The sequence below is a fragment of the Pinus tabuliformis genome, chromosome 2_2 (genome assembly GCF_031772625.1).
Source record: "Pinus tabuliformis cultivar Carrire ecotype Pingquan chromosome 2_2, CPIR1, whole genome shotgun sequence".
Taxonomy (NCBI): domain Eukaryota; kingdom Viridiplantae; phylum Streptophyta; class Pinopsida; order Pinales; family Pinaceae; genus Pinus; species Pinus tabuliformis.
The window spans coordinates 79,670,767-79,742,855 of record NC_142300.1 but is presented as its reverse complement, the minus strand read 5'-3'; positions in this window follow the sequence as shown (position 1 = coordinate 79,742,855).

Here is a 72,089-nt window from a genome sequence, read left to right as displayed (position 1 = left end):
CAAGTTTTCCAAATTATACGCGCTTTTCTGTGCATGAAAGTGCATGTATACGCATACACACCTTTTGGTCTATGAATCCGTGTGTATACGCTTCTTTATCAACGGGAACATGCATATACCTCATTTTCCCTTGTTCTGAGAGCCTATGAGCTTGAACTGTCATCTGAGTGTTTTTCTAAGAGTGTTGTCATCAAGGAAAATACCTGTACCATAGTGCCAAACTTGTGTCATAATGCCAACAGTTTACATGTAGAATGAAAATAAAATAGCTTGGGCAATGTATCTTATCTCTGAGAAAAGATGTGATGGCTACATGCCTTTTGAACTGTGTTACGATTAGGTTTGGAGGCTTTTTTATTATTGAGAAACAATGGGAAACCCTAGGAGATAAAGTGCCCAAAGTTTGTAGGCCTTGTTGGGATTATTTGGAATACCAACTTCTTGGGGTCATAATTTGACCATATGATCTTTGTTTAGTGTGCACGATACCTTGTTAGAAATATCTATAAAAGGAAAAAAGTTTTCTAGGAAATCCCTTTCCCATGGCTTGTAAGATTGGTGCATTTAAAAAATAATGTTGTTTAGGGTGTCAAAATGGCTCCAAAAGTTTAGGACCTGAAAAAATTCCAAAAATACTAAATTGTGCTACAATTAAGGAAATTGAAAGAAACAATGTTGGGGGTTCAGGTGGAATAGGTGGGTGGACACCAATATCCACCCGGATCATATAGAGTGTTACATTTGCTTGATTCTTCTTCATATCATCAACAATGTTGTACTTCATTACTCCACCTTCATTCTTGTCCTTAGTTGTGTGGGTTGAAGGTGTAGCTTTAGAAGACTTTTTAGAAGCTTTATGAGCTTTTGTATTTTCTCTGGTATTTATTGAGGCATCTTTGGTTGGTTGAATACTTTTGGGTCAAGAAGTTGAATTACGATTGTTGTTCCTTGGAGGAAGTAATTTTTGTAACAAAAATATACCCTTTTACTGAGGATTATATTTAGCTACCATCTCTTTACTTTGTAAGTTTTAAGATTAATGGCCTTAGCCAATTGTATTTCTTTGATTGAAACTTCTTTGATTGTTTGTGTCTCTCTTTCAACCACCACATCCCACAATAATATAGTTGACCTTGCATTAATGTTATCATCTACTGGGGTGGATTCTTCATCCACCAGTTTTTCAGATTGATCTTCTACAAAATAATCATCCAATGGTTTATTTATTACCAAAGTCATAGAATTAATCCATTGTGGGTTGACTTGCTTGATGATACATGCAAAAATTATCCAATCCAAGCTCTTTGAAATTTAAGTTTACATTAAAGCTCTGGGAAGATTTAGTTGGGGGATTTTTATTGTGTTTAAAAAATGGTTTGAAATATCTACTACTTGAAGAACTTTCCCCAACACTCTTCTTCAAATCTATAACTTCATTGGCTAGCTTCTTCATCATTTTAGCGACACTCTCCAGGTCACTAGCCTCTTTCTCAACAAGTTTATTCACGATTGTCCAAGGCTTATTTCCATTTCCCTTCGAATATTCTTGGGTGTGGTGTACCCCAATATAGAGAATGTCCTTTTTGGCTATCAATGCTTCAACAAAATTGTCTACTAATGTTGCCTTATTAACCCTTTTCAAAATAATTTCTATGTTAGATTGTAGGAATGATGTATAATAATAAATACTTATTGAATCATGCATAGGTACATTTGCATAGAATTTATTCAAGATCTTAGAGAAGCATTAGAGATCGTAGAGAAGCATTAGTTGAGATATTTAACTTTCTCTTTTTTATCCATTTTCAAAACACTTAGCTCTCTTAATAGTGTAGCTGGCATTTTCTCTTCTCTAAATTTATCCATAAACACCTTTTCGTATTGCTCCCAATTTGTAACTGAATCTAGTGGAATATATAATACCAAGTGGTGTCTTTATTCTCAAAAGTGTAAGGAAATACTATGAACACTGCATTCTCATATTGAAAACTCATTAATCTTAAGGATAGGTAGAAATTATGAATGTGATCTTCAACATAGGTATATTTTCCCGAGTCAAATTTTCGAAGAAACTTTTCTAGACGTCGGGGAAAACCATGTTAAAATACCCTTGCGCCATCTAGGCCATTTTATTACTAGCCATATTGGTTCCTAAATGCTTGTCTTCACTTTCCAAATTGGTATGTTCTTCTGCACCTTCTAGATTTTCACCACCTTGTGATCCCTCATCTTCCTTGTCGGAGGGACCAAACAAATGATGCCTTTCAATTGATTCTACTAGATCAACCAAAGATGCGTCAACCAATTCTTCAAAATAATAAACTAAATGACACCATGATTAGTTGTTGCTATCCTTAATACATGATTGTGGGGTAAAAGACTAGAAACAGGGAGTATACCGAGTTGCTTCGCGTAAGCCCGGGTAAAAGGTCTAAGAGATATTAAATATTCTTACGTGATTTAGTATAATTGCTAAGGATATTTGGAGGAGTAAAATATTCAAGATTAGGATCTTAAAATGGCTCAAGGTATGATTGAGGGGACTTAGGTTGATTTCTCTCTTGACTATATGTCTATGTTGGTCAATTTAATTATGCTTTAAATTTTGTTACATTAAATTATCAATCCAAGTAAATTTGTGAATTAAACAACATAATATATGCTAGGATTTTATCTTTCAATTCTAATGAAAACAAATTGCAGTGAAATGAAATATTAGTCTACGAAAAGTAATAGAAACTCAATTTAGGAAAGAAATGAAATCTAATCTAGGAAAGCTATTGAAAATTAATATAGGAAAGCAATGAAATCTAATTTAGGAAAGAAATTGAAATTTAGCTTGAAAAAAGCACACACATTTAGTCTATGAAAGCATGAAACTTTTACTCTAAGAAAGCATATAAATCTATCTTATAAAAATAGGAAATGTACTCTAGGAAAGCATGGAAATTTAAATTATGAAATAAAGAAATTTACTTCTAGGAAAGTGTGGAAATCTTATATGATAAAAGTAGTAAAACCTATTCTATGAAAGAAATTACTCTAAACAAGAATTTTAATCTAAGAAAGACTGTAAAAATTATCTATGAAATTATGATAAATTACTAATCTATGAAAGTATTGAGATCTAAAATAATTTAAAAACTATTCTAATCTAAAAAAGCATTGAAATATATGTCAATTTGAAAAGGAAAACTCAATCTAGAAATGTGATGCAAATATTATTTTGGTAAGTATGAATGTGAAGCGAAAATGACACACAAATGATAAATCTCTTATTTAGATGCGCAAATGAGAATTCTTGGAATGCAAATATTTTTCTATTTTTGTGTTTCTTAAGCGCTTGAATATAATGTAGAAAGAATAAAACCATAGTTAGAAATCTAAGACAAAGTATCTATAATAGTGTTATAACAAAACAAGGCATAAACAAAGTAAAAACAAAACAAGAAAAATGCAAGGAAAATAAAGGATTTATACTACAACAACTCATACATCCACAAGGGGGGCCTCCAAGAGATAACATGAAGCTTGAAGAAACACAAAAAACTCTACTTCAACTGAGATTAATTACTCATAAATGCGCACAAAAGAAGTGAAAGAATTATCTAATATTAAAGCAAAGCAAATAATGTGTACATAAATTCAAAGTTAAGCTTTATCTATTTTCCTTCACTATGCCCAGTGAGGTCAATTTATATTATTTTTTAAAATAAAATAAAAAACTCATAAATAAAATGCTACAAATCAGATTGAGGATGATGACTAAGTATCAATTTCTTACTTTTTAGACTCTATCCTATGCTTTTCTTGTGACTCACTGAATGCACATGAAAATGTAGCATGGACATATAATCATCCTCGTGTTATCCCTTAACTTGTTGGATCCATGAAGATATCACACTCACTTGAAGTCGGTTCCTCTGCCACATAAAAATCATGGTATAATATAGCTTTGATCTTCATGTTAGGTGATAAATTCACTGAAGGTTTGACTACACCACTATGATAATATAATGGCTTCTACATTGCATCTAATAGGTAGATCACCATTTTGGAGCCTTTCCCAGTTGTCCATGTGCTTCAATCAGCTTCAGCACTTCAAAAACAATGCTAACCTTGGATTTTGCTACAGGCTGAAAAAGAAGAAACATAATTTGTCAATTTATGCAATAGTTGCATTTAGTTTGAGTTTACAAATAAAATCATATAAAACCATAAAACAATGGACGTATTACCTCTATATAACCTTTGCATCTCATATGGCTATATCCATGTGGAATATGACAAAATGATGCAAAATGGATAAATTATGAAGGTTTCTACAAGGTAAAAGATGTTAAAATAAAGTAGCAAACCTATAAAAAGATACTAATTCTAGGGCCCATCAATTTGAAAATTATAAAAGCGAGGGAACCTACCAGCCATGCAATGGTGACCCTCTTTCTAGCACCAAAACTGTTGACATGGTGAAATGCACCACCAATGGTTAGGAAATATCCCCAATATGAAATCTCAATTAGACCTCACATCGTTTGGGATAGGAGTACCATCCAGAATGTTGTTTTGGCTACCATATTGTGTTTGAGTGAGAATTATATTTTGGACAAATTAAGAAAGAAGAACGGAAATCCTAATAAGAATTCCAATGAGATGCAAGTTAGAATAGCTTATGGAAATATATTAAACAATAAATACAAATAATATTAAAACAAATTAGAAAATGAACATAAATCTCAAAGAAAGAGTGATAGCTAACTTTAATTAAGACACATGGATAAAGAAGTATACTAGCTACCAATTGTAAAATAGTTCGCAATTAATAACTAGCACAAAAGCATGTATAAATCAACAAACAATTCCAAGCAAGATATAAGTTTCCAATTGCTGAAATAGTTCATTAACTTTCAACACACGAACAAAAATCATGTACCTTTAAATAACCACAAGAAAAACCTTACAACATTTAGTAACTCATGAAAGAAATGCTTGCTTCAGCCCAAAAGAGCTTATCGATATTGATGTTGAAATATCTCATGCACAATTACACAAAGTATTCAAGAAACCCAATAGTGGGAATACAAAAATGTAACTTGATCTTCAAAAGAAATGCAAAAATTTTCCCTTTCGAAGTGCTCTAAAGACTCCAAAACTAAAATTCCTTTCTAACTAGCCATGAGGGTATATTTAAACAAAGTTAGGTGACCTTTCACATTCTATGACTTTTCACCTTCCCTCACGATTTTTCTACTTCATATCTAATTTATATTTTACTTTTAATTATGATTCTAATTTATTTACATAATTACATGAAAATTCAAAATAATAAAATAAACATCCTTCATGGAACAGATTCCATAATAGCTAAGGTAAGGCTTGAACTTGTAATTCTTGAGTTAGGTAAGTATTCCATTGTTTGTAATCAGCAACTGTAGATAATACTTTGTTCGATATCAAGTTATAATAGGTGACCTCACATTCAAAGGAACCAAGCACTATTGTTTTCATGTCTGATTTTACTCAGTGTAATAACATGGTGAGCATTGTGTGCAAATTTTTTGGCTCCATCACATGTTCCACAATAAATTCCCTAGTAGGCTCGAGATCTTTCTAAATTATGACCATCTTGCATGCATCTATTATGTCATAAATTTCTCATTGGATGTATTTCTCTAGCCTTACTTTCCCACATGATCCAATGGGGAATATTTTGTGATAATTGATAAAAACTTCTATCATGCTATGAATTTGTCAATGATTTCTCAGTATTCTAACTACATCTTCCCCAGTTTCTCTTGGGCTTGGATGATCAACTTGATTTCTACCTTAGCCCTTTCTTTTCTTTTCTCATCCTTTCTTGGTAAATTAGCTAGTGCATTAGGATACTATGTGTTCCATTCATACATTATTTTCATAGTAGTTTAATCTTACTTTAACAACATACATTTTTCCTTGAGTTCATTTTGAATGGCCATGATCAAGGACATTATATTTTGAAGTGTGATCATTTCTGTATACAGTCGCTTCATAATATCTTTTAACACTCTATTCTCCTCTAGTGTTACTACTCAAAAATCATCTTCATAGGTACTTGAGGCTGACAAAGTTTGATTCTCTTTATGAATCCCCTTGTTCTCTTGCTGTGAATTGGTCAGGTTCTTCTCCAATTCTTTGACCTTATTTAATATATTCTCTATATTTCTTTCCATATTTGCGAAGAAAGTTGATCCCGCTAAAGCAATTTCTAGAGGATTGTTCATAGTATCTAATACTATATCTCATTCAGTAGTCTTGAGATTGGATTTGTTGATTGTTGGGCTAAATACCCATGTATTTCTTGAAAAATTTTGTTAGAGCCATGATCAAACCTCAAACTTGTAAGATCTAGAATTTGACTTTCCTCACTAGCTAAGATTTCCATCTCTCCACGTGGAAGGTGTTCTCTCATCAGTGATAAATAAATTGGGGTAGTTGGCTCAACATACATGTTAATCAATATGGCTTAAGCTTCCTTCTTGGTTTTCTTCTTTTGTCTAGTCTCTAATCATGCTTGTTTATTGGCTATGTCTTTTACCCGTATTGTTAATTTTTTTCAACTGTGGTATAATTCCACCTTGGACAACTCAAATAACCGAGATAATTATTTCATTAGATTCCTCTTTTCGAGACGACCAAAATCAACCTAAATATCACCCAATTTGGTCAAGTGGAAGTTGAATTACGAATTATTTTATTCATACATGTATTATGGAATGGGTCGGCCCTAACCACATGAGTAACTGCTTGGGTCAACCTTAACCCCAAGTGAACCCTTAGGAAACCCTATAAATAGAAGAGACCTCAAGATCATTTGGACACATCATCTCTTCTCTCTTGTCTTGGTTCGCATAGGTTCGATAGAAGGAGTTCGCTCAAGGGTCTGAAATCATAGGCGAAAGGTTCGCTCTAGGTCACAGTCTTCTGGATCTTAGTTGTTGGCACATAACAAGGCATTTTGGTCTCTGGTCGTTGGCACACAAGCCTATAAGAGTGACTATAGACTCTTGTTCACTGACATAGAGGCTTATGGGACTGACTATGGCTTCAGAGGAAGATCATAAGTTCTAGTCCTTGGTCGCTCGCACAAAGTAGTCGTGGGAGCAACCTAGACATCAAGGTAGTTCACACAACAAAAATAAGGGAGCGACTCTAGGTTTTAGCAATATTATGCCACAGCTGCACGCATGAAAGCTTCTTGAGAGTGACTTTGTAGTCACAGTCGCTCGCATACAATGACCGAGAGAGCGACCAGGGAATTTCGGTCGCACACAGACAGTTTGGATGAGAGCAACCTAACTTCATATCTAGGGTTTGATATCTTGGCTTCAGTTGACTTCAGTGATATAGTAGATTTGGGTTCCTCTCTACTATTACACAGATTTATAGATATGTAGATCTGATTTGTTAGTTTCTACTGCAAACATATGTATTGGGCTCATTGAAAATGAGAACAATGCTCAGCAGTGTTCGACACAGTGACAAAAATATACAACAATGGGCATTAGTTTGTGACAACACATTACAACCATCAGTATAAGGGTTTTGATTCCTAGCATGAATAGATCTATTTCATAGATATCATTATTGTTTTGCTGCATAGATAAAGTTATGGATCATTTTACTCTCTTTTGATGCATCATTTGATGATGATCTAAGAAGAAGAAGATTTGCAAGGGATTTCCCTATAGTGGGTTTTTCCCTGGTCTTGTACTAATCCTAGTGTCTCTATGTGTGTGCATTCTTTCTTCTACTATTCATTTTATGTTCTGCTACATTAATGATGTTGGTGATATTGTTTCTTTCTATGTAATTGCATATGTTGATGTATATTGGTGTAGATCCAAATAATGCAATGGTGGTAAGGGGAGAGCTTAATGTATTAATGATGCAATTCAACAATCATAGCAAAGAACAATGTTTCCTTGAGAAAAACTAACATGGTATTAGAGTTTGGCTGAAGAAAATCCATGGAGATCACCCAAATGATGACACCATTGATGGAAGAAAGAAGAGGATGGTAGAGACCTAAAAGAATTATAGGGTTTGAAGAAAACCATAGGTAACTTGATTAGGTTTTAATGGATTCTATGAGGTTAGGGTTGAAGAGAAAACCCTGGTTTATGGAAACTATATGAGATATAGTATGGTCAATGAGAATATGCTCAAGCACTTGTGGGAGATTTGATGAAGCCCTAGATGGGATAATCCCTAGAAGATCTGTTTGGATACTTTAAGGCAACATTGCTATATGGACCATGGACATTGATGGCTCTTGAATATTGGTTCAAGAGGGAGAGGACCACCTCTCATTGAAGATAAGTATTTATTTACTTATGACACTTCTTACTTGTTAGAGTTATGGATTTGATGATTATGTTTATTTCTTGTACTTCCTACATATGTATTTGAGTATATGGATGTATTTGATTATGTTTATTTCTTGTACTTCCTGCATATGTATTTGAGTATATGGAGGTCTCTAACCTCCTTAATGAGATGAGATGTGTAGATCCTTCTTGAGGATCACTTTGAGGTGCAGATTTGGAAAGAGATAAAGAGGCACTTGATGAAAATATGACAAAGTGCTTCAAGCGGCCTATGACTAATAAGTAGGTGCTCAGGTATTTGAATACCACAAGATATGCATAGTATTTTTTATTTCAGCTATTGGCTTGATAAGACCTAAGGTATGATGATAATGCCTCTTTCTTTAATGGCTCGTACATGCATATGAAAGTGACTTGGAAATATGTCTCCTATGATGAAATTATGCACTTGGTGTTGAACATTTTGACCTTCTTGAATTCTATGAGGCTATCTAATGTTGATATATTGATACATTAATACAATCTTGATGTTTAACTAACATATATGATCTATCTGTTGAATATCTGAATCCTATAAAGAAGGCTAGCACCTTGGCTCTAGAAAATTATACTCTTGATACTTGTCATGAAAGATCTCATATAGAAGGATAGTTCATTGACTCCTATACATGAGCCTATTGGTAATGCTTGCAATAAGCATGATGAAAGCATATGGAAAGAGGGATTGACACTCTTGTTTTTTTTATAAATCTTTAGTGAATGACCTAATTTGATTTCATTGGTCATGAAGAGCCTAGTAACCTTAACGTGAGAAGTATAAGTGTAAGATTGATAAGTAGATCTCTTACTAACTATGGTCATGGTTAAACTAAATATCCTAAATTGATGGAGTGACTTGATATAAAATGCTATTGTTTTCATAATCCTTGAGAGATGATGTTGCATATATCTACTGCTTTGAGTCTGTCTTTGATGAAAGATTGATGTCATGATGTTGATAGCCACATGTTTATGATCTAACAGATCTTCTGTTGCATGACTCAACTAGAGACAGGTTTCTTACGCGAATGAAGACGAATGATGTAGATCCCCATTCAGAGTGAGAATATATTCTCAAGATTCTTACCCTTATTACTATTTGTATTCTATGTTGTTGAAGTATGATTTATGTGCAATGACAATATTTATCTACAACATTGTCTTAGATCTGAAGCCCTTATAGAAATTAGGTTTTATGCTCCATTCACAGTCATAGATCTAGGAGATTTCATCCCTTGACGCACACATGCTAAGGCCTAGACAACATCCATGCAGCTAAATTTTATCTAATGCTAACCTGAAGAGAGTGACCAAGGGTTTGACTGTTGTTGACCATCATATGAAGCTTTCTGAAGCTGTCTGAATTCTTAATCATGATGTCCCTAACATATTCTTCCACTGTTAACTAATTTTTGAAGTTGTTGAGTTAAATTGTTGATCATATAATGAAGTATTATGCATGAAACCAGATGGTCACATGGAAGATATCAATACCACAGATGTATTGCAGATAACAGCAAGGTCTGATGACCAAAAAAGGTTGAATGTTTGCCATAATATGAACATGAAGACTAAACTTGTGTTTTCAGGTGACCGGGACATACATACAGATATGTCACTTTGTTTTTGCTAGAAGAGGTTGGCATGATTTTGCATTAATGGTATATATGAAAAGTGTTTTGATATGATGATTGACAATAACTTTGAATTGATGATTGAGATGTGATTTGATTATAGATCTATCTAAAATAGTAATTTGGACTATACTTGATGTCTACTTATCTGATTTGACGATTATTGATTTTTCGTGATATCAACGCTATGTGGGCATGATGACTTATGTGGGTATTCAGATATTGGCCTCCTTGTTCTTAGCACAATGGTTGAAAGAATGATAGTTGTGATTTGGCATGAAGAATGTAACCTGCATGACTCATCCTTGATGTATTCATTTGCACCTAGTAACATGATGACTTGTATTATGATTATGAGAATGACTTAATCAAGTTCATATTAATAATGCATGACTTGTTGGCATGATGAAGTCATGATTTCATATGAGCTATACTTGTCTCCTGGTTGAAATTATTAATACAATGACTTTGATGACTTTGATGATGGTTGTGATCTAGCTTCTAAACTCTGATGAGTTGACTTTGTGATTGATGGTACAACATTGAGTTACATAAGGATGATTATGCTGGCTTAGCAAGGAATTATGCTTAGAAAATTGCAATCCAGATATGTCTAGATTTGACAGTTATTTGATGAAGTCAGGATGATGAGTTCCAAGGTAGCGATTTGATATTGATTATGGTTTTGGTTTTATATCCCGATGATCTACTTGCAACAGGAGATGAGCCTCTAATGATATAAATCAGAGGGAGATGGCTTATGAAACCCGAAATAATGTATCATGGCATGATGCATTGATTTATAGAATTTGGGAAAAAAAATCCATATTCCAAAGCTATTGGAAAATGCTTTTAAATAATGAAAATTACAAATCCTTGGATACTTTGATTTGAAGTTCAATATGTTGTTGAAATTGACATGGCATTCGACGATTGATTGAAGCATTGATGTTCAATTTTTTTGAACATATATATCTATATCTATATATATATATATATATATGATGTGCATAAAACTTGACTAAATGATTGAGCTTCTTCATTCACATAGATTTTCCACTGAGAATGCTTTGAAATATGTGCATGAGGTATTCTATTTTGAGAATGATATGTTTCTCCTATGATATGTATCTGCATAGATGTATAGCTGATATTTGATATTATTGTTGATAAGCACATTTGGAAGATGGTTTAGTATGCGATCTACCATGATATCTTGGATGAGAAGTCCATAACATGATCGAGGTTAATCATGATGTTGCTAGCATGTCTAGCTATGAGGCAGGATACAAAATCTCCTTAGAGATCTATTTGAGCATGATCTGGATATGACATGGATACATTGTGATGATCTGATTGGTAGTAAGTCCCATATTTATAGTTGGGACCGAGATACTCTCATATATTGAGACAATGTAGCTGTTCGAAACAAGCTCAAGCTTGTGGTTGGAACCTCCTTGAGAGGGAGGATGATTATAGTATCCTTTTGTGATTTATGTGATTATATATGATTTGACATGATATTTGATTTGATGTTATGTATGAACAGGAAAAAAAGTTGCTATTGAGACAAGAAGATTGCATATATTCCCTCAAATGCATCTTGGTTTTCAGAGAGAATCCCCTCTGGATGAGGGGAAACACTGAACGAGGACACTGAGCCAACTCCTCCTACCCTATTTGAGCTCCCAGGGTGAGGAATCGAGATGGAGGGCTCCTAGGGTTGAGGGAACTCTAGACAATATGGTGCTACCCTATCTATATAGGGCGTTACCCTATCTATATAGGGAGTTACCCCTATCTATTACCCATAGGGTTGGAGTTGTAGCTCACCCTATCTTGGTCTTAGAAAAGTACACCCTAGTTGGCATCATACCCACAAGACGGGCTTGTTGGAAGTATTTCTCCTCGTCTAGCCAACGAGTTAAGAGTGTACTTGGGGGTGTGCAACCCAAAGTGATTATGATGTAGGATTTCTACCACATGATTATTCTGGGTCATTGATGGGAATATCAGTAGGAAATAGGATGGGTTGAGATGAATCATGGGTTGAGATGACCTTATATGATTCCGCGTTGAGGGGTATCGCTCCTTGAAGAAATTCCAGGGTCGAGTGTTACTCCCCTGTGTGATGAGGTATCCTATTGATCGGTATGGGTGGAAGATATTGCTCCCTGATGTGATTCTAGGTTGAGATATTCTCCCTGATGATATTCTCTTCGATGATGATTGATGATGATTTGAGTAGTATCTCGATAACAGAGATTCCCAGTAACATCTTGATGGATAGAGGGTGGTAGCTTAAGCTCCCCTCCAGTAAAATAATCTTCTTCTTCTAGATTCGAGAATGTTCAACATGTGAATAGGAACAATCAAGAGATAAACAGGAATAAGCAAAGGATAAATCAGGATGTACAATGTTGATTTGTGATGATGAGACACTTGGGATGGACATGGCACGCTAACTACATGATAGAGATTATCCATGATGATATTTGATAACATTCAAAGATTCCAGAATGGCATGGACAGATATTGGCAGGTGGAATTCTCCCTAGTTGAGAGGGAGTGTTAATTCTTGCAACTAGGGAAAATTCCATCTTAGATAGCTCAAATTAATGTGATAATGATTTCATTAGATTCCTCTTTTTGATAGGACCAAAATTGACCTAAATATGACCCGGTTTGGTCAAGTGGAAGTTGAGTTATGAATTATTTTATTCATACATGTATTGTGGAATGGGTCAACCCTAACCACATGAGTATCTGCTTCGGTCAGCCTTAACCCCAAGTGAACCCTGGGGAAAACCTATAAATATAAGAGACCTCAAGACCATTTGGACACATCTTCTCTTCTCTCTTGTCATGGTTTGCACAGGTTCGATGGGAGGAGTTCACTCAAGGGTCTGAAATCACAGGCGAAAGGTTCACTCTGGTTCAGGGTCTTCTGGATCTCGCTCGCTGGCATAGAACAAGGTATTTTGGTCCCTGGTCGTTGGAACACAAGCCTATGAGAGCGACTGTAGACTATTGGTCATTGGAAAAGAGGCTTATGGGAGCGACTATGGCTTCAGAGGCAGACCAGAAAGTTTCGGTCCCCAGTCGCTTGCATAGACTAGTCTTGGGAACGACCAAGACATCAAGGTCACTCACACAAAAATAGTAAGGGAGTGAATATGGGTTTTAGTAGTATTATTCCACAGTCACATGCATGAAGGCTTCCTAAGAGCGACTCTTCAGTCACATTCACTCGCATACAGTGATCGAGAGAGCGACCAGTGAATTTTAGTTGCACACAGATAGTTTGGATGAGAGCAACCAGACTTCATATCTAGGGTTTGATATCTTGGCTTTAGTTGACTTCAATGATATAGTATATTTGGGTTCCTCTCTATTGTTATAAAGATATATATATATATATATATATATATATTTTTTAGTTTCTGTTGCAAACAAATGTATTGGGTTCATTGACAATGGAAGTAGTGCTCAGCAGTGTTTGACACAGTGACAACAATATACAACAGTTGACATCAATTTGTGACAGCTCATTACAACCATCAGAATGAGGGTTTTGATTCCTCTCATGATTAGATATGTTTCATAGATATCATTATTTTTTGGTGCATATATAAAGTTATGGATCATTGTACTATCTTTTGCTGCATTATTTGATGATGATCTAAGAAGAAGAATATTTGCAAGGGTTTTCCCCATAGTGGGTTTTGCCCTGGTCTTGGACTAATCCTAGTGTCTTTTTGTGTGTGCATGCTTTCTTCTACTGTTCCTTTTATGTTCAAATGCATTGATGATTTTTGTGATGTTTTTTATTTCTATGTAATTGCATATGCTGATGCATATTGGTCTAGATCTAAATAATGCAATGATGATATGGGGAGAACTTAATGTATTAATGTATTAACACATATTTCCTCTTTTTGTTTTCTTGCTTCTTCTTCTTGTTTCCTTCTTTCTTCCTTCTACCTCTTTTTTTATTCTTATTGTTTCTTTTTTTCTTCCTCCTCCTCATTTTTTTCCTTCAATAGTTTTCTTCTTTCCTCTTCCTTTTTTTTCTTTCCCTCCTCTTCCCTTTAGGCTTTTTTCTCTACTTTCAATTTTTTATGCCTTTTTGTCTTGGTTTCTTCCTTCTATCTTTCCATATTTTGGAAAACATTATTTTCTTTACCATATTTTTCTTTATATGACTCTCCTTTAGTAGGCTTAAAACCACTTGTGGGTTGAGAGCCACTACCCTTTTGTGCCTCTACAACTACTATAGTGTTGCAATTTTTTTTGATCTATTCTTCCTCTTCCTCGATACTCAATGTGTATGGAAAATTAAAATTTAGTTGCTTGTAATGAGCCATTGCAATGCCTTTTGGGTCATATATGTTGTAACTAAGCTCACAAAATTTTTGGCACTCCAAATTAATGACTTTATCTTCTACTTGTTTATAACTTTTTACACAATACATGCCCACATAGATTGGAAAAGTAGGCCATGGTGCTTTCTTTCCCAACCTAACATTGTTATTATGGAAAAAAATCGTACACATAATTGTACAAGTCAAGTTATGCTCAAAATAAAAAATAACATGTAAAAGTGTATTATTGTTTACTAGAAGTGTCATGGAACCCAAAGCTCAAAGGTTCTCTAAAAGTCCATTTAAAAATTCAATCAACACAAGCACATAAAGTAATTTTTTCATGGTCTGCACTATTGTTTCTTCGATAGCCACATGGATACGTCAAAGTGACAACTCTACAATCCATGGATTACATCTCATTAATGGGTTGAAATTATCTAATATGTCAAGATCAATTTCCCATTTTTAAGCCGGTCAAGCCTTAAATAGGAAATAACATGTATCCTACCAATATCCTATCTCATTAATGAGCCAAGGAGGATCCATTAGCTAATTTTGAATCTATAAATACAAGGAGAATGAGAGCCAAAAACAAGAATAAGTGAGATTAAATTTATGCTACCAAAAATTGTTTGAGAAATTAGCATTACCTTGTCAAAGGAATTCACCATTTGAGAGTTTTTTATAGATTCTTTGAGAGAGGGGTGCTTTACAAAGAGAATTGGAGAAAGGAAACTCCTTGTTGAAAGTGAAAGAGCACCATTTATCACCATAGTTTTTTTCAAGTGTCTTAAAACTTATCTATTTTATCTTTACCAACATCTAATAAAGACGATATTTTTCTATTATCTTGTGTTTAGTTTGTTTTCTTATATCCTTCATTGGTCTAGTGTGTAACTTATGCATTTTTTTTTTCTCATTGACTGCATTTCATTCTTGTTTTATGTATAACCTATAACATTTTTGGTTATGGCATTCTTTGTAGGTGATAACTAAATTAAAAATAAAGAAGTAATTTGGGACATCATTTCCCTAAATTCCCTACTACAATAATGGAAACTCCACTATCATTTTTCTGATCTTGTTAGTTGTTTGTAGGATTTATTTCTCTTATTATTCTATTGGTTTTTATTGTGTGGAAATTTTGTTAAGTTTTTAGGCAATCCCCAGGCCTTACCACTCTATAATTTAACTCTGCTAATTTTTTTGTGTCACCCCCACGGTTATAAAAAAAATAGGCACAGTCATCCTCACAATTGTGTGGATATAACCCATGTGGATTATAGATAGACACATTTTTCTTGTAGTTTCCTTTTCTTTCTGAGTTGAAGGAAACCTTTAGTGACCTATCTTCACCCCTGTAATTTTTCTACAAGTTAGATAGGCTTTCTTTGCTCCAATAGCCATTGAATTAGAGAATTTTTTCAAGTTATTTATCATTTGGATTTCTTTTCTATTAGATATAAGTTTGAATATTGGGACTAGGAGTAATCAAATCAAGAAATATAGTATGATCTTCCCTCTCGCACTTCGGTGATCTTGCAAGGAATCATAAATGTTTCTAAAATCACTACCTTCCATCTCCCTACAGGTTGGACATTCACACACAGTTTAATTAGGAGGAGTAAGCATACCCTTAAATGCATATCACTTCCTTTTTTGCAAGGTACAACACCTAGTGTAAGTAGGAGGACATTGTAAAGGATCCAAAAATATCCATCTTCGTTGTAATTCAAACAAACTTTGTATGTTCACTTTTATACCTTGCACACACAACACTTCATACACATATTCCACCTAAACATTTTCCAAAGAGAATGCTTTTCCCTCTTGCACCCTCGTGATCTTGAAGGGAATAAAAAAATTTGTACTTGGTTTATTTGGAATTCATTACCACGCCCTAAGAAAATTGAATGAAGGACATCCTCTATTCTCAAGTCTCTAAAAAAAACCTTAACTTGAACACACTTGATTTCCACACGGGGGTCACAAAACAATTAGTAGTTTAAGTTAGGACCACAGGAGTAGTTATTCAAACAATCTCCCCTATTTATTTCACACTTGAAAAATAAAAGTTTTATTTTTATGGTACTTGAAATCCTCCATAATCTAGTGGAAAAAAACCAATGGTTGACAAGAAACCTATGAATGGGTTAGGCTTAGACTATGCACTATCATGGGCCTCCTTGAATCTCATGATTCTTGGTAGGGGCTCCAGGTCCAATGTTGACAACTAGAAGCTAAGATTCACTCAAACCCACTAGACGAAGGTAGCTTTGCAGCCAAAACCTAGGGAATCTTTCGTTATAGGTGGTGGGTGCAAGAGAATTTACACCTGGAGTGGATTTCATGCTGTTTTTGGAAGTGTCTCTAGTTTCTTCGAGACATGGTCCTAGTATCCCTCATTATAACCCTCAATCCATACCTTTGTTGGTTTTTTAGCTTATGGTTTCATACTCCACTCTCACAAAAACTTTCCAAAGGCCAAGTTATTGATTGAATGAAAGGACGTTAGATCTCTTTGGATTTTTTCATACCATAAACCCCCACGCCATTGTTTCACACATTAAGCTTTTTAAGGGAAATTAACCTTTTTATTTTCACTTTGTCTTATGTGTGGATAATTTTGTTTTCTTGGAAACCCCCTCATAGTACATACACACATAATAGGGAAACATAGGGGGGTGCATGATACCCCATCACTATAGGAACCTTCAAAGCTTCTTTCCATTGGCTAGAGGAGTGCCAAGTATAGAACCATATCCTACTTGACCTTCAACTCTATGACATTAGATTATTTCCACTTTGTTAGGCTCATCCATTCTTGGTGCTATCTGTTATGAACATATTACTCTCAAAGGAATACTACATCTCAACTAGGTAAAACCATAATAACCAACACCACACCAACCATTCCATTTGTATCTTGAGCTAACCTACTAGATCTATTGAAGCTAACAAATGGCCCCATATCCCATGAACCTACATGGTTAGGGATTTCGACCAAATTACAATTAGATATTCCAAAATTCAAAGGTAAATAGGGAGACGACCCAACCAATTATTTCATGTCTTTTCACCTTTCATATTCATCCAATAGCATCATTGAGGACACATTTACATTGAGGCTTTTTAAGTGCACCCTCATTGGACCTTTAATGAAATGGCATGTTAGTGAAAGTTTAGGAGCACATGGCACCTTTGAATCATTAGAAAAATATTTTCTCACCTTTTTCTAACTCCCAATTCGTCATGATACTGGGTTGGAATTATTGACCCAATTTCGACAGAATTTAGCCACCCATATAACGGACCATATCCACGATTGGTAAAAATGTCATAGTCTATGCAAGATGGACATTACGTCTCCCCTTCTTTTATATTTCTTCCTCAAATCACTTTTTATCATTATTGCAAACGATGTAGAAAACACTATGCCACAAATGGAAGAATAAGCCATAAGTAAGGCTCAAAATTTTGATCTTATTTATATGAAATTAGGGTACCTCTACTTTGTTATTCTAAAGTCTCCTCGACCACTCTCTTTTAACCAAGATAAACCTAGGGAATCTAATGTTGCTAATGGGTTGATTGGGAACATCACCTAATTTCATTCTGCTAACCCCCTCCCATACTAAGGAAACGCATATGGTCAACCACTATCATTCCCCCACTTTATAGGTACATATACAACACCAGCACTATCTATTGTTGGATATTACCCTAACCTTCCTGCACCTTCTCCTAACCCTCCCATGCAAAGGAATCAATACCCAATGTACACCTCAGATGAAATGTATACATCTCACCCTACCTATGGAAATCCCCCACAAGGAAATCCATACTTTCCTTTTCCTAGCCCTCCACAAGTTAATAATGCACTTCAACAAAATGCAAGTATTAGATTTTTCCAACCTTCTTTCCCTCAGCAGCAAGATTCATTTGATATTGTGAATCCACCCCTTCAAAATAAGAATAAAAGAAAGTAAAAATAGAAAGGAAACAAAGATCAAAGCGAAAGGCAATAACAACAACCAAATTTGCAGACTACAGGTAACCCCCCAATTGAAACTTATTGAGACCTCAACAACTCCCCTTAATTTTTTCAAAATTATGGGGCCCTCCATACAAATTTTTCTATTGTTATTCTTAAATTTCTTTGATTTGCCTTATTTTGAGTGATTTTGACTTTTCTTTGGTTGTGGCTTTTGATGGCTCCCGTCGCTTTTGTTTTCCTACCAGTTTTCCAACGACAAAATCTGTTAAACGGTTTGAAAGTTGTGGTTGGTCAAAGTTGGGTCATTTTCATCACCTAGGCATAAAACATGTACATATGTACTTTATAATTTATTTTATAAAATTGTATAAATTAATTAATTAAAATGTGTAAATATAATTTTAAATTACGTAATTTATTTTAATTAATTTGTAAGTATAATTTTATTTAATTATTTATTAATTTTTTTTTATAATTATAAAATATAATTTAAATAAATTTAAATAAAACAAACATATATAAAATCCCAAGGCTAGAATCATTGTGGTCAAGCCCCTAATATACATGATCCTTCCCATGAAACTAATGAATCTGATATATGAGGGGAGTGGACCCATGACATAAGGCAAATGAGGAGACTCTCCAGCGTATAAACCAACACTCCAACCTCTGTTAGTGACAGTCAATTGGCCATTGGTCATCACACCATCGAACCTCATGCACCAAAGCAAAGCAATTGAGCCCTAAGATAAACCGGCCTCGGTTAGCAATTTTTCTAGCAAATGACACCAAATTTTTTCCATCCTTCCCATCGCCCACTAGGCCATTTCTTGATTTTTTTGTAGTTCAATTGGGCCAAAATCATTGATCAGGACTTGGGCATTGAATTATATAAAATAGGGGAGTGATTTTAAGTTTAATTTAAAATAATGAGGTGGGTCCCTTCCTCCACCCACCTCCGCAGGCCCCACCCTCCACTCTCCACCTTCATGCACATGGGTTTACTTCCCACTAGTGTTCAAATTTGCACCCATCCCAATGCTTCTGGCGCTTCCTAGAAGTGTAAAAAAAATTGGCCTAAAAAAATCATAATTTTAAAACTACTTGTCAATTAAGAAGGATAAATTAAATTTTGATTTTTCAAAAGAAAGTTAATTATTTTTTAAACCCATCAATATTATTTTTTAAACTTAATCTTAATATCCACCTTTTCCAAATAAATCCTCACGAGTCCTGGTCCAGAAAAAAGATTCAGTTTTATTCATTTATGGACGAGAAGGGATCAATTAATCATTTCATTATTATTATATGTATTAAATGTTTAATTTAATGGGTTGTTTTTAGTATTATCATGTATTTGATTTTTGGGGAAAGGATTTGGTTTAAATCTTAAAATAAAGTCATAAATGACTTTTTAGATTTTAAAAGATTGTATTTTTTTAATCTAATATTTAATATATAAAAATAATAAAGGTTTTCATAAAGTAAGAGTCAAAATACAAGAAACAAAAATTAAAAAACAATTATGATGTATTATAATTGTTTTTAATGAAAATTATAACCATGTTTAATTATTATGAAAATAATAATAATAAATTTTATTATTATTTTCTCAATAATCATGCTTAATTGTTTTTTTAAAGAAACGGGTAGCATTTTCATTAAGATTTCTGGAAATGGGTCAGGTCCTTTCGTTATACAGAGTATGGACCATCTTGCTATATATATATATATATATATATATATATATATAGTGAAATCAACTACTTTCTGTCTCGGCGTCATCCCCCGCACCTGTAGGCTTGCTCGAAGACATGTTCAAGATCTTAGGTTCATTCTCTTCTTCTCCCTGGATCTTCACAGCATCAACACCAGCTTTATCACCATTGCCAACCGAGTTATTCAGAGCAACATCCTCATCACATTCCGCACAAGAGGTCGAGAGATTTCCAACCCTAAACACCTCCTTTAAGACTCCCACCGTAGATGTCTCCACCTTGATCTATATATTATTGGTCTTTTGTTGAACGCCCAGAACATCCATACACAAACCTTCCAGACTTGTCTGCATGAGCTTCTAGTCTTTACCTAGTCCAGACAACTGCGCATAAATTACTGTCGTGTTCTCATTTATTTCTTTAATGATTTCCCTTGTCACTTGTTTGCAGTGTTCCTCCACTATACTCTCCATACCGATGTTCCCGATGCCATTTCCTGAATCCGAGCTCCCAGAGCCTGAACCACCCTAACTGACATTCCTTGCTGAAGACATTTTGGCAACAGTTCACTTTTGCATGCCTTGAATCTTATGGTTAACACACCAGATCTAGCCAAGGTATATGACATCTGGATCTACCCCAACATTCCTCTCCAACTTGCCAACATTCCTCTCGAACCTGTTGCTCATAAATTCCGAACAGAGCTGGGTCTTATCAACAAAAATTCCATCCATTCTTCCCCCCTTCCAAGACCAGAGGCTCGCAACAATGGAGCAAATGTCCCCTTTAGAAGTCGATATATTATACAAGCCAACAGGGATACAAAACCTCATAACACACTTGTCCTCGCACATGAACTGTCATTCAACGACACCACAACTGTGCAATAAACTACCACTTACCATCCCTGATATCAAAGAGCGAAGGTACCTCGGATAGTCGTCCAACATAACTATCACCACACAAATGCACCTTGGAAAGCAAGCCTCCTTAACTGCAAACTTGTTGTTCTAACAACCCATACCACTAGCGTACAGTGTTGTCCTACAGACATCAGCTAAGGGATGGGACATGATGAAATAAGATTGCTTATTTATACACCACGCCTCCCTAATATAACCCCCACGTTTTCCTGGATGTCTGGCATATTGTTGTTGGCTCTCAACACGTGGAATAATTCTAATTTCTCAAATCTTTTTAACAAGTGTATTATTCTTATCATGATTGAGGAGGACTCATCCTTGAGGAGAACACCATTCCCAAGGAGCCTAATACAATTTTGGGTGATAATCTTGGAATCGCCCACTATATTCAAGGAGTTGACACCATTGTCTAGACAAATTTTTAATCCTTTCCAAAGAGATAGAGCTTCCACTTGGTTGTTAGATGTGACCCCAAGGCCCCAGGCGTAATTTACTTATGTTTTTTCTTCGAGGTTGATTATTACCCCTCCCGCTCCAGCCTCCCTGTATAATAATGCTTAATTATTATTAATATATTAGAAATACATTGCTACTTTGATTGAATTATATTTTAAAATAAAAATGTTATAATATGAAAAAACTTAAAAATAAAACGTTGTAATTTTTTTATTTTTTTTTAACAATGTTTGCGTCAAGAGGTGTTCTTCAACTCAATATGGTAGAGATGTTGTAATTTAATGTAAACATTTTGACTCAGTAAAATTACATTGAAAATTAAAAATAAATAAATAAAATTGAAATTGATGTAAAATAGCCAGTTAAGGTCATTACAGTGAACTTGACTTGGTTAAGTCATCAATGATTTTTGAGCTGCAAGTTTTTGAGAATCCATGGTATTGACACATGATATTCATGTGGAATATAGCCCACTTAAAGGGGAAAACTAAACCATTCAGATCCATGATCCCATGTAGATTGTGTCATTTGATGGGGGGGATTCCATAAAAATCTCTCTAGGTAAGATTACAGTGCCTTTTAAATGTAGGTTCCACCGGCCAGTGATGAAATTGGTATGTCTAGTGTGTGAAGAAAAGAGATTGGAGATTGGAGTAGTGAATCTAGTAATTTCTAGCTGGTACTTTATATTGTGTTTATGCTATAGATTGTGTTCTTGTAATTAAATTTATTATGTTTATGCTATATTTCTTCTTTCTGTAATTTCAATGATATTCTTTTTTATATATTTCTAAAATTTCATTTATTTTTGTCAATTAAATATGATATTCTTTCATTGTATTTATGTGTTGTTGTTTTTTTTTTTTTGTATGTTTATAAAACTTGTAGCATGAAGTAGCTATTTCACAAATTTGAAGAATAAATTGGGGCAAACTAGTTTCCTCAATAGGGAGGTAGATTTGTTGCCTAAATTTCCTCACCTATAAATATTATAATATGATATTGTTTTATGTCAAATTCAAGAACAATCTAGATTACCACTTCTCATTTCCTAGGTTAAGAAACAAAGGGGCTAAATATAGTAGTATGTGAATTCTTCAATAAAATTACTAAAGACTTCTTATATATATATATATATATATATATATATATATATATATATATATATATATATATATATATATATCACGCAAAATATTTGCAGTTTTCTCTCTAGATGACGTGGCTAATTAATTTTTTATTTGTTTTATTTTATGTATGGTGCATAATATATGTGTGTGTGTGTGTGTGTGTGTTGTGTGAGATATATATACTGCATTTTTGTGTTTATAGATTATGCTTGTATATTTAGGATTTATATTTTATTTAAATAAATGAAGCTTTAGAGGACTCTCTGTCAATTAAGATATTGAAATTGAACATCCAAAATCCAATAACAGAGTCTATAATATCTTGGGAAGGGGGATTCAGAAGCACATGAACAATATACAAGAATATTTATGAAATCATATGGAATTATATTGTTTTCTTTGTTAAATACTTGAAAAAAAAACTCTAGTGAAGTACCTAATTAAGTTATTTATAAATTAAAAAAATTATTATTTAAAAATATATTTTGACCATTTTTCATTTTTTATTTTAAAATATAATCAATCAATGAAATTAATATCCACTCACTTTGGAATTAATATGAAAAAGATCATGTACTTTGTTTTTATCTTATGTCCACTTAGTTTGGAAGTAATATGAAAAAGAATGCTAAATTAAATTTTGATATGTTGTTCTAGTCTCACGTATAAATAATATGTTACAACATTTCTCATGTATAATATGTTACAACCTTTATCATGTATAATATGTTACAACCTTTCTCAAAATTCATTGAGCGTATAACATTGTGGAACTTAAGCTAATTTCAATTATAATGTTGAATTCAATGGTGACTTTAATGGCCGGGCATTGATTTATAAATTTCACTAACACATTTAGGATCTCTTTTTTTTTATTAGATTTTTGAATAAAGAAATACACATTTATTGATCTATTTTTGAAAAATATGATATTTTAATGCGTTTTCAAGAATTCCCTTTGTCTAATTTGAAAATTAATGTGAATTTGAATAAAAAGGATGGAATCATTTCACAATGATTTATCTTTTAAAAAACAAGGAGAATGTTATTGTTATATATTTATATATATGTAAAGATTCACGAGACTATAATACAGTATATATATATATATATATATATATATATATGATAGTTTATTTATTTATGATTAAACATGTTGTTGCCTTTTAATTTATGTATTTTCTTATTTTATTGTTTGTATTAATTGATTAGGTGTAAATCTTGAAAACTGTCTCCCCTTGGTCGCCTTAAGAAAGATAAGAATTAGTTGTCAATCATTGATGCATTTGGTACCTCAAAAAGTTCCAATAAACATTCTAATTATCAAAATAAAGTTGACGCTCATCTACTTGAAGATGATGAACCAAATAGTGGAGCATGTTGAAAGGGAACAACAATCAAAGAAACAAAAAATAATGTGCAAATCCAATGGAAGACAAGGTTTCCATGGGCTTATGTTGTAAAATATTGTAACAACAATGAAAGGATAAAATGTTCTTGGTGTTTTAAATTTAAGAGAGGCACTCCATTTTCTAAAAAAGGAAGTACTACTCTTCAATTTAGTGGTTTGCTTTGCCATGCATAATAAGAAGTTCATATATTTTATTTGCAACTTGTGGAGGGATATAGAAAAGAGAGTGATCTTTCAATCACTAAACACATAGAAGTAATGGTAGATGTCGAGAATGAGAGAATTATATTAATGATTGAAAACATGTATTTTGTTGTTACACATGAATTATCTTTAGAAATGTATATGTCAATATGTGACCTTGAACATGTATAAATGTACTCCAAACATGTCTTTATCCGATTAATATTTTGCATACAAAAATACGACATTAGGAAAAGAATTTATTCAATATGCTAAAGAGGTGTATTGGAAAAAATTAAAAGATGATATATCACATAAACCACTTTACTTTGTTCTAGTTGATGAAAGCACTGATTGAACTATGGAACACCATTTGATTGTTTATATTACATCTTTTACAAATGGAGGAAGTGCTCGATGTGTATCAAAGTTTATATGTTTTCTTCATATAAAGGATGGAACAACTCAGTGCATGTATGATTCTCTAAAAACTATTTTAGTAGGGATGGATCTATCTTTGAAGAAGTTAGTTGGTTTTGGCTTAGATGGTGCATCTTCCATGAGGGGTATTCATGAAGGTTTATCTTCTAAGATTTGTCTATATGCTCCACATTTATTAGATATCCATTGCACAAATAGTAGGGAAGCATTAGCTACTAATGATGCTTCATCTCATTTTCCAAAGTTGTAATATATTGACAAATTTGCAAACAAAGTCTATCCATGGCTTAGGAAATAGATAAAAAGATATGGAGAATCGAAAGAGATAATGGAATCATTTCAAATCACTAAGATATAGGTCTTACAAATTCATCAAATTAGATGGATTTTTAGAGGAAATGTCATGGAAATACTTGTTAAAATCATGCCTACTTTGTTAAAAAATTGGGAGTTCAAGGAGAAAAAATGTATGAGTTCACAATAATATTTCATGTGCAGTTTTTTATACATCTACTTGCAGATGTGCTCGTTGAATTAAATAAGTTGAATCAAAAGTTTCAAAATAATCATGTTGATATTACATCTATTGGCTTTGCTCTATATATTTCTATCAACATGCTTCACAAATGATTTTTACGAAGCAATTTTAGGGCAGGTGCAATCCACATATCATATTTTCTAATTAATGCACAAGGGGGTACCCTTGAATTTGTGGATAACCAATGTGTAACAAAGTTTATATGTTTTCTTCATATAAAGGATGGAACAACTCAGTGCATGTATGATGCTCTAAAAACTATTTTAGTAGAGATGGATCTATCTTTGAAGAAGTTAGTTGGTTTTGGCTTAGATGGTGCATCTGCCATGAGGGGTATTCATGAAGGTTTATCTTTTAAGATTCATCAAGATGCTCCTCATTTATTAGATATCCATTGCATAGCTCATAGAGAAGCATTAGCTGCAAATGATGCTTCATCTCATTTTCCAAAGTTGTAATATATTGACAAATTTGTAAACAAAGTTTATTCATGGCTTGGGAAATTGATAAAAAGACATGGAGAATTAAAAGAGCTAATGGGATCATTTCAAATCACTAAGATAGAGGTCTTACAAATTCATCAAATTAGATGGATTTCTAGAGGAAAAGTCATGGAAAGACTTGTTAAACTCATGCCTACTTTGTTAAAATATTGGGAGTTAAGGGAGAAAAAATGTATGAGTTCGCAATAATATTTCAAGTGCACTTTTTCATACATCTACTTGCAGATGTGCTCGTTGAATTAAATAAGTTGAATCAAAAAGTTTCAAAATGGTCATGTTGATATTACATCTATTGGCGTTGCTCTACACGTTTCTATCAACATGCTTCACAAATGATTTTTATGAAGCAATTTTAGGGCAGGTGCAATCCACATATCATATTTTGTAATTAATGCACAAGGGGGTACCCTTGATTTTGTGGATAACATAGGTGTGGTACATTTACATCCATTGAGGTTTGAAATTGTACCAAATATGTAGACATCAAGGAGAACAGATGATTGTATTCTTTTTTGAAAATGTTTTATTATGAAGGAAATTGAATCTCTAAATAGGAGGTTCAAAAATTTACCTATATTTCATGTTGCTAAGTTTTTCAGCCCTTGACATTATTATGAAGATTTGAATGATAGAGACTCTCAAACTAAATAGTGGTTGAAGTGTTTATGTGAAAAATTTAGTGTTGGGGAATCACCTATTGTGGATACTGCTAGATGTTTGGGTGAAATGGATGAATTTATTTGTACTATTTATAAATCATACCCCAAAAAAAATATGTTTGGAGCATGAGATCTATGTGGAGATGAACCTGAATGGTATGAAGGCTTTCCATATTTGATGCAATTATGGCAAACAATTCTTGTTATTCCAACAAGCACAACAGTGTGTGAAAGAGGCTTCTCAAAATTAAACAGGATTAAAAGCAATGATAAATCAAGACTTTCATTGGAGATGCTAGATATGTTGATGTTCCTCTCTCTTAGTGCACCTCATGCTCTAAATGAGGTAGATTGGAATGTTATTTATGATGTATGGAAACAAATGAAAAGTAGAAAGCCTCTGCCATTGGGAAAATATATTGAAATTTTCAATGATGTAAGTCCAAATATTTTCTATGAAAGAAACATTTGTTTAGTTTTTTAAAATAAAATTTGAGAAAAAAACTTTCCTTATTTACTAGTTTTAATGAAATTTTAGAGTATTTTGATGTAACGAAAATCTAAATTTCTCAAAATTAGAGGTTTAGAAGGTCACTACTTTATTTATGCATTTTTTTTAAGAAGGGTTTATTTACGTTACTCTTGTCAATTGAAGTACAATTATTTTTAACCTTTCATCCTTGAAGGGTTAGATGAATATATACCCTTCTAAATGAAATCAAATCCCTTCAAATTTAATAAGTGTTTCCCACTCATTAACACAATGAAACCATACGTTGACCCCCCATCTTATAAAATTTAATTTGATTTTATTTAAAAATTCATTTATTTTTTTATCTTTTTCAATATTTTTTATTTATTAAAACTAAAAGAGATGAAAAATTTAATAAAACATATCCAAAAATGTTTCTAAAAAAAATTAATCAATTTATGATCCAAGTGGATATTGGTGGCAATCCACCTATTCCACTTGGACCCCCAACACTTTTTCTTTCAGTTTCCTTAATTGTAGCACAATTTACTATATTTGGCAGTTTTTCGAATCCTGAACTTCTAGAGCCATTTTAAGGCCCTAAACGTCATTTTTTTTAGAAAATGGGAAAACTTAAAATTTATGGTAGCAATTTAATAGTTGAAAGTTGTATTCCTTGGATAAATCTTTCTAACGAGGTATCATATGCATCAAACAGAGATCGTATGCCAAAGTTATGAACCTGGGAAGTTGGTATACCAACTAACCCCATCGGGGCCAACAAACTTTTGGCACTTCATCTCCTAGGGTCAGGTTTTTGGATGTTTGGGGGTCTTCCTTTATTTCTAAATAATAAAAGAGCCTGCAAGCCTCATTGTAACAAATTTCAAAGGCATGTAGTTGTCACATCACTTCTCATAGATAAGCTATTATCACTTAAGCTAGTTTATTTCCATTTTGTATGTAAACAATTTCAATATTTTGTTATCAATGAATGGAAGTTCAGTTTTTGTTGTAGTTACATGTTTATATTTAAATCTATATTTCATTTTGTTCCCGCATAAATTTGGATTAGTGGTATCAGAGTGGTATTCTCTTTCTTCGTTTTTATGTGCATGTCCCCAATGAGGTCGGGGGTATAAGGAGTTAGGGCTTGAACTAGTTGAACCTTTGCAAGACCGACCTTGTTGACCCCAACAACCTCCCATGGTGGAAGAAACGAAAGACAAGGGAGTAGGAGATCTTTTCAAAATATTGCTCGAATAATTCCTTGAGTGATAAAGGAATGCAATGATGGACAACTTTGCCTAGATCCTTGACCAGATGCCCACAGGAAATACATCTTCATCCAGCAGCCACCCTAGAGGCACCACTCCCTTTAAGGTACATGTCAACTTTGACATTCCCATATTTGAAGGTCAGATAGATGTAGTTGTTGTAGATAAATGGTTAAATTTGTTGGAAGGATATTTTTTGATTCATGATTTTTCCATTAGGGAAAATATTACTTTTGCACTCCTCAAATTCGTCCCCTGCATCAAGGACTGGTGGGAAACCTACTGTGAGAATAGGGTTGAGAGGGAAGCCTCAGAGTCTTTAGCCACACCCACTTGGGATTCTTTCTGAGATGCCATATAGGAATGGTATTACCCTTTCAGGAGCTACAAATATAAGTACATAAAGTGGACCACACTGCTGTAGGGAAGTGACCAATACATGTTGAAGTTCACAAATATTTTTCATACCCTTCTTACGAAATTGGGTATCAAGGATTCTAAGCGGCACCTGATACTCAAGTACCACGACTTATCCAAGTGGCTCTAGAGAGGCTAAAAAATCAAAATCTTCAAAATGCAGAGAAACTAAAACCAAGTTGTAGTGCTTGTCGATACAATTCTAGTGGTGTAGATGACACTCAAATATGAGTATGTATGATCAACTTATTGTAGTTTAACGTTTGACAAGATAGCGAAAAAGAGGGGCCCACAGTGTGCCACATGGCATCCTAGTCAGCAGGTGGGACCCATAGTTTTCCACATGGCAGCCTAGTTAACAGGTGGGACCCACAACGTACATGGCAGCCCATCAACAGTTGACACTTAACACTCCATCATTGACTCCTTGCCTTGTAGAAAAGAGACACAACAAAATAATATTAAATCTTAAAAATATATATATAATTTTTTTAAACATGAAATATAACCATATATAAGTATTAAAACATGGTTATAGTAACCATATAAGATCCAAAAGTCAACAACTATATTTAAATGTCATTTAAATGGCATATGGGTTATATATTAAAATTCCAAACAAACAAAAAACAAACAAAGACCCAACGAATATTAAATGATTATAACCATACACCATTATGGTTATTATTTAACGGATTCATTTGTTATATATGTAACAAACCACATACAAGTTTGAAGATATTATCTAGTAAAACATAAATGTTGGGGACGATGTAATATACTAAATGGTATATGGTTATTGAATCATATGGGCGGTCCAAGTTTTAACACTAAGTGGGCTCGACGATTTATATTAAAATGCCAATGGTTACACATTGTTTAAATTATCATTTTGTTATAACAGACTACAGTAAATCAAAGCAAATCATGTCGTTTTAAATAGATAGGTGGGCCATGGATTGGAACCCGGGCAAGTCCGAACAGAGTGACTTATTTTAACCAACGTGCTAGTCACATAACTTTGAATTTATTTCATTCATACGACAAAACGAATAAAGAGAACGAGGAGCGAAACTACGCAAAAGGGGAACCAAGCACTTTGGAACCATAACCAGAGGGTGGAACCTTGATGCAGGATATCTATGAGGAATCTTGGAGATTTCTTTGGAGCCAATTTGTGTAGGTGTCAGATTCATGTCAAGTTTATACTTATTAGATCGATCAAAATTTCGCCAGGAGTCCGATGGTGCAGACCATTTTATGATTTCAGCAACAGATTTTATTCAGACAGAATGATGAGGGGGGAAACCATGAAGGTGGAACCATGATGCAATACTCTGCATGGAATCTAAAAGATTCTCCGGAGGCCAATTTTTTAAGGTGACAGGAGTATGCCGACTTTATACTCATTATTCTCATTTTTTTGCAAGGATTTTGATAGTTTAATCAGTTTCCTCACATAAGCAGTAGAATTTTAGTCGATCTGCATAAAAGAATCTTTATGGAATCTTGAAGGATCTTTGAGATTCCCTAGAGGTCCAAAAATGACAATTTCAAAACCAAGTACACTTTATACTCATTTTTCTCAGTTTTTCGCAAGGAACGTGATCGTGAGATCAGTTTCTTTGTTTGGGCAACCAAATCTCAGTTAGCCCACATAAGAGAATCTTTGAGATTCCTGGGGAGCCCACATTTGACTGAGAAGAAAGGGGTCAAGTTTATAGTCATATTTCATGATTTTTCGCCAGGAATTCAATCATGCAGTTTGTTTCTTCAATATAGGCGTGCATTTTTAGTCCATCCCCAGATGCGAAGGTATAAGATGCACTGATACCATGTCTTCTTTTTATTTTTGTTGAGATGATGTTTTGATGTGGAGATCCTTGTTTACCACTTTTTTGGAGGATCCTTGTGTTATAGACATATTTAGGCACTGCAACCCCAATCACATATGTCCATAAACCAAGGGCTTCTAAACCCCTAAAAGTGTTGTTTCATACCCTAAAGGAACAAGGTCAGTTGATTACATCATTTCCTAGAAGTTCTCCCTAAAAAACTACTCAGAACTGGTCAAAACTGGACCATACACACTGCTCCATGCATAGGGTGCAATGCATCTCACCTATTACACACGGGGGGTGCGATGCATAGTGGAAAGCCTTTCTGTAGGGTGCAATGAGCGAGAGCAGACAAATGGCAGAAGCAGTTTGCTAGGTGGAAACTCAGAATTTTCTAGAAACTGCTCATATGACACTTGCCTCTCTGAATTCGCCCAGGGATGAGTAAGAGATCATGAAATCTCCAAGTGGAACCAAGAACTATCAGTGAAATGACACTAATCAAAACTCTAGAAGCTGACTCACTCTCCTGCAAACATCTATATATGGATCCCTCATCCTAGAGATCCAGAGGCTGGAATTTTGTAACTTGCAAGGAAGTGCTATTGGTTTCTCTTTGAAGACATTGTTGGGTGATCTTGATTTGTATGAGGTGAAGAGGGCTTTCATGCTGGGAGAATGATGCTGAATCAGATAGCTTGGTTGTAATCCTCTCTTCTACTACTTATAACAATAAAGCTATTTGAGTTTTCCTCCATATGCTTGTATATCTCTGAATCTTGTATTTGTATATGCATTGATATGGTTAATGTACACCTGATCCTACATTATTTATGGTTATAGATCTCTATGCTTTGATGGTATTTTTCTGCCTTGACTCTACAGGTGTTCTTTGAAGCGGGACAAGTGAGAAAGGAGTGGCAAAAGCTCTATCAAGGGAGAGAGGAAACAAGCAAGGAGACTAGCGAAAGACTGAGGTTGGTACTCTCTACTTCTCTCTCATCTATCTCTCATAAAGGAAAACACAAGTAACTTTAGTTTGTTTGTTTCTAAGATAGCTACCCATCTTAGTGGGACTAGCAGCTCTGAATGGACACTAGTTTTCCCAATAACAAAATGGCGACTCCGCTGGGGAGCGAATAGTTTGTTTGTTTTGTTATTGTTGTTTTCTTTATAAACCACAGACAGAGCTTGAAGTTAAGCCAGCTAGCCTTTGAACTACTTTTTCTATGCAACTGAAAAGTAGATCAATGCTGCTTCAATCAATCTCCGGGTTGGTTTATGAACTGAACACCTATCTTGCAAACATCCTAAGTGCCCTGGTGGTAGCTCAAATAACCTCATTAGATCAGCCCCTATACTTTGTGTTTACTGACAATCATTAGCTCAACCTAAACCCCTGAACTTAGTTGCAAACTATGAGTGAAAACCATGCTCAGTCTCGTCCCTAGACCATCGCACTGTCTCTTCTTGGCAATCTGGATGCATCACACCTCCCGTGTGTTGCAGGTGAGACGCATCCCTGTTTCCATGTGTTACAGGTGCGATGATTGAATGAGACTATTTCTGCCTCCAGATTTTGGTTTTTTCTTCATTGTCTTCAGCTTTATTCAGTGGTTTTGTTGTCTAGGATCAAAATATCTCTGTTGAAACCATCTTCCTTTGCATTATTTCAGCCTCCATTAGAAGGAATTGTGAATATTTTTTTTATATGTATTTTTCATCATTTACAGTTCTCCTTTGCAAATAGTGGCTTAATCGAACTGTCGTCTTTTGATTTGAAAGTGTCGCAAGTGTCTTTTTCAGTCAAGAAAAAGAGTGTCGCAAAGCATTCCTCTTTTAGATAGTCGACTACACTTTTGCCATCATATTTGATTTGAAATTATTAGTATTTCAAGTGTCGAAAGTAGTTTTAATTCAAAATCACAAAGTGTCGTCGTAGCCTCCCTTTCGTTTTTTGAAAAGAAAATTGTTAGTACTATCACTTTGGAAAGAAAATAATTCAGATCTGTACGTAGTTTTCTTTTTGTCATTCTCACATTAAGGAAACTAAAAAACAATACATGCATGTGCATTTGCATTTAGACTGCATGCTGGAATTGATTTAGGAAAAGGGCATCTAGTGTGTGTTCTCTGCTCTATGTTGAAAGAATTTCATTTCTCTTTCCTTAGTAGCTAGGATTTTCATTGCAAAAAGAAAGTAAACGACTATTTATCATCTTAGATTGCACATTTAGGAATTGTATATCTACATCACGCGGTGAACCTTAAATGCAAACTTCTTAAGAAAGATCAAATGTAAAATAAACCTCAATGAACATAAAAAAACTTTGGAACCTAACACACAACATTTAGAAGTCTAGGCCAGAGACGTATTCCGGCGTCGTAAAGCCTGGTAACTATCACTTTCATCGTAGGTTGGGTGATTCCTCCTCTTTGAGACGACAAGTCCTAGTACTGACTTGTGCTCCTACGTACCGTCAAGTATATATTGGGAGACCACAATAGGCTACATCCTTTATCTTTAGGAAGCCGTGTTTGTCGCCCTATCAATCGCAATGCATTGAACACAACATTCGGGAAGATTGACTGCTGTACTGTAAAAAGTATTCTATAGTTTTGCAATTGGTTTGGTAATCCCTCTGTCTAGACTTCTAGAGTAGTCACTTTCGTTCATTTTCAAACTTCTTAAAAGAAAAGGTCCATTTGAGCACTTGTCACTTCAGGCTCATTAAAAATCGATGGCAACTAGAGTCATCTTTAGCTTTTTCTCAACTCTTAAAAATTGAAAAAGCAAGTTGTGCAAGTTGTGTCAAAGCGTCATAAAATTCATTTAATTTGGAATAACATTTTCCCCTTTTTATTTTGAGTTGATCAAGTAATCCGCAATCGTGGAAGAAAGTCAATCAAAACCCTGTCGTTCGCAGAGACTAACAAGTCGACCGTCTTTGACTCCGGAAACGAAACCATTCTGGGCCAAGAGATCTCGTTTAACTGGGTCAAAGTCCCCCGGTTTGTTTCAAACTTGTGTTTCAACATCCTTAGAGACTCCAGTTACTCCAACTATTTCTGGTATCCCTGCCTCTACAGAAGAAATTCCACAGTTACAAAAGGACACTAGAATTGATCCTAGTGTAATAGTAAACACATCTATTCCTGAACCAGCTCCATCTAGGACTGATTCGGAAGGTGTCACCCCTCCAACATCTGTTGCTGCAGAGTGTGTAACTTCTTCAGCACCAGAAATATTTTACAGACCTGACGCTTTGCTTCTTCCACCTGGACTGATTGTGATAGAAGAGATTGCAGAGGATCTTCCATCCAGTACCCCATTACATTTTGGAACTAGGATCCACCTATATCCTTCTAATTCAGAAGTTAATCACCCTTCATCGCAAGTTCCTGTAGAATTGCTAGGAAGTCTTTTGGATAGACTCAATATGTCTGAACAACCATCGACATCTAGGACTGTGTCATCTGATATAGAAATAGCAGAACCTCCTGCCACTACTTCGACAATGTTCGCTGGTATACCATCTGTCGCAACTAGCTCTCAACCGCTAGATGAAGTCCGCCCAGGGACTGTTTCGACAGTATGGCTTTTTCCCGTTTGTTCGTCCGAAATAATATCTAGAATTTCTTATGTTGAGTCTCAGCAAATTGATCCTTCACAACAATATCAATTTGGGTAGTCCAGTCTACAAAGACCGATTTTTCCTTTGAACATTGGATTGCCGCCATATGGGGGGCAGTATGCCTTTTCTTTGTTCCCTCCAGGAGAAAAACCATATGAGAGTTCACAACAAAATTTAGGTCAAGTTGGAATTGCATCTTGTGGTTGGGTGCCAATATTTCCTCAACAGCCAAGAGTTGTATATTCAATGCAACCAAATCTACCTGTGTCAAATATTCCCACTACACCAGCGATTGTAACGGTGTCACAAGTACAAGAGCTTCCTATTGTATGTCAACCTCAAGTCTTTCAGGTCGTAATACAATAGCCTCTTGTCTCCATGACACAACCACAATCGTCGATTAGTGGCTCCTTAACTGAACTGACTCAGGCTCAAACAGGTACTATCACCCCTCATCTTCGTCAAACATCTAGTATTGGACAATAGCAAATGGCTTCACAACCATGGCTGGTGTATTATCAACAACCGCAATTCCAGCAAGCTTATCGAGGACCTGAGCAACAAATCTTTGTGGGTAATGGGCAACTGTATATTCAAAATGGTCACCATCAATCATATCATAATGGTTATGCCCATCAACCTTATCAAAGTTATTAGCATCAAATACATCATGCTGGTATGCAAAGACCCACTGCTCAGGTGATCCCATCTTATCCTCGGTATGCTTCGCCAAACCTGAATCAACAGTTGCGTTTCGTCGCAACGTTGGAATTACTAGAATTGAATCGGCTAACAAATTATCCAATTGCTTATGCTCCTTGGTGGCCGTCAATTCCTCATAAACTTCCGTTCGATATTCCTAAATTCAATGGAAATCTGGGTGAAGATCTGTCGCATCATGTGATGACCTTTCATCTGTGGTGTTCGTCCAACACTCTCAATGATGATTCGATTAGGCTTCACCTCTTTCAGCGAACGTTAACTGGTCTGACAACAAAATGGTACATCGAATTGCCTAGAGCTTCATTCGATAATTTCAGCGCCCTTGCCACCACCTTTTTAACCCATTTTCAATTACCAATAAGGTATGAAACAGGAACGGAGCTTCTTACCAATTTTAAGCAAATGATAGCCACTCACGTATCTGATCATATTCATGAGTGGTGACATCGTCGTCGAATGGTAAAAACATATGTTCCTGATCAGTTGCTAGCTGAATGGTTTATTAAGTCATTGTTACCTTCTATTACAGAAGATGTGGCTAAGGGGGGAGTTGTCACTGAAGAGCAAGTCATTGCCCATGCACAATATCTAGACTTGATCTATACTCAGTCTGGCATGCTCTATGACAAAATCTCTAATGCTCCCAGATCAGAGTTTTCTGTTCCTCCTCCTCCTAAATCAAACAAATACTCTCATGCCGGCGATGGCGTGGTAGGTACTACCAACACAAAAACCGCAAAGGCTACATCTAAGAAATCCCGTACGGTTTCCAGTCAAAATGAAAATGAAGAACTTCTTGCCTCAGAGGTTAATGCCATGTCGACCGACAAAGGCAAAGAATCGAAGCAACTAGGGGGCAAGAAGAAAGGGAAAAGCACAAAGAAGAAACAAGATGATTCGTCTCCTAAAAAATCTTCTGCGAACCCTTCTGGGCAAAAGAAACCTCCTGGGCGATGTCTCATATGCGATGAGGACCATTGGACGAGAGATTGTCCATATAAAGCTGAGGTTAAGAAATTATTTAAGAGTTCAAAGACTTTAGCGGTATTGACTGATCCATTTCCAAACCCAGAAACCAATCTGGTTGCTAGCGACAATGCTTCCCCATCCCAAGTGCTTATGCTGTCCATTTCGAAACAACAAAATGATGCTTTGATATCAATAAGGAATAAATATTACAGGAATCCACAGCTGTCGAACAAAAAGGCTGCAGATCAACCTAGTAGTTTGATAACAACTTCAAACGAAGTTGTGCCACCCATCATTCCTGAGCTAACAATAGAGCCGCCAAAGGGAGTAGTACACAAATCAACATTTAATCCTTGTGCCAAGCAACACAGAATTATAATATAGTAGAGGACCTAGCCCAATCACCGTTCGCTATGTCGATGCTTGAAGTACTGCAAAATTGCCCCTCCCAAAAGCAGTCTCTATTATCAGCGATAAGTGGGATTGACCCAGCGGATTCCAATCTTGTGGCCTTTAACCATAAAGGATTTGAACCTCAGTTACCAGCTCAACTCGCTTTCCTCATCCAAGTGAAAGCCCTCAAAAAAATTGTTCATCGAGCAATTATTGATGAGGGGGCATCTACCTGCATTATGTCAATGAGTTGCTGGAAAACTTTAGGATCACCACCCTTGTCAAGATCATCAACGACATTAAAAGCATTCGATGGATGAACATACACCCCGTACGGGATTTTAAGTAACTTGCAAGTTGAACTGGGGGGAAAGATAGTAGAAATTGATGTCGAAGTTATTGATGGAAACCTCGATTACAATATCCTACTAGGAAGGCCCTAGATTTATGCTATGGCTGCTGTTGTATCAACTTACTTTAGAAAGATTGCATTTCCTTTTCAAGGAGGAATTACAATTGTTGATCAACAAACCTTTCTCCCCAACAGTTCACAAGTTACAGGAAGCATTCCAATGATCCATGGAAGCTCTCATTCGCTTCAAAATGTCGGAGTAGGCCTACTGAAAGACCCTGCCTTGATGGGTACTTTTGCCCTACCGCCTCCGAGTAATCTGGCAGAAGTGGCAACAGTAGGAACTTGCAATATGATATCTTCCATTCAGAAGATTTCCGAACATTTTGTTAGCATGGATCATCAACAGGTATTGCCTCCAAGCCCAATAGAGATTTTGTAGCAATCAATTTTCTCGGCCTGGGTGGCAAACCCAAATCAACGCTCATCGAGTGTTTGGGTAGATAGGTCAAAGGAATATGGCACCTCTTCAGATCCTTGGTCACATGTACATTCTACAGATGAAGGAATTATTCAGTCAATGATGATAGGAGAGGCACCATGGGAAGATTACCACCATCATTCCCATCTTCTGGATTACAACGAAGATTATTCCAATGACCTTGATCATCCTTCAGTTTTTGATTTTCTATCAAATACTGTAAATACGGTGGATTCCGAGCAAAATCTATCCAATATTGAAGAAACTATCGCCATAAATATCTCGATCAAACCTAATGTTGTAGAGAATATTCATGTCGGCAAATCTTGTTCTTCTTCAGAACTAGAAATATATTGCGCTCTCTTTCGCGAATTCAGAGATGTCTTTGCATGGTCATACGAAGAAATTCTAGACATTGACTTGAGCATAGTTGAACATGAAATCAAGATGTATCCAGATGTCAAACCGGTATGACAATGGCTTCGCAGGTGCACCCGAAGAAAGCTGCTGCCATCAAGGTAGAAGTTGAAAAACTTTTACACGCTCGTTTCATTTACCCGGTTCCTCTAACTAATTGGGTATCGAATATTGTTCCTGTGATGAAAAAGCAAGGAGCTATTAGAGTGTGCATTGATTACAAGGATGTAAATCAAGCTTGTCCAAAGGATAACCACCCTACACCCTTCATCGACCAGATAATTGATGAATCTGCTGGATGCAAAATATTTTCATTTATGGATGGATTTTCTGGGTATAATCAAATAAATATTCGCCCACAGGACCAGTCAAAGACTGCATTTATATGTCCGTGTGGCACATTCCCGTATTGTAAATTACCTTTCGGTTTAAAGAATGCATGGGAAACCTTTCAAAGGGCTATGAATTATGCCTTCCGTGACGTTAAGAACATCGTTCAACCATATCTTGATTATCTTGCGGCTCATTCGCGAAAGCGGACTGATCATTCGCAGAATTTGAGAGCTATATTTCTACGTTGTCGACACTACAAGATACGACTCAACCCACACAAGTGTGTGTTTTGTGTCAGTTCTGGTTGTTTACTTGGCTTCGTGGTTTCTAAGAACGGAATTTGACTCGACCCATGTAAGGTTTAGGCAATCATCGATATGCCTCCACCTTCAAATTTGCTTCAGACTCAGAAACTCCATGGGAAAGAAAACTTTTTGAGGAAGTTCATTCCAAATTACGCCGAACTTGCTAAAGGTTATATGCATCTTTTGAAAAATGAAGTACCCTTCAACTAGAATCAGGTTGCGCAAGCTTCCTTTGATGTTCTAAAGGAATCCCTAATAAAAGCATCATTAATGTACGCTCCTGATTATCAAAAAGACTTTAACCTGTATCTAGCTGTAGCAGATACAACCATCGCAATGGTTATAGTTCAAGAAGAAAATGGAATTGAACATCCTATCTATTCTTTAAGCCGAAACTTAAATGACACAAAAAGCAAATACTCCTATGTTGAAACGCTAGCTCTTGCAGCTGTTCAAGTAGTACAGAGATTTCGACACTATATCCTCTTTCACAAAACTACCATTTTGTCATATTGCAACCTTGTGACTTACATTCTATCGCATTAGTTACTTGGGGGAAAATATTCAAAATGGATAGCTATTTTGCAAGAGTTTGATCTGGAATTCGTACAATCCAAATCAAAGAAATCTCTAGTTTTCGCGGAGTTATTATGAGACTTCCCATCGTCGTCCAACGATTCAACAACCAAAGCAACAATCATGGATGAATATTTGTTTCTGATATCGTCAAGTGATCCGTGGTACAGAGATATAATCATCTATCTCCAAACCCAAACATACAGGCCCAATACCTCTCGCTTTGAACAACGACGTACTTGATACCAAGCAAAATACTACATGATCGTCGGTGATACGCTTTATCATCGCAGTATCGATACAGTTCTGTGAAGGTAACTCACCCATGAGGAGGCCAAAAAAGTCCTGAATGATTTCCATTTAGGCGCGTGTGGGGGGGATCAATTTGGTTATGCTACGCAACAAAAGATCTTACGAGCAGGTTACTTCTGGCCAACAATGTTCAAAGATTGCATAACCACAGTTAGAAGTTGCCATGCTTGTCAAATCTTTGACCGCAAAACTAGAATACTACCCGCACCTCTGCATCCAGTAGCTGTTGTGGGCCATTCACCAAATGGGGGATAGATTTCATGACATGTAACCGCACCTCGGACGGGGGGCATGGGTATATCATAGTCGCAGTTGACTATTTTACGAAATGGGCCGAGGCGATGCCTACATTAAACAACTGTGGTGAAATGGCTGCTCTTTTCTTTTTTAATCATGTAGTCTCTAGGTTCGGTGTTCCATGAGCTATAGTCACAGATCATGGATCGCATTTCCGCAATCACAGGATAGTCAAATTGGCTACAAAATTAGGATTGTCCCACGACAATTCTACTCTGTATTATCCGCAAGCTAACAGACAAGTTGAGGCCATCAACAAAGTCCTGAAGCGCATGTTGCAAAGGATGATTGGAGTCCACAAACAGAGTTGGAACCTAATCCTATACTTAGCCTTGTGGGCATATAGAACCTCGGTAAGAAATGCGACCGGGTTTACACCCTTTCAGCTGGTGTATGGCCTGGAAGCTATCTTACCAATTTAGTGTGAGATTTCATCTCTCAAGCTCGCAGTCGACCTTCTCCTCGGAACTTCAGAGGAAGAGGCTCGTTTCTTGGAACTAATCCAATTGGATGAAACCCGCCGTGATGCCACCTTGGCTAACAAAGCTCATAAGAAACGAGTTAAGGCGCAATTTGACAAAAATGTCAAACCCCGTGTCTTCTTAGAAGGTGACCTGGTCTTGCTTTATGATCGGGAATTCGATAAATTGGGAGTAGGTAAGTTCCAATATTTGTGGATGGGTCCCTAAATTGTTAAATGAGTGTTAGCAAAAGGAGCCTACGAGCTAGTAGATTACGATGGGATTCCACTGGCTCAACCCCGAAACGGGTTGTACCTTAAGTGTTACTATGCTTGACTAAGTGTAGTAATCTCTTTATATGCTTTTTTTACGTTTTTGTTTTCGTCAAGAGTGATCATTTTGGTTAGGTGATCCACTTTTACATTTTTTGCAGATGTCGAACCTATGGAAATCATTTGTTGGATATGCCGACGGAGCTAGTCGTAGTACGTAGAACCTATCTTTTGCGGCCTGGGCCATTATTGATCCAAGCGGCAAATTAGTGAGTTTCAGAGGAGTATGTATTGGTCGGTCAATGAACAACATCCCTGAGAATAGCGCGTTGATAGAACTTCTCTCTGATGCCATCGCACATGGCATACGCTGACTTTTTGTCAGGCTAGACTCGCAACTTGTCATCCTACAGCTTACTGGCATCTATTCCATTTGAAATCCAACTATCTATCGTATGTTCCTAAGGGTCAGGATTTTGGAAAGGCAGTTTGATTCTATCTAATATCAACACATTTCTAGAAGCTTAAACACATTAACTAATTCATTAGCAAATTATGTGTTAGATAGACATTTGTAGCATTTATAAAAGAAAGCATTTTTATCAACATTTGCATCAGGATCATATAACTTAACCAAAATAAAGCTCCAAAAATCAAAAATATATATAACTGTTTATAGTTTGTCAAAATGTTCGGTGTCCAAGACAAAATCGGTCACATGACCCAAAAACTCAAAAATGCAGGGAAGCACCCTAGACTTATGGTGCTGGTGATAACAAGTCACCGCCTGTGCGATCATACGTAAGAGCCTAGTCCATCGACTTGGCATGCCAGTAGTATGGCGCTGTAATCTCAAAGGTAACTCATCGGTCCTCACATCCTGAATACCAAGGGTTAGACCCTCGATTTGATCCTGCAATAATACAAGGGTCTCGGCTATGTCCAGATCGCGAAGAACAACCCTCCCTACAGCCTCTCCTGTTGGAACGACAGCTGCTACCCTCGAGCACATTGCTGGTCGCACTGGTCCAATATCTGCACAAATATATGGGTTTGATTAGTCTTGATAACATTTTAAAAGACATAAGAACATTATAAAAACAATAAACAAAGATATGGTCAAATAATTTTACCTATGACACCCCATTTCTCACCAGCCGGCAGCACCAAATATGGGTCACCCCAGAACTCTATCCCAACATATGGATACTCAGTAAAGACCATCTCCTGACGGTCGAACCACTCAAAGAAGTCATCAAAGAATGAAATCTGTGACTGACCAGCATGTCTGGCCATAAGATCAACCCATCTCTGCATCCGTGGTTCCGTCGGTACTGGTGGTCCAAGTGAAATGTATTGTGGCTGCATCAGTGGGATCTTCTCCAAGGCGAAAGCGGTCAGAATAGAACCATAACCAAATTTGTTGGATCTTCCATTCTTCACCTTGGTAAGCTATTCTTTTATAACCAGAAGTACTACATCACACCAGTTGAATACCTTTAGCTCAAGGCATTCCAGAGCATATTGCATATAGGACCTGTTGGCCAAATGAAGAGCTGCCCTACCAGCCAATCTAGCAAAGGTGAATAAAATAGTCCTCAAGGACCAGTTAGTGACATCTCAGATACTGATCTTGCCGTCCCTGCTCGGTTGAGATCCATCTCTATAGAACCGGCGAATATAATCCCTCACAGATTCACCCCAATGGGCGGATCCTGATAGTGAGAGAGGGGCACCACGTCTCGATAAACCGGTCAAGAAGTAGATATCCTCAACTGTCAAAGGGATGGATTTACATTGAATCTAGAACACTTGGTTGGTAGGATCCCATGCATCGAGAAAATATTGCAACAAATTGATTTTTTGCCTCATGCTGGAGATGCGGAAAAATTTGAGCAAGCCACAGTTCCGCAATGCAGTCACCGTACTCAGATCATGTAAAGAAACCATGTCCTCTTCTTTAGCTCGTGTTGACACCATGTAACGACCATCTTGATCCGATGAATATTTGAAAAAACAAACAAGAGAAGAACTAGGATCCTGATTCATGCAAAAACAGGAAAAATTTTCATGAAAAAGCAGTGCATAAGATTTCTTTTTTGCGCCCATCGTACCCCAACTATGTACTAGGTGAGATGCATCTTGACTAGCCAATGGCTAGCTCAGTATGCATCGCACCTTTCGATGTATACTAGGTGTGATGGGGAGAGAACGAATTGTTTAAACCCCAGAGGCCCAGAAGAACACGAAAACATGCTCAGAATCAAAAAAGGAAAGAATGCAATTGAAGAACTCAGGGTTAGCTCCTACCTGGTCCAGAAAGCACCGAAAATAGTCCACAAAATCTCCTGGAATTAGCTGGTGAAAATCGAGAGGGAAAACACCTCTAGAGCTCCAAAAATCCCAAATTTGAATGAAATGGTAAAAATGAGAGGTAAAAACTACTTTTATGTTACTATTCACGTAGTTCAAGTAAAATATTGTTGTTTAACTCATTTTTCAAGGATGTATTTACATTTTTGATGGAGTAATTGAACAGGCAGTACAACCGTCAGAAGAACATAATGTTAATGGTGAAATCAACATCTCTGACTATTATCACGAGTAGTTTTACGCAAAGTTCAAGCTCATTAAAAAATAAACCTAGCCACGAGTAGTTTTACGCGAAGTTCATGCTCGTTAAAAGTAAACCTAGCAATGAGCAGTTTTATGCGAAGTTCAGGCTCGTTAAAAAATAAACCTAGCAATGAGCAAATGTTCCCCCAGAGTTTAAGCTCATTAAAAAATGAACCCACCTTCGGTAAATAACCATTGCGATCGCATAATTATCAGCTTTTGAACCTTGATTGTGTTCTTACCATCACCTCCACTCTTTTTTAGCTGATTATACGCCTCCATTTGATTGTTTACCCTTTTGAGGAACAATTGCGACGAGTGATTCTATTAGCCACCTTCTTTACACTGCCGTGATTGAAAAGTTCCAAACCTTACCTGGAACCATCTGCTATCCAAAAACATCACTCGTTCCTCAAAAAACGAGTCTCCTTTAAGCTCTTTTCATCTGACTCATAAAATATGAAAAGATTGGCAAGAAATTGGCCTCTCCAGCTCGTTAAAGCAATCGGAAGTGCCATCCCTCCTCTAGATTTTAATCTTTTTGGACCTGAGGGATCATTACACAAAACGATCGAGCACTTGTCTTGTTCGGCTCGTTAAAACTATCAAAAAGTCATCCCTTTCGTATTATTTTACACTTTTTCGGACTTAAGGGATTACATTACGAAAAAGGACTACTGGAGTTTCCTTTACGTCTCTTTTTGGACTCTCTAAAATTGAAAAGGATTGAGTTATCTTTGTCGTTAAACTCATTAAAACAATAGTGACAAACTTGTCCACGCAGACAAGAGCGAGTTTCACTGTTGCTAGGCTCGTTAAAACATAGTGATAGGTTTTCCCAAAGGGAAAATTATAGAAAAAGCACATGTTATCCTCCTCAATCTTGACAAAAATAAAGAGGTATTGGTTAGCAATGACTGGGGAAAGGAGAAGAAAACTTGAATAACTTCATTGGTAGTAGGTCGCTCTTGAACATAACACTTTCACTCCGTCACCATGATTGAGTCAGGTTGGGTTATTTCGTTCACTGGTCATATCACCATTGGTCCACCGTACCATCCATCTTGGGGTTAACGCTACCAATCCATTCCAGTGTCGCCGATATGTTCAAGAGAAGTCGCTCAGAGAATTCACCAACCTAGCTAACGCCTCATCCATTGCAATACCTTCACTCTCCATTTTTCATGACCACCACCCTGAACCTTATATCATCAGATCATTTTCACCTCCACAAAATCATTTTCTTCGTTCCATGTCGTAGATGTGGGATTCATTAAGACCCTCCTACGGCGGGTCACTTCTTGTCGACATCATCTCATTATCCAAGAAGTTGACTTAGGAACAACCCTTTCAGTACTTTGAAGCTTGCATGCCTCAATGGAAAGTTTCTCACTTCTGACAACAGGTTTACATAAATGGCCTTTGACTGAAAGATTTTGCGTGGTGTTTGACATCAGCTCATGTATTCACACCACGTGAATTGTACTGTAGTACCTTGAGGGTCATTATCATTATCGATGATTCCTCTCGCGCCTATTAACATCTTACATCATTGGATAGTAATCAGGTGATGTATTTCCATGTTCGACATCAGAACATCTTCTCACATGAATCGACTTGTACTTAGGGCGAATATTGAATGAGTTTGAAGACCTTGGATCTAGTCTCATCCATCCAGGCTGTGATATATTCAGGATAATAAAGACATCAAATGTACATCAGTGTTGCACAGATAATCACCCAAGCTAAGGGATGATGGCTCTACCAAAATCATCAGTCTACCACATAGACGATTGTCTGTCTTATGTACATGAAAATGAACTTATAAAGCTAAGCATGGGAATGCCCGCCTCAGCTAGATCATGAAAATATTATGACGATAATGTATTGTATTGTATATTATTACAGGTCACCTTCCAGTTTGAAAAACCTCGGATCCTCATTATAAAGCATTTCACCCGACATCAAAAGATTTACAACCTCATGCTTTAGGGGGCAACTGTTATAGAAATATTTGGGCACTGCAACCCCAATCACATATATCCATAAACCAAGGGCTTCTAAACCCTTAAAAGTGTTGTTTCATACCCTAAAGGAACAAGTTCAGCTGATTACATCATTTCCCAGAAGTTCTCCCTGAAAAAATACTCAGAACGGGTCAAAACTGGACCATACAGACTGCTCCATGCATAGGGTGTGATGCATCTCACCTATTACACACGGGGGGTGCAATGCATACTAGAAATCATTTCTGTAGGGTGCGATGAGTGAGAGCAGACAAATGGCAGAAGCAGTTTGCTAGGTGGAAACTCAAATAACCTTCTAGAAACTGCTCATATGACACTTGCCTCTCTGAATTTGCCCAAGGATGAGTAAGAGATCATGAAATCTCCAAGTGTAACCAAGAACTATCAGTGAAATGACACTAATCAAAATCCCAGAAGTTGACTCACTCTCCTGCAAACATCTATATATGGATCCCTCATCCTAGAGAACCAGAGGCTGGAATTTTGTAACTTGCAAGGAAGTGCTGTTGGTTTCTCTTTGAATACATTGTTGGGTGATCTTGCTTTGTATGAGGTGAAGAGGGTTTTCATGCTAGGAGGATGATGTTGGATCAGATAGCTTGGTTGTAATCCTCTCTTCTACTACTTCTAACAATAAAGCTATTTGATTTTTCCTCCATATGCTTGTATATCTCTGAATCTTGTATTTGTATATGCATTTATATGGTTAATGTACACCTGATCCTACATTGTTTATGGTTATAGATCTCTATGCTTTGATGGTATTTTGTTGCTTTGACTCTACAGGTGTTCTTTGAAGTGGGACAAGTGAGAAAGGAGTGGCAAAAGCTCTATCAAGGGAGAGAGGAAACAAGCAAGGAGACTAGCGAAAGACTGAGGTTGGTACTCTCTGCTTCTCTCTTATCTATCTCTCATAAAGGAAAACACAAGTAACTTTAGTTTTTTTGTTTATAAGATAGCTACCCTTCTTAATGGGACTAGCAACTCTAAATCGACAATAGTTTTCCTGATAACACCTTGTATGCCACTTCAAGTGAGAGTTTGATATTTTGTCATGCCAAAAGAGAGATTTTATGAGTGAGAGTTCTTACAGAAGAGAGTCTCATGGAGAGACATGCCACTCTAGTTAAGGAATTTCATTCTTGTATTTGGAAAAGAATGAATCATGTACTCATCGCCATCTTCCAAAAATTAATGAAGCGACATCCCCACTCTTGAAACTAGGCTTGGAGACGTAACTGACACTGGGTGAACTTCGCTATCAACTTGTGTGTGTGTCTTTGCTTCTCATGATTTTTCGTTTATTTCTTCTCCTTTTATGTGTATGCATCTTATGGTTACATGCCATTTTAAATGCAATTTTGTATGCATCTTTGAAGTGAAAAAATCTAGATCAATGACTATCTACACACAAAAAATCCAAGACGAGATGGAGTTCTTGGAAATCTCCTTGCTTGGTGAAGCCTACCGATATGTTGTCAAGATCAAGAAAAAATTTGGATAGAAGAAGAAAGACTTTAAATCTGTGAATCTGAAGTAAGGGAAAGGAACCCCCAAACTGCAGAACAAGCACAAAGCCAAGGTAGGGTGACCTAGGAAAACCCTCCAAAGCTATAAGTAAAGAGCAACACCATGAAGACAAATAAGGACACAAGAAAGTGGTGTGAGTTCCATAAGAGCCCCACTCACAACACAAGCGGGTGTTGATCTAAGCAGTCATTGGTGGCTAAGTTGAAGGCTTCATAGTCAAATGCATGTTCTGGCTTTCAATCAGAACCTGACAAGGGGAATGACAAAGGGAAGCATATTATTGATGCATATCCCAACGCTATCATTTCCACTACCAAGATACAAAATATTGAGTCTAAAGATTCAGAGGAAGGGGAGCGTCTCTTCCACTCGCAGATGTGGGTGAAGGGGTCTCTGCTACAGTTCATTCTCAATAGTGAGAGGCAAAAGAAACTCATCTCAATAGAGGTTGTTAAGTAGTTGGGTCTACTGACCACACCACACCTGTAACCATACACCATCAAGTGGCTCAACCAAGGATGAGATCTCTGCGTTAGCCAATAGTGTCGTCCTCCCTACAACATCAAACTCTTCGTGGATGAGGTATTGTGTGACATTGCTCCTCTTAAAGTTTGTGATGAATTATTAGTCCAACCATACTTGTGGAAGTGTTATGTTGTGTATGAGTCAAGGCCTCGTAATGTTATTATTACTTTGGGAAGTAAGTTATATAGTATACTAGAGGTAGCCTCATCTACTGCCATCTCTTTGATCTATGCTAAGAAATGCAATAAGATCATCTCCCAGACCATGAAATCTGTTTGATTTTTTATTCATTCTCAAAGTAAGGGGAATATTATGGCCACATCCATGGCCCTTGCAAAGGGTTCCACCACACAATAGAAGTAGGTGTATAAGGTCATGGAAGAATACACAGACATCTTCTCCTCGTCCATAGGGGTACCTTCGCACTATCAAGTCAAGAATTCGATCGATGTAACTCCTTAAGAACCTCCACCCAATGGGATGATATACTGCTGCTCTATTATGGAAAATGAAGAAATAAAGTGGAAGATCCAAGAGTTTCTACAAAAAGGGCACATCCGACCAAGTTCCTCACCTTATGAGAGCCTGATTGTACTTGTACTGAAGAATGATCAGTCCTAGAGACTCTGCATTGATTAGCGAGCACTAAGTAAAATCACTATCATGAATATGTATATAATCCCATGGATTGATGACCTTCTTAACCAACTCAAAGGGGCCAATTATTTTAGCAAAATCGATTTAAAGTTTGGTTATCACCAAGTTCTAATAGAACCCATGGATGTATGGAAGATCACCTTTAAATCTAAGGAGGTCCTTTTTGAGTGGGTGGTCATGCCTTTTGGATTGACAAATTCCCATGCCACTTTTATGAGTTTGATGGATGACACATTCTGGCCCTTTACCAACTAGTTCATGGTTGTATATCTGGAATACATCCTCATCTTCAACAATATTTGAGAAGAGCACTTGCAACACATTCGGTAGGAACTTCAAACCCTGTAGCAACACAAACTGTGTTCCAACTTGGAGAAATTCACCTTTGGCATGAGACAGGTCCAATATCTAGGTTACATCATTGATGAGCAAGGCATGCATGTAGATCCAGCTAAGGTCCAATTCATTCAGGATTGGCCAGCGCCGACCACTCTAACAAATATTTGTAGTTTTTTGGGCCTTGCCAATTTTTATCAAAGGTTCATGTTGGGATTCCCTCATATCACTTGGCCTTTGAGTTGAGTTACCAAGGATAGAGCGAAATCAATTTTTTTCTAGTTTGAGTCCAACATTAAGAAGTTTTTTGAGTTGAAGCATTGTCTCTGCTCTTCATGAGTACTCACATTTCCATACTTGCAACAACCATTTGAAATGGAGGAAAACGCCTCTGACTATGCTATTAGTGAATTTCTCACCCAATAAGGGCATCTGGTGGCCTATCATAGTGAGACACTTTCTAACAAAATCGAAAATACCCCACCTACTATAAGGAGATCCCATCATGCCTGATTTCCGACAATGGAAAATTACATTCTAGGGATGGATATGGTCATCCATATAGATTACCGACCCCTGCAGTTTATACAAACCTAAGGGAAGTTGTAGAACAATCGCCATTAGAAGTGGACCACATATCTGCAACAATTCCATTTGAGTATCAAATACAAGAAGGGAAACATCAATCATGTTGCAGATTTCCTCAGTCAGCCACTGGTTTCAGAATTGACCACTACGCTCAACTCTTGTGCCGACGAGTCCTCTGGATGGTCGCATTTATACAAAAATGATCGAAAATTTGCCACCACATACCATATGGTAGTGGATGTCAAGAAAGTTGTTGAAATTGTAGTAAGAAAAAGGCTCAACTTTGAATTGTGCCTTATTCAAATTGAGTAAATCAAATTTCCACATCAGCAGGACAACTTGGAGGTAGTTAACTTATGTGACATGTCCTTGTCTATGAGTTTACTTAGTAAAATTGAGTTATAGAATAGAAGTATAGTTTTGTTGTAGTGATTGCTAATATTTAGCAATCTAGTTGAGTTATTGTTAGTTGAACTTAGTTAAGTAAGATCTAATCACTAGTTGAGTCAATTGGAGGTTAGTTGAGTAGTCAATAATTTTGTTAACTCACTGATCTCTCAGTTAACTAGTTAACCAACTAAAACTAGACCTAGTCATGCACGGAATTCGATTTTCCTAGTTGAGTGGAGGGAAAAGGCACATGTGTATTTATAATTGTATATTGTTGGGTGTACAATGCTTTTGCACTGAGTAGGTGATGAATTCCTCAAGCTATTGTGCAAGGAAATAGGGAATTCTCCTATTTTTAAGGGATAATTCCTCAAGGATTGTGCAAGGAAATAGGAGGTTGGTTGAAGCTTGAATTGGCTAAGTGTTGGCTAGAGCAAGTCAAGAGGCAGGAGAAAAAGATTGCAATGCAGGGTGTGCTTCAAAGTTGAAGCAAGACATTATAATTGGTTCTCTTTTCATTTGAATCAATTCAAAGCAGAGGAGGGGTTTTTCCCAGTTGGGTTCCCTTAGAAATAATTGTGTACTTGTGGTTTTCCATGTTGCATGTCTATGCATGTTGTTGTAAATTCTGTTTTCCATTCTGTATATTAGTAGAGTAGAATTTGTGTCTCCTGATTTTAGTTCGATTTATTGAGTAGTTGCAATTTCTATCAAATTTCTACATGGTATAAGAGCTCTGAAATCACATTAGAACTAATATTTCGAATTTGTCCCTCGGGAATTTCAAATTTGCAGATTTTGTGTAGCAACATTTCTTTAAATTTGTGAGAATGTGTTTCAACAGACTGAGATTGGAGTATTCCCTAGAGTGTATCTTGAATTTCATAGCCTGGAAGGACCAAATGGAAGTAGTGCTTGATAATAATGGTGTGTTAGAATATGTTAAAACTGACATTGTGAAACCACAATAGTCAGATGCACAACAATTAACCCAGTGGAAGAAGGATGTTGTTAGAGCTAGGAGGATCATCCTGAAGGGTTTGAGAGACCATATAGCCTCAAAATTACATGATAAGGAGACTCCATTTTCTATGTGGAAGACCCTCATTGAGCTATTCGAAAATAATAGTGAAGTCATAAAACTTGGTTTGATGAACAAATTAAGGATTGAAGACAAAGGTTATGATGTAGTATCCAGCAATGGGAAGGCCTACTTTGAGCATTTTTGTTCAGGTCAAATAAAGAAGATTGGTGTCAGGATTGAGAGCCTCCTCAAATTGGAGGAAGATGCATGTCCAACATTGAGGAGCAAGGTACATATTCCTTAGAGTAGAGATGTGATGGCTGAGTAAGAGCAAGATAGAGCTCTCAAGATGGAATCTTCTAATTCAAATGGAGCAATTGCATCCATTCCTCCAGGAGTGAGGTGGGGTGATGTAGAGACCTAGTCCTAGAGTTGCATAGATTTGGGCAGGGTCCATAGGAAAGAAATAAAAGTTGTAGTATACTCTTCTCATGGTTCATTAACCTTGCTACAAGGGCCCATAGTATCTGGTAGTAGAAGGATAAGTGTCAGTTGATGCAGTTAGATCTTGAGCGATAGTTATAAACTAGTTGCAATCAGATGCTAATTAGTATAGAGCAGTATTGATAGCAGTGTAGGAGGCATAGTGTAGAATCAACAACAATGTAGTTTTCCCAGTAGATAATGTAGAGAGTAGTAATAATCAGATGCTCAGGAGATAGTTGTAGCTCAGAGACATAGTCGATTCAATATTTTGGATGCTTCTCAGTTGTAGTTATTATAGTAGCAACAACAATAGTGAGAGGGAGTCCTTTTACAGTACATTCCTACAGGAGCTAGATTAGGGTTATGCAAAGCTCTTTTCTTGCTAAGAGGAAGTGTTGAAATTGTAGCAAGAAAAAGGCTCAATTTTGACTTGTGCCTTAGTCAAATTGAGTAAATCAAATTTTCACATTAGCAGGACAACTTGGAAGCAATTAACTTATGTGACATGGCATTTTATACTAGTTTACTCAGTAAATTCGAGTTATAGGCTAGAAGTAGAGTTGCGCATGTAATGATTGATAAGATTTAGCAATATAGTTGAGTTATTGTTAGTTGAACTCATTTAACTGATCTCTAGTCACTAGTTGAGTTAGTTGAAGGTTAATTGTGTATTCAATATTGTTGTTAACTCATTGATCTCTCAATTAACTAGTTAATTAGCTAAAAATAGACCTATTCATGCGTGGAAAAAATTTCCTAGTTGAGTGGAGGGAAAAGGAACATGTCTATTTAAAATTGTATACTGTTGAGTGTACAATGCTTTTACACTGAGCAAGTGATGAATTCCTCAAGCTATTGCGAAAGGAAATAGGAAATTCTCCCTTTTTTATGGGTTGATTCCTCCAGGATTGCGCAAGGAAATAGGAGGTTAGTTGAGGCTTGAATTTTTTAAGTGTTGGCTAGAGTAAGTCAGGAAGCAAGAGAACAAAATTGTAGTCTAGGGTGTGCTTCAACGTTGAAGCAAGACATTGTAATTGATCCTCTTTTCATCTGAATTAATGCAAAGTAGAGGATGGGTTTTTCCCAGTTGGGTTCCCATAGAAATCAATGTGTACTTGTGGTTTTTATTGTTTCATGTCTATGCATGTTGTTCTAAATTGTGATTTTCATTCCGTATATTAGTTGTGTCTCTTGATTTCAGTGAGATTTCTTAAGTAGTTACAATTTCTATCAAATTTCTACACAAGTTTTAGACTTCCACCTCCAGGATACATTATTATGCTACCTGGGACACCTTTGTGTTCCTTCAAGAGAGTGTGACAAGCTAATTTGGGAGGCGCCCTACAGTTAAGTCACATGAAACTTTGGTGTGGAGAAAATTGTGGTCGTACTACATAAATGTTTTTATTGGCCAAATGTCTGATAGAATGTTGGAAAATACATCAAATATTACACTTCCTATGCCATCACCAAGCCAACTATCAAGAAGAAAGGTTTGTATACTCCTCTACCTACTCCTAGATGGCTCTAGAAATCCATCTCCATGGAATATATGTCTGGCCTTCCTTCTATCAAGCATGACAACGACTAAGTATTTTTGGTCATCGACAAATATTCTAAGATGGCCATATTGGTTTCCTGTAAGAAGAATATCACAACAGAGGCTACTGTCAAACTCTTATTTGAACCAATGTGGGTACATTTTTGGATCCTGTAGACTATTATATCATTCAAGATAGTAGGTTCCTAAGCATGTTTCAATCGAGCCTTTGGTCATTATTGGACACCAAGCTCACCAAGTCAATTACATTTCAACCCAGACTGATGGCTAAACAAATGTCGTCAATAGGAATATTGTGCACATGCTACGGATGTACAACTCTAAGCATCCATGGACATAGGATGAGAGTCTTCCTTATGTGCAAAAAAACTATAACAAAGCTCTCCATAGCTTGATTGGCCACAACTCTTTTGAAGTGGGCCTAAGATTTCAACCATTATGTCCCCTTAATGTTGTACTACCTTTTGAAACTACATAAGAAGAATTTTCCCATATTCATTCTGAAGCTGATGAAGCCACCAAGTTTATTGAGTGCATTCAACACATCCTCCAGTAGGTTCATGACATCCTAGAGAAAGCCAATGCCAAATACAAATAAAAACATGATTAGCATTGGGTGCCCCATAAGTTTCAAGTGGGAAACAAATTTGGTTACATTTGCAGAAAGAGTGGCTCGTTGGATCCCATCGTAAGCTTTGACCACTCTGATACATGGCTTACACCATCACCAAGGTTGTGGAAGATAACTATTTTGAGCACAACATACTCCCATTCCTTGGCTTGCATCCTGTATTCAGTGTGGGTCACCTTCGACCATACTTTCCACAATTGTTGGACACATCACATGTTGTTGAGCAGTTGACACCAACATATCTCAACCCATACTACATTGAATAGGCCACATATAACAGAATCATGGACATGTAGATAAAGAAAAATCACAAATAGAGGATCCAATTGTATCGAGTTGTCAAAGTTGGCCAACTCTTGCACTAGAGCCTATGGCTCACCATGGACCAAGTTCAACAAAAATTTCCCCACCACATGGAGGCAATGCAATGTGGACCATTGCTTCCTAAGGAGAGAGGATTGATCTAGGTGGATATTTGTGGTCACCCACCTATTCCACTTTGATGCCCAACATTTTTTCTTTCATTTTCCTTAATTGTAGCACAATTTACTATTTTTGGTATTTTTTTGGGTTCTAAACTTTCGGAGCCATTTTGAGGTCCTAAACGACTTTTTTTTGGAAAATGGGAAAAATCATAACCCGCAATAGGGTTTACAATCAAAATTTCTAGTCCTCGAATAGATCTTTCCAACGAAGTAAAGTACACGACATATGAAGATCGTATGCCAAAGTTATGACCGTGGGAAGTTGGTGTACCAACTAACCCCAATGGGGACCACACTTTTTTGGCGCTTCATATCTTAGGGTTAGGTTTTTGTATGTTTGGGGGTCTTCCCTTGTTTCTCAATAATAAAAAGGCATGTGAGCCTCATTATAACATAGTTCTGAGGCATGTAGTTGCCACTTCTCTTCTCAGAGATATGCTAGCATCACCCGAGCTAGTTTATTTCCATTCTGCAAGTAAACAATTTCAGTATTTTTCTATAAATGAATTGAAGTTCAATTTCATTGTAGTTTTGTGTTATTATTTAAATTTGTATTTCATTTTGTTCCTGCATGAATTTGGATCAATTTCAGCACTCCAACTTTGAATGACCATATCTCGAGATTTGTTGCATCAAATCAAGCCCATGAGGGCTCGTTGGAAAGATAGTTCGAAGGAGAATAATGTGGCAATAACTATTCAACCAAATCTAGTCATTTAATTCCCACCAAAAAAATTATAAAATTGGGTTGCGATTTTGTAAACATTTCAATTTTCTGAGTGATGTTTTGGGAAATTTCATTTGCCAGGAGATTTTGTTGTTGTTACTTCCTTTCTTGATTTATCATTTTCCAAAGATATCATAACAAAGATCCATCTATAGTTTAAATTTATATTTTATTAATTAATTAAATGAAATTTTAATTATATTGTTTGTTTTCAATAGTTTTGGAATTTGATTTTTGTTTTGCAAATTAGATATGCTTTTAATCATATTTTTGTCAATTTGTTTGCATGATTAGTTAATTCTGTCATGACTTGGAGTTTCAAAGGAATAGGATTGGAGTAACAAAGAAAAAAAATATTTTCCCATATCTCAAATTAGATCTCATAATTTTAATTCAACTATCATTGAAATATGTTTTTGGATCTAACTTGTAAAAATTATAAATAGGAGTTGATCCAGGAGGATTTCGTTGATTCAGTTGCACAAGTGTTCAGTGTCTTCATCAATTCAGTTCAGCTTTGATAGTTCAACAATATTGGTTATGGATCAGGTTGTTTAGGTAATGTTTATGGTTTTCATGGCATTCAGTTGATATAGGTTTATACCTGGCTGTCGACATGTGTTCATTGACAGTTCTGCCAGGATTGGTCGATGACATGTGTCTTGTTGTTCGACTTGTAGGATTTGGTGTCGACATGGGGGTCGTCTGTTGTAGAGGTTCGATATGGTTCATCGTCAGTTTGTCGTCGCAACTGTGGTTTGTGTCGACGATATGCATTGGTATGTCATCACGCGACAAATGTTGCTAATGTCACTTAGTGATGGAATGATTGTAAATGGGTTGATAAATTTCTATGTACTAAAACCCTAATCCTAGATCTAAACCTAAACTACATTACATTGCTATGTTTTAAATCCTAAAACACCAAAACTATGCTAAACCTATGCATATTACATATAAAACCTAAAGACAAAGTCCTAAACCTAACCTATTAAACTCTCGGCCTTTGTAAACATTACAAAGCATATTACATTACAAATTAAATAAAATACATAGTCTTAACCATTAGGTTTGGAACCGCGGTGGGACCGTATCACATGTGAACAAACCAAATGTTAAATGTAATATTCCATAGGTCACAACCACAGTGGGACCGCAATGTGTGAAGACCGAGTAGTCACCACAGTTAGACCATCAGTGGAAAAGTTAGTGGTAACCGTGTCAGAGAAGCTATATGACAAGTCTTGGAACAGCAACCATCAGAGCAGTCAGCGCAAATTGTAAGGGGTCATGTGACCAACGGGGATAAACCGTCAGCGTCAAGGTAGCTGGAACCACCGGGGCAGACCGTGGAGGTGGCAGCCTGTAGTTAGACCACAGCTAGTCACACAAAACCCACAAACCGCATCCACCCAGTTAGCTGACCACCAGCGGTCAAATGCTTATCCTCTGGTTATTTTGGGTTTTTGAATAGTTTTATTCAACAAACTTAATTCGAAGACCATGCAAGCCAATCTAGGTGTCCTCATGCAACAAGACCAAGCCTCAAATTTGACCAGTTTGCAACCAGATGCATCTACAAACCAGCCCAAAGTGATTTTCATGTACCTACATGCCTTTAAAATGTGGATTTTCGTTTTTGAAGGAGGAGAGTGGTTTTGGTTTTTGTTGCATTTTCTGGAGGTTATAGGCATTTTTTTTTTTTTTTTTCAGTGTAACAGGAGCATCCGGAGTCGGAATTGGGAACCGTGATAGGCGTTGGAAAGCTGGTTCAGAGAGATAATTGTTGACAGTGGTCCAAAGTGCCTGTGTGCACATTCAGTTTGATTTTTTCTCTGTGTAATCAACTTCTCCTTTTTCATTCCTAATAAAAACGGTTACCCATCTTGAAAGCAGACCTGGAGACGTAGTCCATCAGGGATGAACTCCGTCATCAATATTGCTGTTTGGTATCACTGTGTTTTTATGTTTTCACTTCTGTTATACATCATTTTTATGTTTAATCAACTGTCGTAAATTCTTTCTTCTCAAGCAGTTTCCTCAATTTCTGTGCTTTCAACTAACATTCAAATCATTAATGGTTAATCAATTCTACATCAGTTTTAGTTTATGATCATTTCAGATCATATAATTTGGTATCAGAGCAGGTTGCTTTTGTAGAATTTTCCATTGAATGTTAACCAGGTCAAATTCGAAATGAGGAGAAGGAATCCTTGAGCAGATCGTTCCAGAGATTGGAAAGCGACGAGTCGATCATAAATCGACCATGTCATGACCTGATGCAAGTGAAAACACTGAAACTAAGATGAGTGAAGAGTAGTTTCAACAAGCATTCTTGACTATGCAGCAGTTGCTGGGAGAATTGTATGAAGACAAGAAGGTGAGAGATGTAGCTTCTTCTTCAAAGACATCGAAGAAGGGAAAAGGTAAAGGCAAGGCTGATAAGCCTCATTCACTCCCATCATCTCCATCATCATCTTCTTCTTCCTCTTCTTCCAGTTCAGAATTTGAAAAGGAAAAGAAACCTAAGAAAGCATATCTCTTGAAACTTGATTTAAAATTTGAATTACCTATTTATGCTGGCGAAATGAATCCTGAAAAGCTAGATAACTGGATTAAGCAATTAGAAGTGTATTGTTGCATTCATAAAATTTCTAGCAATAAAACTAAAATTCAGTTAGCTACACTTAGAATGGGGGGAACAAATTTAATTTGGTGGGAAAGTAAAACTCAGATAGATAAAAAGCGTAAAGGAAAAGTCATCTCTTCATGGTCTAAGTTTTCAAAAGCTCTTAGGAAACATTTCTGTCCTTTAGGATACATGCAGAAAATTGTTATTAATAGGTAGCATCTGAGGCAAGGTAAAGGGCAAAGTGTTCTGGAGTTTACTTATGAATTTAGAAAGAAAGCATTGGCACTTGGTATTTCATTGGATACACGTGAAACTTTGTTAAAATACATCGGTAGTTTACATTCATATTTGCAGCATACTTTATTGATGTTTAATCTTGATGATTTTGATGAGGTGTGTGTTCAAGCCATACATATTGAATCAAGTGGCAAACCATTCAAGTTTTCATCACAGTCATCCAAAGAGTTGGAAACCAAATATTCTAGTGACAGTAAGGGGAAGAACAACTCGAAGAGAAAGAAATCAACGATTGTTTAGAAGGAAAGACCTACTTATTCTCATTGCCAAAGAATCGATCATGATGAATCAAAGTGCTAGAAACTTCATCCAAAACTTAAGCCCAAAAAGTTCCTTAAGGAGAAGGATGAAAATAAGGCCATTGCAGCAGTCCAGTAGGATCTAGGTTCAGATTCAGGTGATGAAAGGAGGATATCCGCCATGGTTACGACAGGTAAAACTTCTCATACTGGTTCAAGTTCAAAAACTATTGCATCTTCTTCAAACATAAATCTTTCACATGAGGATAAACGAGTTGAATTTTTTAACATAAGGATAACTTCTATGCATACAAAGATAGATACAATGTTTGATAGTGGATCACAGAAAAATTCAATCTCTGAATATTTAGTTAAAAGTTTGGGTTTGGAAACATGAAATCATCCAAGACCTTACCCATTAGGATGGATAAATAAATCAACTCAGATAAAAGTCACCAAACAGTGTCGATTAAGATTTTCCATAATAGCTAATTACATTGATGAAGTGGAATTAGATGTGGTTCCAGTAGACATATGTGGAGTTGTCTTAGGAAGTCCTTATCTTTATGATCGTGATGTAGTATTTTATAGGAGAGAACATAAATATCACCTTAAGAAAGATGGGGTTGAATTTATTGTCAGGGCACATCAAAACAAAAATCACTTGAATTTAGTTAATGTTAATAAGATGAAACGATTAATAAGTTCAAAAAAGAGGTTTGTAGTCATGTGTGTAAAGGATCAACATAACAATCAACATGATTCTTGCTTAAGTTATGCAAGTCAGCTTAAAGGTGGTTTGTTTAAAAAGATATAAACAATTCCAGTTCTATGTAAAACCAAACATCTTATTCATAAGCAGGGAATACAACATGAAATACAGTTTGTGCCTAAAGCTCCTCTTCCTAATGTTCGAATGAATCAATTCATTTTAAGTTTGGAACTTAAAAGTTACAGGGATACAGGTCAGTATTGGGGAAAGTCAGTGTTCAACTTCTCTTGTATTGTGTTGCCATGTCATGTCTCGAATAGTTTGGAAGCCTCTTTTCAAGTGGAGAGGAGACCTATTTTTTTCATATCAGTAACTAATGGGAACTTACGCATCAGAGGGAAGTGCTAATCAATGGAAACACCATTTAATAAATGAAGGAAAAGTGATTCAAACAAATCAACAACTAATTCAATACTTTCAGAATCAAACTAAGTTGCAGCAAATTTCACCTTACAGTTGGATAGGTTCAGTGCAACACGTTCACTTAGTAAATAGGAATCAAGAAAGTATGACAAGTCAAGTAGCTGGTTTGATGTCAAAAGTATCTTTGATTGTCTCTATCATTCTGAAAAATAGATTGTTTATACATGTTGATGGTATTAAACAACATCTAGTAGAGATTGTTTTCAAAGATTATGAATCACTAACTTATGGTTCTTCGTGGAAAGAATTCAATTGCCATGTTTATAGCAGGTTGTTTTCCCATCGTCACAATTTTTCATACTGCAGATGGAAGGAATAGGTCACCGACTGAAAAAGTGCCATGGTCAGCATCATCAGGGTCTTCACTTGTAGGTGATTGATCGAATGTACTGGTGCATCATTAGGTCAAGGTGGAAAGAGAGGGAGTTCTACCCTCATCGACTATTTGATTAATCAAACTTTGTGGTCCAAAATATTTCAAGTGGAGAGGAATGATCCAAGAGGATTTTGTTGATTCAGTTGCACAAGTGTTCAATGTCGTTGTTAATTCAGTTCAGCTTCAATAGTTCGACAGTATTGTTTATGGATCAAGTTGTTCAAGTAATGTTTATGGTTTTCATGGCGTTCAGTTGATATACGTTTGTCCCTGTCTGTCGACATGTGTTCATCAATAGTTCTGCCAGGATTGGTCGACGACATGTGCCTTGTCATTTGACTCACAGGATTTGGTGTCGACATGGGGGTCGTCGGTTGTAGAGGTTCAATATGGTTCGTTGTTAGGGTGTCATCGCAACTGTGGTTTGATTCAACGATATGTATTGATATGTCATCATGCAGCAAATGTTGCTAATGTCGCTTAGAGACGGAATGATTATAAATGTGTTGATAAATTTCTATGTACTAAAACCCTAATCCTAGATCTAAACCTAAAATGCATTACATTGCTATGTTCTAAATCCTAAACCACCAAAAATATGTTAAACCTATGCATATTACATATAAAACCTAAAACTAAAGTCCTAAACCTAACCTATTAAACTCTCAGCCTTTGTAAACATTACAAAGCATATTCCATTAGAAATTAAATAAACTACACAGTCCTAACCATCGGGTTTGGAACCGTAGCAGGACCATAATACATGTGAACAAACCAAATTTTAAATGTAATATTCTATGGGTCATAACCGTAGAGCGATTGCAACGTATGAACATTGTGCAGTCACAACGATTAGATCGTTAGTGGAAACGTTAGTGGTAACCGTGTCGGAGAAGCCATATGATAGGTCTCAGAACTGCAACCTTCGGATCAGTTAGTGCAAATTGTAAGGGGTCATGTGACCAGTGGGGATAAACCGTCAGCGACAAGGTAGTCAGAATTTTCGAGGTAGACCGCGGAGGTGGAAGCCTGTGGTTAGACTGCGGCTGGTCATACGAAACCAACAAACCACCTCTGCCTGGTTAGTTGACACCAACGATAAAATTATTATCCAATGGTTATTTTGGGTTTCTGAACAGTTTTATTCAACAAACTTAATTTGAAGACCATGCAAGCCCATCTAGGTGTCCTCATGCAACAAGACCGAGCCTCAAACCTGACCAGTTTGTAACCAGATGCATATAAAAACCAGTCCAAGGTGGTTTTCATGTACCTGCAGGGCTTTAAAAGGTGGCTTTGCTTCTTTGAAGGAGGAGAGTGGTTTTGGTTTATGTTTGTAGTTTTTGGAGATCATAGGCAGATTTGTTTTCAGTGTAACAGGAGCATCCGAAGTCAGAATTGGGAACCGTGAGAGGCGTTGGAAAGATGGTTCAGAGGGCTAACTACTGACAGTGATTAGAAGTGCCTATGTGCACATTTAGTCTATTCACTTCTCTGTGTAATCAACTTCTCCTTTTTCATTTGAAATAAAAATGATCGCCCATCTTGAAAGCGGACCCAGAGATGTAGTCCATCAGGGATAAACTCCGTCATCAATATTGTTGTCTGGTATCACTATGTTTTTACTGTTTTAACTTCTATTATGAATCATTTTTATGTTTAATCAGTTGTCGCAAAGTCTTTCTTCTCAAGCAGTTTCCTCGATTTTCGTGCTTTCAACTAACATTCGAATCATTAATGGTTAATCAATTCTACATCAGTTTTAGTTTATGATCATTTCAGATCATATAATTTGGTATCAGAGCATGTTATGTTTGTAGAATTTTCCATTGAATGTTAACCAGGTCAAAGTCGCAATGAGGAGAAGGAATCCTTGCACAGATCTATCTAGAGATTGGAAAGCGACGAGTCGATCATAAATCGACCATGTCATGACCTGATGCAGGTGAAAACACTGAAACTAAGATGAGTGAAAAACAGTTTCAGCAAGCATTATTGACTATGCAGTAGATGTTGGGAGAATTGTTCGAAGACAAGAAGGCGAGAGATGCAGCTTCTTCTTCAAAGACATCAAAGAAGGATAAAGGTAAAGGCAAGGCTGATAAACCTCCTTCACTCCCATCATCTCCATCATCATCTTCTTCTTCCTCTTCTTCCAGTTCAGAATTTGAAATGGAAAAGAAACCTAAGAAAACATCTCTCTTGAAACTTGATGTAAAATTTGAATTACCTATTTATTTTGGCGAAATGGATCCTGAAAAGCTAGATAACTAGATTAAGTAGTTAGAAGTTTATTGTCGCATTCAGAACATTTCTAGAGATAAAACTAAAATTCAGTTAGCTACACTTAGAATGGGGGGAACAACTTTAATTTGGTGGGAAAGTAAAACTCAGATAGATATAAAGCGTAAAGGAAAAGTCATCTCTTCATGGTCTAAGCTTTTAAAAGCTCTTAGGAAACAATTCTATCCTTTAGGATACATGCAACAAGCTGTTATTTATTGGAAACATCTGAGGTAAGGTAAAGGGCAGAGTATTCGGCGTTTTACTCAGGAATTCAGAAGGAAAGCATTGGCGCTTGGTATTTCATCGCATAAACGTGAAACTTTGTTAAAATACATCGACAATTTACATTCATATGTGCAGCATACTTTATTGATGTTTAATCCTGATGATTTTGATGAGGTGTGTGTTCAAGACATACATATTGAATCAGGTGGTAGACCATTCAAGTTTTCATCGCAGTAATCCAAAGAGTTGGAAACCAAATATTCCAGTGACAATAAGGGGAAGAACAACTTGAAGAGAAAGAAATCAGCGATCATTCAGAAGGAAAGACCTACTTGTTCTCATTTCCAGAAAATCAGTCATGATGAATCAAAGTGTTAGAAACTTCATCCATAACTTAAGCCCAAAAATTTCCTTAAGGAGAAGGATGAGAAGAAGGCCATTGCGACAGTCCAATAGGATCTAGGTTCAGATTTAGGTGATAAAAGGAGGATAACTGCCATGGTTACGACAGGTAAAACTTATGATACTGGTTCAAGTTTGAAAACTATTGCATCTTCTTCAAACATAAATCATTCAAATGAGGATGAAAGAGTTGAATTGTTTAACATAATGATAACTTCTAAGCATACAAAGATAGATACAATGTTTGACAGTGGATCACAGGTGAATTTAATCTCTGAATATTTAGTTAAATGTTTGGGTTTGGAAACATGGAATCATCCAAGACCTTACCGATTAGGATGGCTAAATAAATCCACTCAGATAAAAGTCACCAAACAGTGTCGATTAAGATTTGCCATAATAGATAATTACATTGATGAAGTGGAATTAGATGTGGTTCCCGTAGACATATGTGGAGTTGTCTTAGGAAGTCCTTATCTTTATGGTCATGATGCAGTATTTTATGGGAGAGAACATAAATATCACCTCAAGAAAGATGGAGTTGAATTTATTGTCAGGGCACATCAAAACAAAAATCACTTCAATTCAGTTAATGTTAATAAGATGAAGCGATTAATAAGTTCAAACAAACAGTTTGTAATCATGTGTGTAAAGGATCAACATAACAATCAACATGATTCTTGTTTAAGTTTTGCAACTCAGCTTAAAGATGGTTTGTTTAAAAAGATAGAAACAATTCCAGTTCTATGTAAAACCAAACATATTATTCATAAGCAGGGAATAAAACATGAAATACAGTTTCTGCCTAAAGCTTCTCTTCCTAATGTCAGAATGAATCAATTCAGTTTAAATTTGGAACTTAACAGTTACAGGGATACAGGTTAGTATTGGGGAAAGTCAATGTTCAACTTCTCTTGTATTGTGTCGTCATGTCATGTCTTGAATAGTTTGGAAACCTATTTTCAAGTGGAGAGGAGACCTATTTGTTTTCATATCAAAGCCTTTTCTAAAGTAGTGTCAAAGTGTCTAATGGGAACTTATGCATCAAAGGAAAGTGCTAATCAATGGAAACACCATTTAATAAATGAAGGAAAAGTGATTCAAGCAAATCAATAGCTAATTCAATACTTTCAGAATCAAACTAAGTTGCAACAAATTTCACCTTACAGTTGGATAGGTTCAGTGCAACAAGTTCACTTAGTAAACAGGAATCAAGAAAGTATGATAACTCAAGTAGCTGGTTTGACATCAAAAGTATCTTTGATTGTCTCTTTCATTTCGAAAAATAGATTGTTTATACATGTTGATGGTATTAAACAACATCTAGTAGAGACTGTTTTCAAGGATTGTGAATCACTAACTTATGGTTCTTCGTGGAAAGAATTCAATTGCCATGTTTATAGCAGGTTGTTTTCCCATTGTTGCAAGTTCATACTATAGATGGAAGGAAAAGGTCACCGACTGAAAAAGTGTCATGGTCAACATCATCAGGGTCATCACTTGCAGGTGATTGATTGAATGTACTAGTACATCATTAGGTCAAGGTGGAAAGAGAGGGAGTTATACCCTCATCGACTATTTGATTAGTCAAAATTTTGTGGTCCAAAAGGTTTCAAGTGGAGAGGAATGATCCAGGACGATTCCATTGATTCATTTGCACAAGTGTTCAGTGTCATCATCAATTCAGTTCAGCTTCGACACTTCGACAACTTTGGTTATGGATCAGGTTGTTCAAGTAATGTTTATGGTTTTCATGGCGTTCAGTTGATATAGGTTTGTAACTGGTTGTCGACATGTGTTCATCGACAGTTCTACCAGCATTGGTTGACGACATGTGTCTTGTCGTTCGACTCACAGGATTTGGTGTCGATATGGGGGTCGTCCGTTGTAGAGGTTCGACATTGTTCGTCGTCAAGTTGTCATCGAAACTGTGGTTTGTGTCAACGATATGCATTGGTATGTCATCATGCGACAAATGTCGCTAATGTCGCTTGGTGACGGAATGATTGTAAATGGGTTGATAAATTTCTATGTACTAAAACCCTAATCCTAGATCTAAACCTAAACTACATTACATTGCTATGTTCTAAATCCTAAAACACCAAAACTATGTTAAACCTATGCATATTACATATAAAACCTAAACCTAAAGTCCTAAAACTAACCTATTAAACTCTTGGCCTTTGTAAACATTACAAAGCATATTACATTACAAATTAAATAAAATACACAGTCCTAACTGTCGGGTTTGGAACCGTGGCAGGACCATAGCACATGTGAACAAACCAGGTTTTAAATGTAATATTCCGCAGGTCATAATCGCAGAGGGACCACAGTGTGTGAACACCGTGCAGTCACCATGGTTATACCATCAGCAGAAAAGTTAGTGGTAACCGTGTCACATAAGCCATATGACATGTCTCAGAACCGCAACCATCGGAGCAGTTAGTGCAAACTGTAAGGGGTCATGTGACCAGTGGGGATAAACCGTCAGCGGGAAGGTAGTCGAAACCGCAGGGGTAGACTGCGGAGGTGGCAGCTTGCGGTGAGACTGCGACTGGTCACACGAAACTGAAAAACCACCTCCACCAGGTTAGCTGACCACCAGTAGCCAAATGCTTATCCTCTGGTTATTTTGGGTTTTTGAATAGTTTTATTCAACAAAATTAATTCGAAGACCATGTAAGCCAATCTAGGTGTCCTCATGCAATAGGACAGAGGCTTAAACCTGAGTAGTTTGTAACCAGATGCATCTACAAACTAGCCCAAGATGGTTTTCATTTACTTACAAGTCTTTAAAAGGCAGATTTGCTTCTTTGACAGAGGAGAGTGGTTTTGGATTATGTTTGCAGTTTCTGGAGGTTATAGGCAGTTTTGTTTTCAATGTAACAGGAGCATCTAGAGTTAGAATTGGGAACCGTGATAGGAATTGGAAAGATGGTTCAGAGGGCTAACTACTGACAATGATGAGAAGTGCCTACATGCACATTTAGTTTGGTATTTTCTCTGGGTAATCAACTTCTCCTTTTTCATTCCAAATAAAAATGGTCGCAGATCTTGAAAGCGAACCCAGAGACGTATTCTATCAGGGACAAACTCGTATCAATCTTGCTATTTGGTATTGCTATGTTTTTACTATTTTCACTTATGTTATGCATCATTTTTATGTTTAATTAGCTGTCGTCAATTCTTTCTTCTCAAGCAGTTTCCTCGATTTCCATGCTTTCAGCTAACATTCAAATCATTAATGGTTAATCAATTCTACATTAGTTTTAGTTTATGATCATTTCAGATCATATAATTTGGTACCAAAGCAGGTTGCGTTTGTAGAATCTTCCATTGAATGTTAACCAGGTCAAAGTCGCAACGAGGAGAAAGAATCCTTGAGTAGATCGATCCAGAGATTGGAAAGCGATGAGTCGATCATAAATCGACCATGTCATGACCTGATGCAGGTGAAAACACTAAAACTAAGATGAGTGAAGAGCAGTTTTAGCAAGCATTCTTGACTATGTAGCAGATGTTGGGAGAATTGTACGAAGACAAGAAGGCGAGAGATGCAACTTCTTCTTCAAAGACATCGAAGAAGGACAAAGGTAAAGGCAAGGCTGATAAACCTCCTTCACCCCCATCATCTCCATCATCATCTTCTTCTTCGTCTTCTTCTAGTTGAGAATTTTAAATGGAAAAGAAACCTAAGAAAACATCTCTCTTGAAACTTGATGTAAAATTTTAATTACCTATTTATGCTGGTGAAATGAATCCTGATAAGCTAGATAACTAGATTAAGCAGTTAGAAGTTTATTGTTGCATTCAAAACATTTCTAATGATAAAACTAAAATTTAGTTAGCTGCACTTAGAATGGGGGGAACAACTTTAATATGGTGGGAAAGTAAAACTTAGATAGATGTAAAGCGTAAAGGAAAAGTCATCTCTTCATGGTCTAAGTTTTTAAAGGCGCTTAGGAAACAATTCTATCCTTTAGGATACATGCAGCAAGTTGTTATTGATTGGCAACATCTGGGGCAAGGTAAAGGGCAGAGTGTTCAGTAGTTTACTTAGGAATTTCGAAAGAAAGAATTGGCGCTTGGTATTTCATTGGATACATGTGAAACTTTGTTAAAATACATCGACAGTTTACATTCATATTTGTAGCATACTTTATTACTGTTTAATCCTGATGATTTTTATGAGGTGTGTTTTCAGGCCATACATATTGAATCAGGTGGCATGCCATTCAAGTTTTCATCGTAGTCATCCAAAGAGTTGGAAACCAAAGATTCCAATGATAGTAAGGGGAAGAACAACTTGAAGAGAAAGAAATCAACGATCGTTTAGAAGGAAAGACCTACTTGTTCTCATTTCAGAGAATCGGTCATGATGAATCAAAGTGCTAGAAACTTCATCCAGAACTTAAGCCCAAAATTTTCCTTAAGGAGAAGGATGAAAATAAGGCCATTGCAGTAGTTGAGAAAGATCTAGGTTCAGATTCAAGTGATGAAAGGAGGATAACTGCCATGGTTACGACAGGTAAAACTTTTGATACTGGTTCAAGTTCAAAAACTATTGCATGTTATTCAAACATAAATCCTTCACATGAGGATAAAAGAGTTGAATTGTTTAACATAAGGATAACTTCTAAGCATACAAAGATAGATACAGTGTTTGAAAGTGGATCACAAGCAAATTTAATCTCGGAATATTTAGTTAGAAGTTTGGGTTTGGAAACACGGAATCATCCAAGACCTTACCCATTAGGATGGCTAAATAAATCAACTCAGATAAAAGTCACTAAACAGTGTCGATTAAGATTTTCCATAACTAATTACATTGATGAAGTGGAATTAGATGTGGTTCCAGTAGACATGTGGAGTTGTCTTAGGAAGTCCTTATCTTTATGATCGTGATGCAGTATTTTATAGGAAAGAACATAAATATCACCTTAAGAAAGATGGGGTTGAATTTATTGTTAGGGCACATAAAAAAAATCACTTGAATTCAGTTAATGTTAATCAGATGAAGCGATTAATAAGTTCAAACAAACAGTTTGTAATCATGTGTGTAAAGGATCAACATGATTCTTGTTTAAGTTATGCAACTCAGCTTAAAGATGGTTTGTTTAAAAAGATAGAAACAATTCCAATTCTATGTAAAACCAAACATATTATTCATAAGAATGGAATACAACATGAAATACAGTTTGTGCCTAAGCTCCTCTTCCTAATGTCAGAATGAATCAATTCAGTTTAAGTTTGGAACTTAACAGTTACAGGGATACAGGTTAGTATTGGGGAAAGTCAGTGTTCAACTTCACTTGTATTGTGTTGCCATGTCATGTATCGAATAGTTTCGAAACCTCTTTTAAAGTGGAGTGGAGACCTATATGTTTTCATATCAAAGCCTTTTCTAAAGCAATGTCAAAGTGTCTAATGGGAACTTATGCATTAGAGGAAAGTGATAATCAATGGAAACACCTTTTAATAAATGAAGGAAAAGTGATTCAAACAAATCAACAACTAATTCAATACTTTCAGAATCAAACTAAGTTGCAGCAAATTTCACCTTACAGTTGGATAGGTTCAGTGCAGCAAGTTCACTTAGTAAACAGGAATCAGGAAAGTATCATAAGTCAAGTAGCTAGTTTGATGTCAAAAGTATCTTTGATTGTCTCTATCATTCCGCAAAATAGATTGTTTATACATGTTGATGGTATTAAACAACATCCAGTAGATACTGTTTTCAAAGATTGTGAATCACTAACTTATGGTTCTTCGTGGAAAGAATTCAATTGCCATGTTTATAGAAGGTTGTGCCCATCGTCGCGAGTTGTTCATACTACAAGTGGAAGGAACAGGTCTCCAACTGAAAAGGTGCCATGGTCAGCATCATCAGGGTCATCACTTGCAGGTGATTGACCGAATGTACTGTTACATCGTTAGGTCAAGGTGGAAAGAGAGGGAGTTCTACCCTCATCGACTATTTGATTAGTCAAACTTTTGTGGTCCAAAATATTTGAAGTGGAGAGGAATGATCTAGAAGGATTCCATTGATTCAGTTGCACAAGTGTTCTGTATCGTTGTCAATTCAGTTCAGCTTCGACAGTTCGACAGTATTGGTTATGGATCAGGTTGTTCAGGTAATGTTTATGGTTTTCATGGGGTTCAGTTGATATAGGTTTTTACCTGGCTGTCGACATGTGTTCATCGAAAATTCTACCAGGATTGGTCGATATAGGTTTGTACCTGGCTGTTGACATGTGTTCATCGACAATTCTACCAGGATTGGTCGATGACATGTGTCTTATCATTCGACTCGTAGGATTTGGTGTCGACATGGGGTTCGTCCATTGTAGAGGTTCGATATGGTTCATCGTCAGGTTGTCATCGTAACTATGGTTTCTATCGATGATATGCATTGGTATGTCATCATGCGACAAATGTCGCTAATGTCGCTTAGTGACAGAATGATTGTAAATGGTTTGATAAATTTCTATGTACTAAAACCCTAATCCTAGATCTAAACCTAAACTACATTACATTGTTATGTTGTAAATCCTAAAACACCAAAACTATGTTAGACCTATGCATATTACATATAAAACCTAAACCTAAAGTCCTAAACCTAACCTATTAAACTCTCGGCCTTTGTAAACATTACAAATCATATTGTAATACAAATTAAATAAAATACACAATCCTAACCGCTGGGTTTGGAATCGTGGCGGGACTGTAGCACAATTGAACAAACCAAATGTTAAATGTAATATTCCACAGGGTCATAGCCACAGAGGGACCACAACATGTGAACATCGCGCAGTCACCACGGTTAGACTATCAGCAGAAAATTTAGTGGTAACTGTGTTGGAGAAGCCATATGACAAGTCTAAGAACTGCAACTGTCGGAGCAATCAGCGCAAAATGTAAGGGTTCATGTGACCAGTGGGGATAAACCATCAGCGGGAAGTTAGTTGGAACTGCCAAGGTAGACCACAGAGGTGGCAGCCTACAGTTAGACTGTGGCTGGTCACACGAAAACGACAAACCACCTCCTCTCAATTAGTTGACCACTAGCGGTCAAATGCTTATCCTATGGTTATTTTGGGTTTTTTAATAGTTTTATTCAACAAACTTAATTTGAAGACCATGCAAGCCAATCTAGGTGTCCTCATGCAACAGGACCGAGCCTCAAACCTGACCAGTTTGTGACCAGATGCATCTACAAACTAGCCCAAGGTGGTTTTCATGTACCTATAGGCCTTTAAAAGGTGGATTTGCTTCTTTGAAGGAGGAGAGTGGTTTTGGTTTTTGTTTGCAGTTTCTAGAGGTTATAGGTAGTTTTGTTTTCAGTGTAATAGGAGCATCCGGAGTCAGAATTGGGAACCGTGACAGGTGTTGGAATGCTGGATTAGAGGGATAATTGTTGACAATGATTAGAAGTGCTTGCGTGCACATTCAGTCTAGTCTTTTCTCTGTGTAATCAACTTCTCCTTTTTCATTCCTAAGGAAAATAGTCGCCATCTTGAAAGCGAACCCGGAGACATAGTCCATCAGGGACGAACTCCGTCATCAATATTGTTGTCTGGTATCATCGTGTTTTTACTATTTTCATTTATGTTATGCATTATTTTTACGTTTAATCACCTGTCGTAAAGTCTTTCTTCTCAAGTAGTTTCCTCGATTTCCAGGCTTTTAGCTAACATTAAAATCATTAATGGTTAATCAATTCTACATCAGTTTTAGTTTATGATCATTTCAGATCAGGAGCTCTGAGTATGAGCTAGGGGTTCCAATTTTTTGCAAAAAGAGACTTTTTGCACTAGTTTATGGGACTATCTTTGTAGGAATATGGATAATTGTTGGACCAAAAAAGAGAAAACTTTTTTTTGTAGCCATTATTGAGCACTACTACCATTTTGGAGACTTAATAAAGAAACCATTAATTCTTATATATCCTTTATTTTATGGGTATGATTATCCTTTATAAAATTATTTTTAGATTAGAATAATTCATGCTTATTTCAGCTTGTTGTCAAGCTATATTGCAAGATTAGATACAGGTAGGTTCAGTTGCATATTGAATTTGTCCAGGATTTTATGCATTAAGTTGCTAGCTATCTATCAGTTTAATGTCATATTTTTTGTTTTATTCTTGTTGTCTTATAGAACTATTTATATAATTTAACATGATATATTGAATTAAATGCTAATATTACTTGAATCTAAATATATGTACACAAGGATCTAATAACTATTTATCAGATACTTGCGTGTACATATCTGCTTGAATAGTAACGGGTCCTAGAACTATTTCTCTGGTCTGTTATCTCCATTTTATTTGAGACTCAAACTGGTCCATATTAATTCTTCTCTTTATTGATTGGAAAGATATATATATATATATATATATATATATATATATATATATATATATATATATATATATATATATATATATATATATATATATATATATATATATATATATATATATATATATATATATTATATATATATATATATATATATATATATATATATATATATATATATATATTGAGATAGACTAGGATTTAGTTTTTCAAATTGCATATTTTTTTTTTTCTAAGCAACATTAACTACTATGTATTAATATTTACAGCTGAAAATTACATGCGATATGTCTTGCTGCTCATGTGGCTCCATGGCAGCTGTAGCATAGCCCCCCAACCCATTACATTTCTGAGAAGCACACCTGAAGGTACCTAGATTGCGCCTTACAACCGCCAGTAAAAAGACAAAAGGCAACTCTGTGAAGCCCACGCAGGGGCAGAGATTGTCACATAGAACCAGGGCTTGTGGAGATAGCCCAAACCAAACAAAACTCCATTCCATAACGGAAGAGTGACCCAGAAACAGCAGAAGATACATATGACCGAGACCCAACATATAACAGAAAAAAGCAAACTAGAACGACTAAAGACAGCAGGAGAGAGAACCGACCATGATTCCACAGGAGAGAGAACCGACCACGATCCCACAGGAGAGAGAACCGACCACGATCCCACACGCGTCCAGACTGCATGCATGAGAGCCACCTGGGCTTAGCCCTCTTGCTCATCATCCTCTGGCTCGTCCTCCCCTGGTTTGGCTTCCCGAATCCATGCCCAGCCATGTCCTTCTGGTAGGCCGTCCATGAAGGCCGGCAGATCAGGTTCTTTCTCCCGCAATTCCGCCTCCCGTGAGCTTGAGGCCTCCCCCAAAGGCCTTTTACCTTTATCCACGAGCCGGCATTCTTCCTCCATAGCCAGAGGCAGTTTTCCTTCTCGCGCCGGGTGAAGTCTCTCTTCAATGTCCGAGGGATTCTCCATTGCAGGTGGCCGAGGCAGGCCGGCTTCATTTTCGTCCGTGATTCTGGTAAACAATACTGAAATATGAGCATTGATGCCCAAATTTTCTCTGGGATTGCGCAGTGAGAAGATGACAGAGCCGAATGCAGGTAGAGATTGCTCTCCATTGCTGGACCCTCCCGCTTCCACATATTGACTCGGCTGCACCTGAGGTGCTCCTCCTCGTCGGTGACAATAAACACAGCAGCAATGGTGGTGTAGGTCGGCTGCAGGCCCTCGAGCGGATCTGGCTCTCCCTGAGCCTCTACCCCGGCGACATGGCATTCGTTCACGGACCATTCTTCCAAATTCCGCTTCCTCAGACGAAGCTTCCACCCAATTCGGCTCACTGTGACAAACAAATGACTGTAGGCATGAACCAGGGAGGACCAGCAGTCGGCCAGCCTCCCCCAATTCCACAATGACTCCAGAAATCTCAGGTTGCAGAGCAGGAACACCATCGCAGTGGGCTTCATCTGCATCCCAATCGACAAATTTAACAACCTCTTCATTCTTCCGGAATGTCCCCGCATTGAATGCGGCCATCCTCCTCCTCTGTGGTACCTGCACCTTCATTAAGGCTCGAGTGCTGCGTTGCTGGTCGATGGGAGGTGGCGGCGAGGAGCCTTAATGCCCTCCGTCCGTCGCATGTCCTGTCTACCGTGGCAAGTGGCCTTACCAGGTCTTGCATGGTGGCACCCGCATCCGGGGCAGTAGCCTCCTCTTGAATTAAGCTTTCATACTCCTGGAGCTGCTGCCTGTTGGAAATGATGTTAGTGTTGCCTGAGAGTAGAGGGGTGCTGGTTTCAACCCCTATATTGGCCAGGAGATCTGCAACCTTGTTTCCTTCTCGTCGGGTGTGATTGAAGGAAATAGCCCTTGCATGATCAATTCTGTGCGCGATTTCATTTAATCTAGCCTCAAGTCTCCAGCTGGGTGCAATTTTCCTCGCTTGTGAGCCATTATGTATACGGGTTACCATGTTTATGAGTATTTGAGAGTCCCCTTCAACAATTAAGGGTTGGAGATTAAGGTTCCAGGCAATTTGAAGTCCCTGCCATAGCCCCTCCAACTCAGCTGAGTTGTTGGTGTCCCATCCAATGCTTCCTAGGTAGATCTGAATAGGGGAGCCCTCATGGTTTCTGATAATGCCTCCAAACCCCGCAGCCCCTGGGTTGCCTTTGGAGGCTCCATCAAAGTTCAGCTTGTATGAATTTTCAGGCGGAGCGATCCAGCGACATTCTTTTCTATTGCTGCTGCTATTGTGGAGGTTGCTTTTTTGGGGTTCTTGGGGTAATTGCAGCTGCCAGTTTCTTAGAATGTTCTTCTCACTGTCCTCAGTTGGTCTGTCTTCTTTGGTCCAGCTTTGGAGCGCCAGAGTTTCTTGAATGTTGCCTTGGATTTTGCCCCATATTACCTCTGGCATCGATCTTTTGTTCTTGAAGATACGTTGATTTCGTTCCTTCCAAATATTCCAAAGAACTATCCCAGGGATAATACGCCATAGGTGATTTAGAAGGGAGCTTTTGTAAGGTTGCTTGGGCCATAGCCTTAGGGAGATAATAATATCGTCCTCCATTATGCTTTGTCGTTG